Source organism: Sitophilus oryzae, unplaced genomic scaffold, assembly GCF_002938485.1.
Source record: "Sitophilus oryzae breed Bouriz unplaced genomic scaffold, Soryzae_2.0 scaffold_1111_pilon_pilon, whole genome shotgun sequence".
In the NCBI taxonomy this organism is placed as follows: Eukaryota; Metazoa; Arthropoda; class Insecta; order Coleoptera; family Curculionidae; genus Sitophilus; species Sitophilus oryzae.
Genome location: NW_022145740.1, coordinates 2,500,349 through 2,572,437, shown reverse-complemented (window position 1 = coordinate 2,572,437; position 72,089 = coordinate 2,500,349). Strand labels below are relative to the sequence as shown.

Sequence of the window (72,089 nt, the reverse complement as noted above, 5' to 3'; positions counted from 1 at the left end):
CGTTGGACGTTACCGTTACGGCATCCTCGAGTTTTAAATAAGTGCTAAATATATTAAATAGCGGCAACGCCGCGCAAACCATCACATTATTTGTTTTTTATCTCTCTTCTCTATCCCGATAACAGATAACAGCTGAACGGTCCCGTCCGCTAGACTAGAGAAAGCGATATACGACCTCGATTCTCAACTCAAACCAGTTATTTTTACTTAACTGTTCCAAACAGTTCCAAGTCCCTAACTGTTCCAAGTCCTAAACTGTTCCAAGTCACAAACCAAGCATAGTTCCAAGTCTCAAACTGTTCCAAGCCCCAAACTGTTCCAAGTCCCAAACTGTTTCACGTCTCAAACTGTTCCAAGTCCCAAACTATTCCACATGAATAAAACAGTTCCAGTTACACTCGTCTTTATATTTATTTTTCTATGCTAATTTTTGGCCGCTGTGTTTTGAAACAGCTGGAACAGTTGGAACTGGAACAGGTACAGGATAGCACATAAACCTGTTCCAAACCAGATCCAAAACAAACCTGTTTCGAAAATAACAGATCTTGTTTTAAAGCATCATGACTACTATTGTCAGAGACAAATGGGAAATACTCTGTCCCCCTTACAACAGGAAGATCCAATGTATGATGAGTTATAGACTGTATGATGAGCTATAACTCAAGAAAGGAAACTACAGTAAATCTTTAATCATCGCGGTGATTAACACCCCCCCCTCTTTTTTTTTGAGGGGGTGGTAAAAAAACCTTTTATAGGCGAGTTGTGCTCGTTCCCATCACCATCTCGAGAGAAACGATCATAGAGACGAACCCCAAACAGTGTGGGAGTCGAATTGTTACCCACTAAAAAAGTCCACCTCCGAGGAGTCAGCTCCTCCTCTCCCCCTTACCCGAAACCACCGCATGGCATTACTTCGGGTTCGTACGTGATCTTGGGGTTTATATCTTATCTATGTCATTTTTTATCTATATTCTATTCTATTTATTTTTAGGATTTCTTGCCTTTTCATCTTTTCCTTTCTCTATTATTATTTCTTTCATAAATGCCCCTACCTTTCCCCATATTTCGCTAGTTTTGGTCATTTTTATAATCAAGGTGTCCGAAGTTAACATTCCTACATCCGACAATAAGGCAGACCTTCCGTTTTCCCATCTCGGACAACAGAACAACGTGTGCTCGGCATCGTCGATTTTGTCGCAGTACATGCAGTTACCATTTGGTATTTTCTTTAATTCTACATGTACCTGAAGTATTGACATTTTCTCAGGAATCACCGTGTATTTACTTGCCTATTGGTAATAACACCAATTTATTATTTAGTAATAACATCAATTTTGTTTGCTTGGCAACAAAGCTTACTAATCAACAAATGAGAATCCTAGAGTTTTATGTTATGAAAAGATAAAGAATAAAGTATGTGATGAACAAGTGATATATCATGAACCCCATTGACATAGATTACATTCGAATTAAAGTACGGTCTACTCTCGGGTTGAATGGTAACGATCGATGCTTTTTGTAAGTATCGGCTTTCTAAATTCATTAATTGCTTAAGTTCTATAATATTAATTTTATATCTACTGTATGAAGATTTAGTGAAATAAATAAATGAAAACGATTCATATTCGAATGTACTTTTAGTATAAAGGCGGGTTCTCACTTGTCAGTTTCGTTGATTCAGTCCAACTGATTCAGTGATACTGAACAAATAATGAACGTCAGAACACATTTTGATGTTAAATGATCAGTACATTCGTACTTTCAGTTAAAGTGAAAACCAGTTCTACTTTTTTTTCATTTTTAACTGATCATTATCGAATAATGAATAGAAACTGAAGCGTGAGAACTAAATTTTCGTGATTTGTTCAGTTTACAAGTTTTGAGGTTAGATTAATAATTCGCGTTAACACATCGCACATTATCATAAGTTATTCAAAATGGTTTTCCGATGGCGTGATGAACACATGCATGCATTTTTGGACAATTATAGAAAATATGAGTGCCTTTGAAATATCACTAACGACTTATACAAAAATAGGGTAGAACGATAGAATGTCTATGTCCAACTTCGCAACGACATGCAAATACCAGAGTTAAAGGTCGCTGTTATTAAAAACAATATCAAAACGATAAGAACAAATTACTATTAATTAGTTAAAATGTTTGAACCAACTGAATACTGAATGTAGCAAAACATGAAACATGTGAATACAATCGTTGTTTTTAATTTTTAATTGATAATGAATCAGTCAGACTGCGTCAGCGAAACTGACAAGTGAGAACCCGCCTTAAGATGATGTTAGACATCATCAGTAGCGAAAAACTCAAACTTCTATTATTTTTTTTCTAAACGGTTTTAAAAGCACTAAAATTGCATATTACATTGATGAATATGAATATTACAATCGCACCAAATTGCCATTCCTGTGACCGTGTCTTGTTTTTCCTGCGAACCGTAATCTGTAAATATGAATAACAATATTTGCTTAAGTTAAGCTGTTTTCACAGTGCGATTCTTTTCACAGTTTACCTACCTATGATTTTTTTTTTATTTATTTCTAGGTATTTTTAAACTTTGGTTACGGTTTTGCGGATAATATTTTTAATCGCCCAATGTGTATTTTTTATATAAATCCAATATTTATATTTGAGATTGGGGCAATATACACATATACAGAGGGTCCGGCAATAGTGGGTCAAACAACTCTAGTTCAAAGAATAAAAAACTTAGGAATTTTGTTTAAGTGCAGGCCTAAAGTATGTGTTAGGATGTATTTCAGGAGAATATTTCAACTTCTACAGGGTGGCTCAAAAAAATGTGAGTGGATTGTGATGACTTTTTTAAATGGAACATTCTGTATATTATTGCATTTTTGGCTTCCTTTCAGATCACTTTACATAATCCTAAAATATGAGTAAATATATTTCGATAGTTTCAGAGATATTAATAAATAAATAAAAAATATATACATACGTATATATCTTCAGCCTTTTTTAAAAAAGATATTCTTGTTTTTATTCTTACTCTTTTTTTTTAATGGGACACCCTGTATATTACTTTTTTATTAGATGGAGAATTAAAAAAAAGATTTTTTTGTATATAGAGTACTTCAAAATTGTAAACAATTTCGCAAATTATCGCAGTTTTATATCTCATATGGCATTTTCCACAGTAAATGTTTACCAAAGCCACCCAATGACTTTTCTCCCGTATTTTACCGTTAAAAGCGCCATATGAAATAATACTGCATGTATCTACGAATCCATTAAAATTTTAAAAAAATTTTAAATACAAAAAAATTTCATTTTTTAACACGCCCTCTAATAAAAAAATAATATGCAGGGTGTTTCATTTAAAAAAAGAAAGAAAAATTATTTTATATTTTAGAAAGTTAGAATAAATAAAAATATTTTAGAAAGATATTCTGAACAATAGCCAAAAATGCAATAATATAAGAGTGTTCCATTTAAAAAAAATTATCCCAATCCACTCACTTTTTTTGAGCCAGCCTATAGAAGTTAAAATATTTTCCTGAAATACATCCTCGTGCATAATTTAAGTTTGCACTTAAACAAAATTCTCAAGTTTTTTATTCTGGCAGCTACAGATGCCAGACGCACTATTGCTAGACCCAGTATACTTTGTATATAGAATTAATATACTAAATCTATATTGGACCGTTAAAAAATAATCTGTCTGTGTTTCTGTGTTTTCAACATTTGACCATTAAGCAAATATTATATTTAAGCAATATAGCTGTGTTCCTGTATTCTGTATATGAGATATAGTTGTAAATACCATATTATGGTATTAACAAAGGTATTAACCAATTGATGTGTCTTACCCTTGCCTTACAAATCCTGATTTATGCTTCTGGCATGGATATTGCTACAAAAAAATCCTTCAATCGAAAAGAAATCCAATTTTGCTACAATTTTTTTATTATAATAGCATTTACCTAATTGTACAGAAAATTTTTAATAATTATGATAAAAATATTAAAAAACAGTACCAAAAACATATGTATGTAAAAATGTAAAAAAAGTCCATAATATATTTAAATCAATGGATACTGTATAGAGACTGAGATATATATTTTTAAAACAATTGACCAACATTTGTTTCAAGGCCTACGGAAACATTTTTTTTTAATTATTAAAGTTCATATATATTAATATTCTGGAAGCAAATGTGTAACATGTAAACCATTTTTCCTTGTAACCATTTTCACGATATCTACAAGAATACCTACAAAACAATTATAATTACATACTTACCTATATGCATACATAAACATTCTGATAACATATTCAAATACCTACCTCCATCTGAACCTACACCGTAATTAACTTAATATTTACTAAAATCACTTTGAAGTAATTAAAATATATAAACTTGCAATAATATCACGGCTAAATTATAATCAAAAATCGGCAAAGCATATTTGACCAATATTGGTCTGATGTCGCTATTCTAAAATTCTGGACCTGACGCCTAACCTACAAATACAGTATGATCGAAAAAAAACGGCGTCAGCGATGACTATGAAATGAAGATCGTTGCTATTTTATATGTAAATTTATATTGGAAATGTCTTCGATCGTCATATCCCAGCCCCCTTTTCGGTCATACGGTACTTTATAAATACTTATAAAATGACATTTATTTTGAAATAGAACCTATTTTATTTCTACAATGTCTCGTTTATACGACTGTATTCTCTTATTTTAGAATTATATTTTAAAATTTGTGGAAATTGTTTTATAATGTATTATGATTAGGCTAACGTTAATAGGCCAGTAAGCGAGGATAAAAATAGAGTTACCTCCGAATTCTGGACACCCGGACCGATTGACGATTGATGAATAGAAATATATGTAAGAAACAAAATTTACGAGAGTAGCGATGTGTTCTTTCAACCTGGGGTTAAGTGTAGTTCACCCTTCTCGGGGGTGAAAAATAAATCACCCATTTTAATTGCAAAAATCAATAAAGGGATGTATTCTAAGTAAAAAATGTTCTATAACATTTTTTCAGAAAATTAATATTTTCCGAATTATTTAGGATTGGAAATGTTGTTTTTTGTAATTACAGTAATAAATAATCAGGGTGTCATCCATAGCTTAAACAGCCATTATCGTCAACTTCTTCTTTCCCAATGATACATTATATTGATAGTGGGGGTGAAATTAACTTCTTGGATGGAATAAACTTCGTTCATATGGCATGGCAGAGAATATCAAAACAAACAATTTTTAATTGTTTTCAACACGGTGGTTTCCTAAGAATGGAAAATGATTTGGATTCAGACCATGACTTGACAGTAGCCGAATGGTTGAAAAAAATTGGACAAGAAGATGATAACAATATTCTAGACAATCTTCCTTGTTCTGAAAATAAGTTTAATGAATTTGTCCATAATGATAATAATCTTGTAAGTGTCGAATACTTGGATGATAATGCCATTGTCGCTTCTGTGTCTTCTTCAGTTTATATTGATGGCGATGAGGAGGCGGAAGATGAAGAACCTGTGAGTACAGAATTGAGACCAGTTCCGACCACATCAGAGGCACTTCAACATATTGATAACGTCATTTCCTTCAGTCACGAAATACTCCGCAAAGTGTTCTTAATCAATTAGCTGAAGAATAATTACATATTAATGATATTCTGTAGCGACCGCCATTTTTGGGCCCAAAGACTATAATATTCACTTACTTTATTTTCGCCCAATTCCCCCGCCCGGCGTCTACAAAAACACTCTTCTTCTTATCTTCCACCAGATGAGTCCCTTATTGGGTTCCTGCTCTTGTACTAATTTGGTTTGTTGAAAAGGGAGCTTATTTATCAGGTATTTTATAAATCTTTGTTTAACACAAAAAAACCCTGGAGTATGTTTATACAAAATATTTATTAACTAAACCACCAGTATTAAATGCCTTTTTTAAAAATGTTATAAGTAAATTAAAATCGATTATTACATAAGTTCTTGGATCATTCAGTTTATAGTTTCGTTTAAAAAAAATACAGTCACTTTTATAACACACTTGTATATCGTCTATCACTTACTTTTAAGTATCATCTCTGCTTTCGGGGTCAATACTCCAAAAGCACTTAAATACCGACCTAAAAGTCCCGACTAGAATATTTACTTATTAAATAAAAAAATATAAATTAAAAACAAATAAAAACCGGTAAACCGGTCAACATTTGAGCATTACGACGAGCTGCAACTGATATTTGCCCAAAGACTACTTTTATGAACTTCTGGACCCGTATTTATATGTAAAATTTTGCCACTTCTCCCGAAGAATCTATTGTCCCGCCGTTTTTTAGGACAGCTACGTGCATTCTAATTGGTGCATTTTTTCTAAGGAATTTTGTTTACTGATCTCGAAAATCAGGCCACCGACGGCGACGGGTCCTGGAATGTGTTCTTTCAGAGTATTGAAGAATTTTTACTTACTGGACTTTGTAGATTTTAAAGAAAACTTGACCTTGTATTTAAATAATTATTTTTAATTATTTATACCTATTTGCAAAAATATCGGTTCATTACAATTCATTTCACAAAAATAAAACAAACTAAAAATAAAAAATCACTTTTACAGAATGATAACTCGGCTATTCTTACACCTACGGTAATCAACAAAAAATTAATCGGTTATTCCAAAAGTTTCATTTCTGCTTTATATGAGTTTTGCGATAAAACGCAAGGTTTTTGAGTTATTTATAAAAATATCAGAAAAATATGCAGTTTTTAGGTGAAAAATCAACATTTTCAATCCTAAATAACTAGGAAAATATTAATTTTCTGAAAAAATGTTATAGAATATTTTTGCTTAGAATGCATCCCTTTATTGATTTTTGCATTTAAAAGGGGTGCCATTCATCCCCAGGGTGAAAACACTCATCGCTACACTAAAACACTCGTAACTTTTGTTTCTTACATATATCTCTATTTAACCACAACGTGGTATGCTGATAAACGACAACGTGGTATGCTGATGCTTCCAAAACCAAAGCAAGGACAGGGTCAGGAGTATTTGGGCCGAAACCTAAATTCCGAAGATATGGGCACCTACCCCAGCATCCTCCAGGCAGAAATCTATGCTATCGAAAGATACGTACAGTTTGTCTTAGATAGGAACTATCGAAAACAGAAAATAACCATCTTATCCGATAGTCAAGCTGCACTAAAAGCGATCCACTCAGTAACCATTATTTCGAAGTTGTTCAAAGAATGCCTAAAGTAGCTGAACGAATTATACAATGAAAATAAAGTCCTCCTACTCTCGGCAATGAAAAAGCAAACGATCTAGCTAGAAAAGAAGCGAACACTCCGCTAACAGGCCCAGAACCGTTCTGCTTTCCAGGTGGAAACAAACTTAAAGCGAAACTCAAGAACCTGGAAGAATCAATTCGTAACGTGGAATGGGAATCCTCCAACGGTTTAAGACCTCGAAGAAACTTTTCAGAACTTACGACGGAGAAAAATCGAAAATTTTCCTTGAGTTAAGTAAGAAAAATCAAATTGTCGCGGGTTTTTTAACAGAATACTGTCTCCTCATTAAACACCTTAGTAGACTGAAGCTAAGAAACAACGGCGAATGCAGATTATGTGGGGAAAATAGGGAAAACCAGAAAACCTCATCACTGGGGTGATCACGACTACGATTTTTGCTATAAACTTTGGTACGACTTTTATCAGAAATGAAGAACTAGCCCCTGTAAAGCCGTCTCAAATACTGGCTTTTGTCAAAGCCCTGAGATTGTATGACGAGTTTAAAAATATGCAAGATACCTGCCCTATAAAGTGTTCATTGTCATCGTATTCATTATTATTATAAAGTTATCATTAAATAATGTTTTATTATACAAAAATATCACTATGTCTCATAAAAATGTATCTGTTACGGTTAAGGTCCGATTCGGTTAATATCGACATTACCCGGTTAATCTCGAGAATAACACACAACAAAACAAACAAAAATAAAACCAAACCCAAACATTAACCTGGACATCGGACTTTAACCGTAACATATCCATATTATAGTTTCAGGTTTTCCATTCAAAAAGATATTTAGATTTTGTTTATCTTTTCAGTAGTAATAATGATACTAATTTGGATTTCAAAACTTAAGGGAATTAAAATTAAGGAAACAAAAACGCGCGCGCGATTGTTTGATACAGGGTGTTTCATAAAACATGTGCCATCCATCGTGGGGAGATTCATCACGTAAAAATTCACAGTCCTTTACAAAGATGCAACCGGGGGGCATTGAAAATGATGAATAAAAACGTAAAAATATGATTAGTGTTAATATGAGTGTATTACACACATATGTTTAAATATCGAACTTAACAAAAAACAACAGGTTTAAAGATTCACTGAAAAAGTAGTAATGTTAAAATTAAATAAAACATTATCAATAATAATTATGCGATCGCACCTATCCGTAAAACAAGCAAGCAAAAAAAAAGAATTCTTACGGAAAGTTACACTTTACGATATAATTTTTTAACTGTTAAAGGCAAATCCCATTTAAACACAAAACTTTTTAATACCTAATACTGTATCTAAAAGATTTTTTTTTAAATTACTAAATTCTTAGCCACGCTTCTGTTTTTCTTGGCTGTTGTGCGTCACGTCACAGATTAACAGGCCTACGTTTGCACCACAAGGCGATGCTGCAGACCACTAGGTAGACCGGTCGTAGAAATTTATGTTATACAACTTGTAGTCAATCTACACAAATATTATCAAAAACTTTTTTTCTTTTAAAATGTGTTCAGATTTTGTAAAAGTATAAGTCAAAATCGCAAAACTTAAATTTGATATGAGTTTCTTAGTTTTTAACTAATATAGTGACGAATTACAAAAATTCCTTTTCAATGAAAATTAATGAGTTAAATAAAATAATTTAATAAATGACTAGCTTTTTCTCGCGACTACGTTCGCGTTACACCTCGAATCGTTCATGCATTGATTTAAATAATTTTTTACTTCTTTATAGAGAGCTAGTGAGCATAGATGTTTTTTATTTTTCATCTTTTTTTTATTTATTAAAAGAGCACTAATACTCTATAGGTTATTTTTTATTCTTTGAAGGATAATTGAGGAAGATATATTTCGTTATGATGTCACTAAATAAACCCTTGTATAAAATTTTATACTGTCTGGTTTATAATGTTATAATATTGCATTTTCGTACAGCAAACTTTCATTCCCTATTCTACTCCCTAAGGGTATAAATTTCATAAATTCGCTTTACCTTTGTGCCCATTTTTATGTGTATAATCCAGAGGTCACCAAGTTTTATATAAATTTTTACTAACTTTACCCATTTGGTTGATGAATTTCAAAAATTTCTTCTAATTCTTTTTGTAGGATTTCATTCTTCTAGACCAAATAGTAAGGAATTTTCATACAACAAACTGTTCCGAGATAATTTTACTCTCTAAGAGGATGAATTTCCTAAAATCGCTTTGTGTAGCTAATTCACTAATGTCGTTTAAACGAACCTTTGTGCTAATATTTATGTATCTAAAGCTGGCGGCATGAACTCACTCTAAAATATCTAAAAACGTAATATATAATCTAACTGACACACCACTGACAATGACAAATAATTTATTTCTGGAGGTATTGTGTGTAGGTGTTTTTCAGGTATGTTTTAGTATTTAGTCGTTTTACACAAAGAAATAGCCATTAAGCACTATAAAAATACTTCATAACAAATCTACACATATATACCTTTCATTTAAAAAAAGAATCATCAAGATTGGTAAAGCGGTTTCGGCGGGATGGATGCAACAAAAAAACCCTTTGAGCTTTTATATATGTATGGATTAATTATTTTTCCAACATATTTTACTTTGCAAATTTTTATAAATATTCAGACTCGCCAATATCGTACTCCACCGTGTCCAGCCTGTTTAGCCAAACGTAGGCCGATTCCTCTTCGGCGGCGTCGTGACCCTGGCCGAAGGAAGAGTCTTGAAGACGCTCATCCGCGCATAGGAATAAGTTGACTGCGTAGCGTATTGCGTATTAATCGATTCTGAAACTTTCTATCTCGTGTATAACATGTTACGCAAGTTTATTATTTTAATCTCGATTTTAATAGATAAATGTGTGAAATGCCACCTGAATATCTTCCGCCATGACATGTTTTTACTTTTTTGTTATGGTAAAGTGATTTGTATAAACTTTATTCAATAACGTATATTTTCCTCCATTTGTGATTTTTTAATTTTAAGCGAAAATTAAGTATAACATTTTAGGAAAAAGAAACACTGTAATATTTAAAAGAATAAGAAGAAATTAGTCTTATTTTGAAAGGAAAATATAGAAAAAACTCTTTCTATAGAAAAAGTCTTTATACTAACCAGAATCCGGTGACATATACGCGGTCTCACCGGAAACATTACTTATTACTTCGCATAACTTGAAGAATATCTACTTTTAATAATGAACACTTCAGAAATACACCAGTAAAAACATTTATTATTTGAGATTAAAACTCGAATTAAATTATAAATATTAGTTACCTATGTTGTTATAGCTTTTATAGGCCTGTTTAACGACTTAATAAGTTACCTAGCGAAAAAATCTGTGCGCGTACCTACCACTATTGTTACAGGTTAATTCGTTAAAGAAATATGTTACACAAGTTAAAAACGCTAAAATTTTAATGGTATTACTTGTGCATTATTGGCCTTATAATGTAATTTGTTGGAATTATATCTTCTTTAAATATAATTAGACTTTTTAACGACTTTTAAGTTACCTAGGAAAAAATCTGTGCACGTACCTACCAGTATTGTTACAGGTTAATTCGTGAAACAAATGTGTTACATATTATTCGTGGTATTAGTGGTATTATATTGGAATCAGCTTGGCATTAGTGGGGCATTATATGAGAAATTTTGGTATTTAATTTGTATTTTTGGCATTACTTTGGCATTAGTATACAGACATTTGTCAGCGGTTTACTCCTTGTAGATAATCAAAAAGTTTTTTGATAAAATTTGCTTTTCATGTCAGATCATTTCTATGAAAAATTACATTAGATTTTTATTAAAGACGCTGGGTAATTAAAACATTGACTAATAAACCTTGTCCACTTTAAATACGGGGTCACGAAATATCCTCCTTGGAGTGTTTGGGTTAAGGGGTGTATAATAAATTAATCGTTGTTTTATAATAAAAACCATAAAACATTTATTTGTGAGTAAAATAATGCAATGGTTGGATATCTCTCCTTTATAATTCGGTGACTAAAAATACACTAAAATAATTAGAAAAAAAATCTTGTACTTATTTAGTAATTACGTCAATATTAATTAATTGACTTTCTAGTCTATTTTATTTTATGTACAAATATATTATTAAATTTTAAGCATTAAGTAATAAAACACTTTGTGCCCTCTTATATCGTAAAAGGTTACGAAATATACTCCTGGTTACACCCCTTACAGAAAACAGTGTAAGGGGTGTAAATAAATTGTATAATCACTGTTTTTTATAATAAAAACTATAAAATATTTCTTATTTGTGAGATTAAAAAAACAAAACAATGCATTGGTTAAAATAAGTACATTCAATACTGTTTTCAATTGTTAATTCAATAATGTGTTATAACATAATATAGCCATTACTATTATACTATTATTATTAAAATAATATGTGTGTAACATATTTCTTTAACGAATTAACCTGTAACAGACATTTATATGCCCAGTATATTTTTGTTTAACAAACCAATCAGGAAAAATCCAAAACCTACCGTTATAGGAGGTATAAGACGATTAAACTTATATAATGACAACTACTTATCGGATAACAAATTAATTACTACTGTCAGCTAGTTCAGCTACTGTCTAGGTAGAATTTACCTAGAGTACCTACACCTACCTATGATGATGTAGGTAGATTAAAGCTTATTTTGACGTTACCTCTCACTTCGGTGTCACAAGCTGAATTTTTCAGGGATGGAAGTACAGTACATCACAGTACATGATATGGGGACCCTTATTCCGAAAGTAGTACAAAATTAAACAGGGTAAAAAGGCACTATCATCAAAAATCGATATATTAATACCACCGTATAGAGAAAACAAATACTTATTTTTTGATCCAGTACAGAATAAAGTCTTCGTAGGGAGTAATTTTTTATAATTATTTACAAAAAAACATTTCCATTAGCGCTTATGACCAAAAAAAAACTTTAAACATGAATAATCATTTCAATCATGCGAAAATTTGGTTTAAAAATAGAGATTTTTTTTTAATATAACTTTCATTTAACGAAAAACGAAGGCCTAAATGAAAAAAAGAAACAATTTAAAAGTTTCGCTTATGTCTTGATAAGGTATCAAAGCAAACCCCATATTTTTTGCTTTTAAACTAATAAAGATATATCAATAAACAATTAGCGATGTAATGGTTTTTGCGCGCGCTGGCCGACTGCCGCCGCTGCGCCGAGATTTCCTATACCCTTGTATATATGACGTCATGGTGTGGCAAAGTGGCAAATGTAGCATTTTAATTCGATTTGGGCTCCCTTATATAGGATAACAGAAACATTTTGTTAACAATAATAATAATAACAGAAACGTTATGTTAAAATAAGATTTAATTTTTATATCAACATACATAGGTCCGATTGACTCTGACTTTGAGCAATGTCGTGTATGACATTTTGTGATTTTTGACTTTACAGTTTGCTGTAAGTCTTTGAGTTTGTTTGATTGTCATTTTGTCATTCGTTTTTTTATTTTGTCTCGATCTATGGCTATTATCTAGCCTATAGTCATGGTTTGTGACCATGTAGCTCGTGTATCCGCTCTACATGGTGGGCGAGTTGAGTGTGCTACTAGTGAGGTGCATGCTCAACAGGAAAGAATAGCCATGTACGGGTTCCTCGTGACGGTAAGAGTCCGTCAAATGCAAAGACATTATAAAGATAGACCGACCATCTCCTTCATAAATACTCGTTGGTAGTGTATCAAACATTCCAATGTGTAAAACAAGGACAGAAGAGACAGAGAAGTCTAAAATTTCCGACTCCGGCAACTAGGCGCATTTCGGATTGTTCTAATGGCCAGTGGCGTATCGTTTTTTGGAACGAATTTAATTAGTAAAGTAAAAGTAAAGTAATTAGTAAAATTTTTACTCCATATTAATATACTACATTAACACTTTTTCGTCAGATGAGTTTTGTTATAAGGTCTAATATAATAATACAATTAATATCCCACATATACTTATGTTGAAACGTTAGTAGTTTTCGAAAATCACTCCAACGTCGATTTTCAATTTAAACTTTCAGTTACTTCTATATAAACTTTCAGTTACTTTTGAATATTTACAGGGTGACTCAGGCTTCCGAAACAGTTCTATATTAGGTTTGTGGTTGGTGACTTTTCTTTCAATTTTTTTCAGAATATGGAGGCATTTAGGCACATTTTTGACATTTTTGTAAACATAGGTGGCCGGAACATATTTTCAAACCAAAGTTGTAGATTTGCCATTAAATTTCCATTCCAGAAATACCTAGGTTTGCCACTTGTCCTTTTTTGAAAAAGACAGTCCTTTTTTGGAATAACTTATCCTTTTGACTTTTTTTAACTTAAAAAGTCATTTTTATTTACGTATTTTCCCTGCGAAAATTACCTACAGCAAACAGAAATATTCTTTTCGCCCAAATTTAATTAGGAATGTTATAAAACTTAACTTATAAATAAATTTTTCTTGTTTCGAATAGGCAACATTATTTAGAACTTCCCGTTTAATGTCAAATGATAGTTTAGGTTTTAGTTTTACCTTTTTTTATCTTAAAAAGAACTTTTCAAAATTAGTACCTAATTAGTAACGATTTAGTTAGTTCGCAATCGATAGCTCCCTGTGAAGTTCTGTGTAATAGTTGTTTAATCTTGTATTATTAATAACTTCCTATACCTAAAATTAATATTTAATGAGAAAATTGTGTTTTTTTTGAAAATATAAGACAATATTTGACTTTCGGTCTTCTTCTTGTATTATGATGGCTCTGATACGAGGCAATTGCCTTTTAGTCTCGCAATAGAAAGCATTTATCATTAAAAGTATAAAATCTGTGTGCTACCAGTATGGGATTTCTGTCGCATAATAATAAATACCTATTACGTTTATTTACAAATCCATTACTTTTAAAGGTAGCTTCATCAGATAATCAAATTTTAGTTAAATGTCCTAATCTTCATGAACTGTATTAAGCATATGTATTGCGGTTTGAATCACCCTGTATGTTGACAAAAAAATTTTGAAAATGTGCGTTACAATGGCCCCCATCTTAAAAGATTGAAATAAAAATCACAAACCAAAAACGTAATAGGTAAAAAGCTTTTTTTTGATATAAGTATGTATAAAACTAGTAGCCTAAGAATTATTTACAGTTCGTCCCATTCTAAAAAAAGTTAAACACACCGTACAAATAACTCTAGGAAGATGTATTTGTACGGTGGTAAAAAATTGTCTAAACAAGGCCGAAGGGGCAAATATAATAAAGCTAATAAAATGTAAAAAAGGTCAGGTAAACACCTTTGTTTATTTATTAAGCAAAATTCCTTTAGAATATCGTATATAATGACCAAAATAAGACGCAATTTTGTCACTTTCTGGCTTATAATAAAGTTTCAAATGTAACGTTTATATTCAAATTTTTTATGATCTACAACAGTTAGGTAGTAATTGAGACGAATTATAATTCAATTACCGGCTACTACGTTCTTGTTTTAATAGATCAAAATTCAACAAATATAATTAGAAATTATTTTAATTGTGAAAGGCTCCCTTGTGGGACGCCTATGTACGATACGGCGCGGCGGAAACAATACCTACCTGTGAAAAGACAAATTCGGGTAATTTGAGCTTATTTGTCCACACATTTGGCACTGTCGTACCATATTGAAAATTCGCAGATTCAAAAGTACATTAAACAAAGACAAAAACTACTGAAAAACACTGAAAAGTTCACTTCGGACTTGATTCCGACTTCAAACACACCGTAAGCTAAACGTAGTACGCTATAACGGACCATAGGGCGTCGCGAGGGGTGGTGGGACGGACGGCTCATTTCATTCTGCAAGACTAGCAGCGACGTTGCCAGTAGTTCTAGACGTTTCAGCACATTAAACAGTAAACATGTCTTTTAATAGTAACGCATATATCCTCTGGTTAATAACATATTATTACGCATGCTTCTTTAAAAATAAACTATTAATTTAATTAAGAAATTGAGATTTATTGATATCCGGTGAAGGTTTTAAAGTCACCTTTTCTGCAAATCAAACTAAGTAGATAGGCGCAAATTTGATATGTGGCAATGTCGCCTTCTCTATCTCAGTTGATTTTTACAGTACGTAGTCAACCTCCGAATGTTTGATCGGGTTAAAATGCATAATGTGATATCTGTTCTTCCTAAATCTATGGTCAAATGCCACCGTAGTATGTGATAAGTCTCAGAACATCGAGAGTGTTGGAAATTCTTTCCGTACACCTTATTCACATATTACGTATATAGTATTACTTTTATATTAATATATATTTAGTAAGTTTTACTTTGATAGTAAAACTTATATTCATTGGTTTGATTTTGATTCAAGATACCTGGTTAGGGTTCCGTCGCCATTTGCTCGACAGGGCGTTGACCTTTCGTCGACTACCCTAGGCGATGAGTAGGTTTTGTTTTCTTCGCTTTCTGAGATAATGCTCAGACGGTTTTTAGTTGTGTATTTTTTTGTATTTAGAGTCATTTTGGGGTATCGTTATAGATATGCTCTATTTATCCCATTTTAGTTGATGTACACTACAGTGCATCCCCTCATGCTGACAGATGTAGGGCATGGTACAAAGAATACAAGGTATGATCGATAGCGGCTCCAATTTCGTTCAGTTCGCGCATACCACCTGTGACGTCACCAGGAAAATAATGAATAAATAAAAAATAAAGAAAGTTGACAGGAGATCTGCATTTTTTGGGGTTATGGTTTAGAATTGTTTATTTTTAAGACTTTTTAGTTCGTTTAATTTAATAATTACTAAAACCAGCAGTTCCAAAAATATATTTAAAAATAATAATTATCTATTAACATGGATTTGGACGATAGGTAAGAATACTGAATTTATTTCTATATTCGGTATAAAATTGTTTATTAGGTTTTTAGTTTGCGATGTTTATGGTAAATAATTTTCATTTTCATTGCCTCTGAATTCACATGAGGACAGAGTTGAGGATATCTATGGAAAAGTAACCACAAGAGGAATTGTTACATCATTTAAAAAATATTGGGAAGTTTATTGTTTCCCATCGAAAAGTAGAAAATGCCAATGCAGATGAACGTATTGTAATTGTGATAGAAGTAATTCTAAGGGTGAAGTTTATTATAATTAGTGGAAGTAATACCAAGGGTGAAGTTTATTATAATTAGTGACCTCTGCTTCTTTTTATATGTAGAAGTTTCTGGTTTTGAGAATAAATCGGTTGAACGACACCCAAAATTTAAAGGAAGTATTTGCATACCCAGAATATGCCCATCAAGGATTATATAGCTCAAATTTCCTTTAATGGTAGGCAATTATTCAATGCAAATTAACTTTTTAAGTGACTAAAATATTAAATAGTTTACAATATGGTATATCACTAAAAATATATTACTTTTAGGTACAATTAGGGCCCGATACATTTCAAAAAGTAGAATATTATTTTATATTAAATGAGGTATTGTACTAACAATCAATTTATTTAATAACGGAGATTAAAAATAACGGAATAAATAGTTCTTTCTTTTTATACTACAAAAATAAACTATAGAATACAACAGTATTTAAAAAATAAATAAAAGTTATGTCCCGGCCGAGATTCGAACTCGGGTCTCTCGCTTCCTAGCCCAACTCCTTACGCACTGCTCCACAGTAACTTGCTTAGCGATAATTCAATGACGGTATATAAACAAAAAAACAGGTTTATAACAATATCTTGACGATTTGAACTGGCGCGCGGAGCGTGCTGACCAATAGCGCCTGTTATCACCTGTGACGTAGCGACCAACCTGCGCAATATCATACCTTGTATTCTTTGTACCATGGATGTAGGGTATTTTTCCACATTCATTTCATTTTAATCATTCTTTACAGTTCTGTCTCTTGATGATGATCTCTGGTTTTTGTTGTTGTTGGTTCTAGTCACTGCGTTGGTTGAGCTAGTGCGAATTTTGTTGAGGTGTTTAGGCTCGGTTAACCTTCTTCAGCCTCTGTTGCTCTAGTCTGTAATTCCTTGTCTGACGTTGTTAGTGTGATACATTCCGTCTGAGAGAAGGTTTGGGCTGGAACAGTATATTTGTCTGGTTGTTTTGGTCTTGTAGTACCGACCGTCGTCAACCTTTAACTGCTCTAGTCCCATATAATTCCTTGTCTGGCGTTGTTAGTATTGTTCATTCCGTCTGAGAGAAGCTTTGTACTGGCACAGTAAATTTGTTTGGTTGTTTTGCTTTTAGGGTACCGGCCGTTGTAAACCTCTATCTGCTCTAGTAGTGTATTGTTCCTTCTCTGGCGTAGTTCATCTGACATGAACTAGAATGTTGATTTCAGAAACTATCACCAAGACGTATTGATACCATGAATGGATCGACGTTCTCTTTAATTATTTTTGAGTCGTGTTGTTTTAGAACATAGCATTATTAATTTTGAGTCTGCACTTACGTCTAGCCTGAGTTATCGATAATTTACACATATATCGTTATAAAACACCTAATTATAGCAGTATTTAATTATCTTGCGAACCATATAAGCTGATATACCTCTATATTATTTTATTTTAGCAGAACAATGGCTTGAGTATCTCTGTACTTTACGGCGTATCCAGTGACCAGCAACTTTAGTAATTTTATACCTTTAATTTTTCTTTATGATCTCCTGCATCATATATTCCTTACCGGTACTTTTCGTTTTTTTAGTTTGTTGCTTCCTTTTTGAGAACCTGATCAATTTTCAAATGGGTTTCGTCTATTCTGAAATTTACAAAGTAGTTTTCTTTTTTTGATTTTTTTTACTATCCCCAGATTTGTGAAAAAAAAGTGTACCTTACAGGTCCATTTCTTTTCTTTTCGGAGGAGGGCAGTGTAACGTTTTTAGTTCGTTACATGTATTTTTTTATATATGATTTATATGGTATCTGGCGTATCGTCATCGGATTCCGTATTGTTCAGGCCTGATAATTTATTTGGCACGCTTGGCGTAATTTTTACGTTCCCTAGTCGCCAACCCTGTTATCGTTTGACACAACCCTGTTATCGCTCTGTGGAGGCGCTGTCAACATCGCTTCTATCAACTCTCTGTGCTGTCGACTGACTTTTGCTTTTAGCGCTCTGTAGCCTAACCTAACCATCCCGGCTTTTAGAAATGGTGATTATTTAAATCTTGCTGTATAATTTGAATCAGCTGCTATTTCAAAGCAACAGGTAAAGATGAGATATTATCCTTTTAGATTCGATATTATTACTGCATATTTTTAGGGTAGAGTTTTGGATGTTCCAACTTAACTTGTATTTGTATTTTGCTGGCACGTTGGCGTCCCTTTTCTTTTGTCCTCCAGAATGTTACATGGAAGAAAGGACAGTTTCTTTGTTTATTATTGAGCCCTCGGAAGTAATTCGAGGTATGTTTATTTTGTTTATTAGACCTTGTTTGGTTTTAAACAAGAGTTTCATATTTTTAGGGTCCAAGGTACGGACTATATCCAAGGTCCTAGTAGTATCCAAGGTACGGGTAGTGTTCCCCTGTACCGTTATCTTATGGAAGGACTGTGTCCAAGGTATGGGCAGGTGTCCCATATCTATGTATTGATTCCAAGGTACGGACTATTTACAAGGTACGGGCATTATCCAAGGTCCTAGTAGTTCCAAGGTACGGGTAGTGTCCCCATATTGCCACAGTATGGATGTAGCGTAAGCTCCATGCTGCTTCGTTTCCATTCCTCAGTCTAATCAGTAGCTGCGGCTGTAGTGATTCATGGTGTCCTCATTCTGGCCCCTTTTGTTGTTTTGGCCAACAGGATCGCCGACAGACAGTACAGAGATGCAAGCCCACCTCACGCTGTTACTGTTTGAAGCAAAATTACGTAAAGAACAGCTAAGTGTAGATTTAAGTTATAGTTTTTCATTTAACATTTAAAACATTTTCAGTCTTAACTTAATAACGTACATTTTAAATAATATCGTACATACTATATTTAGTGGTTAGATTATTAAGAACATTTATGTTGATTTAGTAGTTACAATATGATTTAGATCTTAGGTTTCATTACATTACGCCTTGTAATAATATTTAACCACTATAATAATTATTAAAATTGTACAATGCTATTTACCATCAGAATTCATCATGAATAAATATAGTCATTAGTTTTAAGTAATATACAACTGTGTTTTCTTTCTCTGTACATGCCTGGCGCCCAATATCTATATTTTTTTGTTTATTGTTATTGATTAGTTTTCTCTCTAGTGAAATCCACGACTGCTCTCCGATGAAAAGCTGCCGTTCGCAGAGGTAGTTCTTTAAAAAAACGCTACACCCTAAAGGCCGTAAGGCAGAAACTGGTAGAGCAAGACGCTGTAAAGCACATTACCGCATGCACAAAGACAAGAGAGGGAAACGTCTTGCTGGAGGTCGGACCTGCGGAAGGAGCCTCTCTCCAGATTAAAAAAACAATAGAACAAATTGTAGCGCCTCACAGAGTAAGATCTACGACAGGAGATAAGGGCACCAAGGCGCTCCTGCATGGACTTGATACCCTTATCTCAGAAGAAGAAATCACGCATGCCCTGCGATCCCTAGGTATTAATGAGACAGCACTGAAATCTCCCAAGGATTAAGAGCGACCAAGACCGCAGTATTGATGGTTTCGCAAGAGGAAAAAATCATCCTAAAGAAAGCCGGAAAAATCCAAGTGGAACTAGCCAGAACCAGAGCAAAATTTCCGAGCAAAGAATCAAATAAATGTTTCAGATGCTGGGAGGCAGGACACGCTGCTAAGGACTGCAAGGGTCCAGATAGATCAAAATGTTGCAGAACTTGTGGCAATGAAGGGCATTTAGCCAAGACCTGCACCAATAAAAAATCAAATAATTTAGAAAAAGGGGAAGCTCAAGAAAGTAGTCCGACTCAGCCAGCCAAAAAGAGAAAAAGGCGAGGAAATGAAATAGAAGAAAAAGAACTGGTAGCTCTGGAGAATAACAAACCGGCTCTATCCAACGCTGCAGAGGGTAATGTAAATGTCTGTGATACTGTCTGTGATACTTCTCGTGATATAATCTGTGATAATGCCTATGATAGCGATTGCGCACCTCTACAATAATATTTATTAATGTGTAGTCCCCGTATAATATGTGTGGTTCTTTTTTTTGTACATATATTTGCAGAAATATACAACTTCTTTTTATTTACCTATTTAAAGGCTTTATACACCAGTATGTCTTCTATATGTGCTGTATTCTCTTTTTTAAGCATATATTAATCAACTACGTATGTCTTACAAGGTAACTTAAACAAAAGCAAAGCAGCTCATGACGCCTTATTTGTCCTGGCTAATAAATATGATGCCAACACTGCACTAGTGTCTGAACCGAACAAAGCTGTCCTTAACAAATACCCTGGATGGGTTTGTAGTGAAAACTTCAATGCAGCTATCTGGTTGAGAAACGGAGCCTGCGACGAACTTTGGAAGGGCAAGAGCTATGTAGCTGCCAAGCTTGGAAAAATTATTGCTTTATCTGTATATCGGCACCCCAACGCCACGATAGGAGAGGTCTCAAATGATCTTGATGAGATGTCTGAGCTAGTGCAATCGGCACCAAATGGAATAAGTCTCCTCGTGGGTGGCGATATGTTAGCTGGGGTTCAAGATGCAACAATACCAGAGGCACTATGATCGCTGAGTGGGCCGCACAAAATGGCCTAGAACTATTAAACCAGGGAAATACGCCCACTTTCAGCAAGGGTGGCAGATCAAGTATTGTCGATGTCACCTTCTGGAAAGCAGGGACAAACAATATTAATGCGGACTGGAAGCTACTTGACGAAGATTCCGCGAGCGACCACAGAACCATAATCTTTCATACTAGTCTAACCTTGAAAGAACATAGGCCGCCTCATAGACAAATTAGATGGAATAACCATGTCACCGCAAGATTCAGAGACAGGCTCGCTGAATCCATGTTTACTGTCAGGGAAAACACTATAGAGGCAATTGAAAAAGCACTAAGGAATGCGAGCGATAGTGTTAGGCCCAAAGGGCGACCACGGAAAGACACCGTGTATTGGTGGACACCTCAAGTCTCCGATGCTCTTAAAGTAAAAAATGCTGCACATCGCAGGCTTGCGAGGCTATACAAGAGAGGTGCACCAACGGAGGAAGAGACTGCCGCCAGGCAAGAACTCGTAATAGCCAGGAGAGCTGCCAAACGCGCAATTGAGGCTGCAAAAAAAGATTCGTTCAGAAATCTCATCAACGAGGTGGAGAACGACATTTGGGGCACGGCATATCGTCTTGTGACAAAAAGATTTGGCAAACAGGTGAGCCCGGTAGTGCCGGATAACATTACAAGAGTGCAGGTAGATAGAGTGTTTCCTGACACACCTATAATTAGATGGGAGCTAGATTCAACTGATGGAAATAGTATCCCCCTCATCGAACGAACGGAGATAAAAATTGCGGCAGCCACCCTGAAAATCCACAAGGCTCCAGGACTTGACAACATTCCTGCAGAGGCGGTAAAGATTTTGGCAGATGATTATCCCGAAGAGCTGGCAGAGGCCATGACAAAGTTACTGCGCGAGGGACGTTTTCCTGATCAGTGGAAAAGTTCACGAGTCGTTTTGATTGAAGCCGGGAAAAGACCCAGGAGAGCCTGGAGGCCTACGACCAATCTGTTTAATCAGCGCGATGGGCAAATTACTTGAGCGTATAATCCATACAAGATTGGAGGATAATATGACAGCCAATAATGAAGAACTGAACTCAGAACAGTACGGGTTTCGCAAGGGATGCTCCACGGTGGAGGCTGTTAAGAGAATTTTGCAGCTCGCTGAGAGCGCAAAAGCTGGTGGATACAGGCACAGGGAGACCTGCCTGATGGTAGCTTTGGACGTGAAAAATGCGTTTAACACGGCCAGGTGGGACATAATAAATTATAGAAGAGCTGGAGAGAAGGAGAATACAGAAATATTTACTCAACATCGTAAAGAGTTATTTCTCCAAACGGGTGGTTCTTACTGGGAGTGGTTACAGTAAGGTAGTCAGTATGGGAGTTCCACAGGGGTCAGTTTTAGGACCTTTTTTGTGGAACATCATGTATGATCCGGTTCTCGCCATCGATCAACCCAGTGGCGTCTACACGATAGCCTTTGCGGATGACTTAGGCGTTGTGTCTATAGGTAAAGATCTGGATGAAGCCAAGAGACTAGCAACGATAGCCGCTGAAAATATAAAACAGTGGATAGAAAGCAGAAGGCTAGAACTAGCTCCTGAAAAGACCTGTGTTTGCAGACTGACCGGCAGAGCAAAACTGGTAGGGGCTTTGGAGGTCAACATTCTGGGAGTAAGGACATTCTGCCAATTAAGGACGAGATTACTCTACCAAGAATACTTGGGCGCCTGGCTAGACAAAAATGGCACCTTTGTCTACCACACTCAGACAAAGGCAAAGAATGCAGCGGAGAGTGCAAGAGCTCTAACAAGACTCATGCCGCGCGATGGTGGCGCCGGCGATTGGGTACGCAGGATGCTGGCAACTGCACACGCGTCGGCTGTGCTGTATGCTGCACCCACATGGGCAGAAACCGCTCTAAAGCTGGCAAAGAATGTTGACGCTCTAAACCGGGCACAGAGGACGGTGCTCCTGTATGTAAGCAGGGCAAACAGGACAGTGTCCACAGAAGCACTACAAGTGCTCGCTGGGATAATGCTTCTAGACCTACAAGCTAGATATAGGAGCGAATCTTACAGGCTACAAAAAGGTGCCATCAAGGCAAAAAAAGAAAAATTCCTGGAGCTGTGGAATAGAAGATGACAAAGCAGCGATCGGGGCGGATGGACTCGGCGCTGGATATCAGACCTGAGACCATGGCTACGGAGAGACCATTGGAGACTGACCTACTGCTTGGTGCAGTTTCTGAGCGGACATGGTACGTTCGCTCAGACAAAAGCTGCCTCTCCTCACTGCGGAGCTTGTGGCGATGTAGAGGATGCCGGGCACGTACTATTGAAATGCGACCGACATGCGGCACTGAGAACTGAGACGGAAGCCATCACAGGACCTCTGACGGAGGGAAGCCTCATCACGGTTATGCTGCGTGATGAGCACTGCTGGAAGGCTGTTGACCAGTTGTGTCTCAACATTCTTATTGAAGTCGACGAGGTAGTGGCCGCAAGACGTAATAGAACTATGTAAATTATCCTGCATGGGCCCCTGTCAGTGATAATCGATTCTGTGATAATAAAGATTAAGTTTAGGCGAGTTACTAGAGCGATTCAACGTCGACGGAGTGACTAGTAAAGGTAGGAGTGGATGTATCCGTATGCCTCACGGCGATCGACATCCACACCTAGCATAGGAGAGGGGTTTAGTGGGTATTATGCGGCTAATATCGCATTGTCGCATCGAGCCCCACACTTCGGCGGTAAATCGCTTCCCCTCTTCTCTAACAAAAAAAAAGGGTGTTAAAGACTTAATAATCTTTCGATTTATTACAATTTTCTTCCAAGTACTTTTAGTGATTCGAATGAAATTTTAAGGGTAAAAGTTACTATAAGTGCTACATATTTTAATGCTAAAAAGTGTCGATAAATTCATCAGCGACATGCATATGGGTTATTACTGGAATATTTTTCAAAAAAAGCATCTGCATCACTGACTTTTTTCGTTTGATATCAAAATTCTGTCGATCGTTTAATGCCAATTAAAAGTTGTCTTTTGCTATTTTGTCGAATTCGGCCTACTTGATGAGATAAACACAATTTTATTAATCACGACAATTAATAAAATAAGAATAAAACTAATAAATTATATATTTTACCTAATTTATTATTAAATATTGTTATTGTATTAGTTATTATTACTATTAGTCCAATATACAGCAATTACAATAATAAAAAAATAATGGCATTGATATAATTACAAAAAACCTAATTTTAAAAAGTTTTAACATCCTGTAACTCTAAAACTATGCATTTTCCATACCCATGTTTATAGGAACTTTTTTCATATTTTTAGCCGACCATACCAATAGGTATGGTAGGCTATTCAGATCGGCAAAAAAAAGTGTTTTTAATTTTACTCAAAATGAGTTATTTGGCTCACAAATGACCTAAATACAAAATATTTTCATGGTGTCTGTCTGTCTGTCTGCCGTCTGTAACACGATTACTCAAAAACCGCTGAACCGATTTTAATCAAATTTGGCACAAAAATACTGTGGCACCCGAGAATCTCGCCATTAGATTTTGGTGGGGGTGGGGGGTTGGTAAGGGGGTATGGGAGGGGGTTAAAAATTTAAAAAAATCGTAACTCCAAAACTACAGTAGCTAGCGAAACGCGGTTTTCAAATTAAGATTAGGAATAATATTTGCAACAAAATTTGTAATAACATCAAAATCAGTCAAAGTCGCAGTTTTCGAGATATTAATATAGTTTTTTAACGAGGAATCAATGACTACTTATTTAAAACTTTCTCAAGTTAATGATATTAAAACTTTTTAAAGGCTGCTATTAGACTTTATTAATTTGCTAGATCAAAGCAAATTAATAAAATTCCGTTTATCTCATCAAACCTAACCAAACCGAAATAGACAAAATATTTTATAACCATGGCACAACAAAAAGTAAAAATATGCAACCAGACAAAGTATTTGCATCTCCTATATAGCACAGAAAGGTAGCCTGTATGTAATGTAACAAGTGAGATAGCAGCGGAAAAGAAGAGATTATTATATACCTAATAATAAATGGAGACCATAACATGCTTTCTAGTATATATTTTAAAATTATACAATTATTAAAATTTAAAAACAAATTTTAAATAAAAGATTATTAATTTTATTATCAGATATATATTTTTTAAGAATACTATCATATGTATTATTATTATTTCGCATTCAAAATAATGTGTATTGTTTCTAATAGAACAATAATTTTAAAATATTACTTTTTTAGGCAATCCGTTCTTTGCCCCTTCAGCCCCACCAAACTCAACCGATGAAACATCAAACGGCCTACCAGATGTTTTTTCATCTCAATCTACTTGGCCGCAACAAACTAATCAAGATATGTGGGGAACGTACTCTCCTACATCTCAACCTCCTCAAATAACACAACAAAACTTTAGTAATCTTATGAGACTTTTCGATGTAAATGGACCCTCTCTCGTATTTGATCCACCTGATTCAGCATGGTGCCCGCAACCGTCAAAATTACCGACTTGCTTTAGAAACCAGACTTATTTAAAAACCAATTTAAATTCTTTAGTAGAAAATCTAGCAATTGAGTCTGGAGGTGGTAAATGGAATTCACCCAAGAATCAATCAAGATCGATTGGCTGGCAGGCCCAACCTTTAACAACGACTACGGCAACATCATGTCGGCCAATGATCGAATTTACACAGATTATACCTTATTCAGCTACGGAACCTCCAGATCATCAAATGATAGATAGTCAAAAAATTGGATGGAAAATGGAGCTATTTCAGCCAACCAAGTTTGATCCATTTAGGCGTTGAAAACATATGTAAAATACACTACTCGAAACAATTATCGCATATTTGGATATGTAATTATTACATATTTCTAAATGAAACATGCATATTTCTGCCTTTCTCTTGTGAGTTTTTTAAGGATAATTAGGGTAAGCACTGACATGTTGTTTTTAGTCGGCCAATTATTTAGTTGCAAAATTGAAAGCAATACATTCTTATGAAGCCGATCGGCCCAATATTTGATTACATTAGCTATGCGCTGGCTGGCAATTTTTAATCGGCCGACTATTTAGTTGTATATTTCTAACCGATATATCCTTATGGAGCCGCGCTAACATGCAATCAAATAGTCGGCCGATCGACTTCACAAGTATGTAGGGGAGATCGGAGCAAGTTGGCGAAGTAAAATACAAAAGGCTCCAAAACACAAACTAACAGGTTTAAAAAAAAGATCCCATTTCATCTGTTTTTAAATTTTTCAAGTACATAATAAAACATAAAAAACAAAATAAAAGTGTACTCTTGAAAAAATATAAGCAAAAAAAAACAAAAAAGTGCATTTTCGTCAACTTGCCCCACTATCGGGGTAAGATGACGAGCCTATAGGGGCAAGATGACGATTATAGACAAATGTCGCAGGTATATGTGCCATCTTTTTTGTAGACTGTGCACGACTCGTGCCACCAACTCTCGCACGTGTTACATTCTGTAGGAGGCTCAATATAGAATTCCTGGCAGCCAGGACAAAAAATGTCATTAGTTTTCTTCTTCTTTCCTACCTGCTTTTCACGATTTTCTTGAAATACATTTCCTTTGTCTTTGACAGAATCAACCTTCCTTCTTATTTAATTTCTTTTAAGTTTTTTCATTGTTTTTCTTTTCCTGTTCTCCTTTGTTGGGTGTTGAGATGATGACAGAAGCCCTTTGTTTAATTCTTTTGGTAGTTTTTATGGGAAATGTATATTTGGAAAAGGGTTTCACTTCAAGTAGCGTTACTCGACTACCAACATTAAAGATTGTTTAACTGGAGCTGGATGAACTTATAGTACCAAGAGCTTGAGCTTCTTTGTTTTTTGCAGATTTTTTTTGCTGTAGGTCTGAAGGTCCAGAAAGGGACAAATTCATTGACCTTGCCGGCTGATTTTTTTTAGAAAGCAATGGGGGTTCAGCATCTGGTGTTTCATAGTTTTTATTCTTTGCAGAATCCATTTTATTCAATCCTGAGGGTCCTGCGAGAATTAAATTAACAAGCTTTTCTGCTTCTAATTGACAATGCTCTAATACTCAGGTCAGTGAGGTAAGTCACAAACTGAGCTTCTTGAGCATCAGAAAACGTTCTTCTGAATCTCCCACCACTAAGAGGAATTGGTTCGTTGTTATTTTGCTTTTTTATATAACGTCTTAATGTTGCTTCCGGGATTCCATGCTCAATACTGGCAGCTTTAACTGACTTATGGTCGTGCAAAATAGAGTGCAACGCGGCAATTAGCACGTCTTCTGATCAAGAGCGTCTATCTATACGGTGTTTATAAGTTCTCACTGGTTCTCACCATCTGAAAACATCCAAAAATGAATTTAACTAATGTTATACATAGTGGGGCAAGTTAACGAATTCGTCATCTTGCCACCGTCAACTTGCCCCAGGAAACATTTTTTAGGAAACAGCAAAAATTAAATTATTAATTAAGTGAAATTATATAGGTTGTATCTTACCTTCTAATATTTAAAATGTTCACAATAATCAAGATTAACTATGAAAGGGGATTCTATTTTTCTTTAAACCTGCGAAATTGCTTATTTTCTGGAGCTGGATGTTTACAACAGGTGTGAAAAGCGGTTATGATTTTTTAAACCCGATGCAAAAATGATAGCTCCATCTATGTGTAACCCGACGTATTATACACCTAAAGGAATTTATAGAAATATAAATGGGATTTTTAGGATGTACAGTTTTCTTTAAATCGGTATTTCGTCATCTTGCCCCGTTCGTCATCATGCCCCGACCTCTCTGTTGTTTTCACTTTTAAAACTAAATAGTCGGCCGACTAAAAATTCCAGATCAGCGCATAGGCTTATTGTATCGAATTTCTCTTCACAGTATCCATACTATTGAAAGTCGTAAGTCATGGAATTCAAAGTGTCTTATTTTTCAAATTACTTTTTTTTAGAAAATATGCGATAATTGCTTTGAGTAGTTTATATTCCTAAAATAATTTTAGCATTATATAGCATATCATCACTTTCCAATAAAGCTTTATTATTTTGGTATTTAGAAAATACGAAATTGGAATTTTATATTAAATTATTAAAAAAAATATTGTTAAATATTCGATGTATTCATTAGGAGATTATACTTCGCCGACTAATCACGCAATGTATTCACAATTCACAGCTCTTTCTCTTGAATATATTTCGGTAATTAATTTCCATATACAATTTAATTACATTTTAACATTACCAGTGTCATTTTATAGTAAATTTATAATAGATAGTTTTTAAAATGATAACTAAGCCAAATTTTTATGGATTTCGATACTCTGTTTTACCACCTTCTATCTAAGAAAATATATGTTATATTATGTTCTCTCATATTTAACATGTATAAAAATTATCTACTTCGTTGTTATTGAAACGCATTAATATATAAATTTTTATTGATATATTTTGATTTAAAATATATATAAAATATCTCTACATATATAGTACAGTTAAGTTTTACTTCCAAACTGAGATCTAAATATACCTAGATTATATTCGAAAAAGAAAGAAATAGTGAGGGAAATGTATAAAAAAGAAGAAAAAAGATTAAACGGCTCAGCCCTCAACAACTCGTAACCGTATACACCAGTGTACACCAGTGCAGACACGCACACTCACACAACCACACCTACACTAGTGCACACTGATGTAACTGCCTTCAGGCTTCATCAGTACGGTAAGGAATCAGAAAGCGAAGAAACCGATCCCAAAACACAAAAAAAACAGGAAGCAAACGATGCAACGAGGCAACGTATGCAACCCAGGAGATGGAAAAAAAATTGATGAAGAAACGAAAATAAAAAATGGAAAATAAAAAGAGCAAATGGGAGCCTAAAGCCTCAATTTGCAGCCATGAACCAGAGTCGCCCAGGATTGTGGGCTTCGTCCAGAACAGCCGCGGAGGTAGCCAACAGCAACCCGCCGCAATACCCTTAGCCGTGGTATCAATATGAAAAAGAAAGAAATAGTAATATCGCAACACTATTTCTTGCGATAGGTGTGGTTGTGTGAGTGTGCGTGTCTGCACTGGTGTACACTGGTGTATACGGTTACGAGTTGTTGAGGGCTGAGCCGTTTAATCTTTTTTCTTCTTTTTTATACATTTCCCTTACTATTTCTTTCTTTTTCATATTGATACCACGGCTAAGGGTATTGCGGCGGGTTGCTGTTGACTACCTCCGCGGCTGTTCTGGACGAAGCCCACAATCCTGGACGACTCTGGGTCATGGCTGCAAATTGAGGCTTTAGGCTCCCGTTTGCTCTTTTTATTTTCCATCTTTTATTTTCGTTTCTTCATCAATTTTTTTTCCATCTCCTGGGTTGCATACGTTGCCTCGTTGCATCGTTTGCTTCCTGGTTTCTTTGTGTTTGGGATCGGTTTCTTCGCTTCCTGATTCCTTACCGTACTGATGAAGCCTGAAGGCAGTTACATCAGTGTGCACTAGTGTAGGTGTGGTTGTGTGAGTGTGCGTGTCTGCACTGGTGTATACGGTTACGAGTTGTTGAGGGCTGAGCCGTTTAATCTTTTTTCTTCTTTTTTATACATTTCCCTCACTATTTCTTTCTTTTTCATATTGATGCCACGGCTAAGGGTATTGCGGCGGGTTGCTGTTGACTACCTCCGCGGCTGTTCTGGACGAAGCCCACAATCCTGGGCGACTCTGGTTCTTGGCTGCAAATTGGGGCTTTAGGCTCCCGTTTGCTCCTTTTATTTTCCATCTTTTATTTTCGTTTCTTCATAATTTTTTTTCCATCTCCTGGGTTGCACACGTTGCCTCGTTGCATCGTTTGCTTCCTGTTTTTTTTTGTGTTTTGGGATCGGTTTCTTCGCTTCCTGATTCCTTACCGTATTGATGAAGCCTGAAGGCGGTTACATCAGTGTGCACTAGTGTAGGTGTGGTTGTGTGAGTGTGCGTGTCTGAACTGGTGTACACTGGTATATACGGTGACGAGTTGTTGAGGGCTGAGCCATTTAATCTTTTTTCTTCTTTTTTATACATTTCCCTCACTATTTCTTTCTTTTTCATATTGATACCACGGCTAAGGGTATTGCGGCGGGTTGCTGTTGACTACCTCCGCGGCTGTTCTGGACGAAGCCCACAATCCTGGGCGACTCTGGTTCTTGGCTACAAATTGGGGCTTTAGGCTCCCGTTTGCTCTTTTTATTTTCCATCTTTTATTTTCGTTTCTTCATCAATTTTTTCCCCATCTCCTGGGTTGCACACGTTGCCTCGTTGCATCGTTTGCTTCCTGTTTTTTTTGTGTTTTGAGATCGGTTTCTTCGCTTCCTGATTCCTTACCGTACTGATGAAGCCTGAAGGCAGTTACATCAGTGTGCACTAGTGTAAGTGGTTGTGTGAGTGTGAGTGTGCGTGTCTGCACTGGTGTACACTGGTGTATACGGTTACGAGTCGTTGAGGGCTGAGCCGTTGAATCTTTTTTCTTCTAGATTATATTCTGTATAACTTTTAATTTTTCTTCTGTTTTGTAAATATGCCTAGATTATAATAGAATACACTATATTATATTCGTAAACCAGCAATGATAATAAAAGTAAAAATTCATCAAGAAATCGACAATAATTAGAAAATCCAGGACAATAAAATAAAATCTTAATTGGGTAATTTTCTCGGTAATCTTATATATTATATATAATACATGATTAGTTACAATTTGTAAACTAAATATTGTAATTATAGTTAATTACAATACTTAGTTGAAAACAACAGACATTGATGAATGGTAATTTTTTAGGTCTCGTATAGGCTATTTCAGTTAAATTTTAAAATTCCGATCTCAGCGCTAGATACGGTAGAAATTAGAAGTTTTCGATCTGTATTTCACACAGTTATGATGTTGATCGCACTGAAATAATATTAAAATCACAGCTTTGTCATAATATTTAAGAACTTTAGATTATAATAGTGCAGTTATTGAAACGACAAGAGACTCAGATACGAGGTTTGTGTGATGTAACGCTCTTTCGGGTAAAATCTAAGTGAAAAAACCGAAGTGGGCGTCGCTTTGTGTTCTGACTATTTGAAATGTTAATAAAATTGCCGAAAAAATATTAACATGTAAAGGAGGGCATAATTACGTGGCTGTTGGGGGCAATATCGATTAATAACTCAACCTTCCTGGATATTCAAGTCTCCCGAAACAACATTTTATACCTTCACAACTTCTGACACCGATTTGATCAAAAACAGAAGTACATTCTAGCAGCTCCACGAAACAAGTGAGTAAACAAAGTGCCCATTACATAATCTTATAATTTTCAATATTAATGAAATACTTGTTTTAATCAAATAGTGCTTAAATTTTTTGTGTATATCAAAAATTATAATTACGCACCTTTAAAAAAAATCGTTCTAACCGAAATAGCCCCAGTTATGTCTCCGCTAGCAAAATCGGAGCGTAAAACTATGCTAGCTACCGTAGTTGAACTCATCTAAAAAATTTCATTAGCTTGAATAAATAAATTATCCGCTATTAAATCCGTGTATTTCTATATGCCGGTTGTTTACGATAGTTTCCGATGGTGGCAGTACCGGTGGAGAACTCGTAAATAACGAACACATACAAATACACGGATTTAAATGGCGAGTAAACGAAAAAAATAGTATATAATTATTCTAAAAATGTTAGAAAGTGTAATTTGTGGAAATTCTAAAAAAAAAAATAAAAACGTAAATATTTTGGTATTTTCCGAATAGGCCAGTCGGCAAGTGCATCGATGGCGGGATCAAATCCGGACAAGCTGAAATAAGTTTTATTTTATTTAGTTTGGTGTCGAGAAGCACGTATTAAATTTGCACTCCCCGTAAAGCCCGGATTTGACCGCCATCTTGGAAAAATTGGCTAAAATTCGGTTTATTTTTCATCACTTGTCAATAACTCGATTTCTATCAACTTTAGTGCAAAATATGTATATGTCAAGTTTAACCGTCTTTTCTCTCAGGGAGCTGCCTTGAGGTAAAATACCCGGCACGTTTTTTTTTTGAGTGGTCTCCCCATTTCCAATAGGCCTAATCCACATGTTGTAAACTTAGGTTTCTTTAGAGGTGGAAGGTTCATCAGAGTTCCTTCGTTTTTTTTGATGTTACTGGCTGTTCAATATAACCTTCCTGAATGTCTTCCACATCTGTATCATATTCCGGATCTGGTTCATAAGGTGCCGAATAGTCTTTTCGTTGATTTTTATCAAGAGGAAATTTGCCTCGTACTCATCTTCGTCTAATTTTGCCACCACCAAACTATTCGAACATGATTTTCCCTGACAAAGTGCACACATTACCGAGCAACGCAAACCTGCTTTGCGGCAACTACAAGATGTATTACAACCTTTGGCACATTTACATGAAATCAGATTTAATAATTCCTTGAGAGCTGCATCTTGGGAAGCAGCAATGGGCATCAACCCATTCTTTGAATTTTTCCATCCCCAATCCAGAGTTGATTTTTCGTTCCCATACCATAGCTGTACCTTGTGAGACTCCCTCGTTTTTGAGAAAGCTCACGGACGCCGAGTTGCCTTGGTTCGGTTCCTCGGGCGCCATCCCCAACGTTTAAAGTGTTTGAGAGACCACTAGTGCCAATACGGGTAGCTTTTATACAGTGGAGATACCAGGGAGTGATGAGATCAAAAGAAAATAAAACACAATTAACTATAACGTAACACTAGGTTTTTATTTAACTAATTAATTATGTACAAAAGTAATCAAAGAAGGTTTACGTCCTCGAATTGTAACAATAGTGAAATACAATGTATATTTAGAGACCCGTAAAGTAAAATTTACAATAACAACCGTGTACCTCTAGAGTTTTGATCGATTATTTCCGATACGTAACTCTCTGACTGATTCTATCACGCGAATTCAAAACGCGTTCCCGAAGTCACATTCTATTAAACACGACGACGCGAGTTCCTGATCGGCGTCGGATTTAGCGGCGTCCTAATGAACACAGACACGTAGGTACCGGAGTAACACACTCTACCACGACGCGACTCTCTAAACGGCGGCGACATCGTTAAAGGCGTCCCGGTGGTCACAGCTAAATATTTATCGGAACGGCGTCCGTTTTGACAGCGAAACACGGACCTCGGATCGGCGTCGGAGTTAAAAGCGTCCCGTGACACTCTCACGCGAGTCCTGGATCGGTCGCGAAGTTAACGGCGTCCTGTGGGATATACAAACGCGAGCCCTGGATCGATCGCGAAGTTAACAGCGTCCCGTGGGATACACACACGCGAGCCCTGGATCGATCGTGAAGTTAACAGCGTCCCGTGGGATACACAAACGCGAGCCCTGCATCGATCGCGAAGATAACAGCGTCCCGTGGGATACACACACGCGAGTCCCGGAGTGACGTAGACGTTAGCGACGTCTCGGCGAGTTGTACGTCGTTCGGATAAACGCAGCCCGCACACACACCGCCCGGTCAGGACAACCTCGGGATTTCGGCGAGATCCCGTCCAGCGTCACTGATGCAGGATGCCGTCCGGACGACACACCTAGAGAAATACGGGAGCTACAAAACCAGCCTCGGGATATGGGCGAGATCTTGTTCTAGCTCCATGAATATTCGCGACCCGTGCGTTTACTGAACTACCTTAACCGTTAGCTGTCTCACTCTCTCCCTTTTAACAAAAGAAATCGTTCCTCGCGTCCACGTGATCCGATCAAATATCCCCCAGCCTCCGTAGAGGTGCATAGTTGAATCTACCTGATCGCATTTAAGTTTTGCTATGTCTTTGCGTTCGCGCGATTCGGTCAAATAGCCTCCAGCCTTCGTAGAGGTGCATAGTTGCGTCTATCTGAGCGAATATAAATATATCTGTCTCCCTTATCCCTGTAACGCGTTAAGACAGTAAAGTAAACGTCATTAACAATAAAAAGAATACGACCTACTCTCGATCACTTTGGCGGTGGGTGCTTACCTTGTACAGTGCGGCGACAATCGGCGGCTGGCAGCAGGCCACTCGGCAGGGCACTCCGGACTCGAACCTCACTGTTTCGCGTGCGACCACAAACTAACTACCTGCAGCTGCTGCAGCCAAGGTACTCGACTGACGCTCCCCTCCACTCGGCCTGCACTAGCAGAGTAGGGCGAGCGGCGCAAACGGTTCGGTTTTTCGCATTAAACTAAAGCGACGAAAACCGATCAAAACTCTCTTACAAAATGGCAATTAAATATTTAACTTATTTAATTCAACAATAGGAACACTAATAAAGTTCATTACAATAATGAGTTAACAATAAAATACATTGACTGTCATTATTAAAAGAGAATGAAGTCCCTATTATTCGAGTATAATTTTAACACAATATACAGGGTGTCCTAGAAATTTTATGAACTTCATTACAACCTGACTGTACGTACGGAAGGAGTGCAAGCGAGCTGCGTTTTTGGTCGGTGGTAAAGATGCTAGGTTTGGTAAGCTTTTGGTAATAGATTTTACGAAATACTGGTATCTGTACTTATCTAATGAGTCGCATTTTTTTGGATCCATATAGATGAAGAAGAAATCGTTCTCCAGCTTTTTCTATATCTTCTGAGGATGCGTTTGGGTCTTTGAAGTGCAGTTGTCTGTAATAATTCTTTTTCTTTCAGTAAAACTTTAACGAATTTCATTTTTACCAACGTGTAAACGTCTCTGAGTCGGCATTGTCTGTTAATACTCTCGTGGTTCTGCTATCTGTGTGCTATTCTGTGGTATGTAAAGAAATATTACAATAATTTTCAATGGCCTCCGAAACACTTTATAAAATGGGCATTGAGACAATCCATTTTGACAGCGTCGAGTCGCTGATACCTCGTCCATGAGTGAGTCCTCCACTGCTCTTCATAGATCGTACATGACCTTGAGTTAAAGATTCCGTTTAACAACAGGCGTAAGGTTCTCGGAAAGACAAAAACTGCCTAGAATAGAGGAAATATAAACTGCTTATAATATATTTAGCGTGTTTAAACCGAGATAACTTGCAAACGAGTCGTCGCACGGAAAAAGTACATAGAACGTTTTTTATAGAATTTTTCCTCTTCTTTGATTTTGGTCTCTACATATTTTGCACTAAAGTTGATAGAAATTGAGTTATTGACAAATAATGAAAAATAAACCGAATTTTAGCCACTCTTTCCAAGATGGCGGCCAAATCCGGGCTTTGAGGGTGGTGGAAATTTAACACGTGGTTCCTTACACTAAACTAAACAAAATAAAATTTATTCTAGTTTGTCCGGATTTGCTCCCGCCATAAGCTATTTTTTAATACTTGGCGACTGGCCTAGATGGTCTAATTTGCATTATAATTTATTATTCCAGTTAAAAAAAAATTAGATGAGTTCAATGTTCAACTACGGTAGCGAGCATAGTTTTATCACCGGTTTTGCTAGTGGGGCATAATTGGGGCTATTTCGGCTATAACGAAATTTTTTAAAGGTACATAATTATAATTTTAGAAGATGTTCATAAAACATTTAATCACTACTTGATTAAAAAAGTATACCATTAATATTGCACAAATTATATTTCATCCTCTCATAGTATATGTCTATTTAATTTTTTGATTATGTAACGAGCACTTTGTTTACTCACTTGTTTCGTCGAACTGCTTGAACCATAGACTTAGAATAAAATATAGACTGAGCATCTCATTCATAAATAGCTGGAAGATGCGGACAGACAACGTCTTGTTATTGTTGTGTTATTGTTTTTGGCTCTAACGAGTGCGACACGAGCGATAGATAGGCTGTCTCCGTCGTAACGGTCGTTTCCTGACGGCTCTGCCGCCCAACGCAACACTGTCTTTTGTTTCTTCAGTGCACCTGCACTCTCCGTATCATAGGCGGGTATTTTTTTTTATTTTAATGAAGCTATAATTCAATTAAAAATATATCGTATTTAAACTTTTTATATTATTAAGATTTAGGATAAAAAAAAATAGTTTAATATAAAGCAAAGTTTAGGACTTAGAAAAAAATACGTCTTAGAGTCTAAAAACGATAAAAATAATAAAGTACGTGTTATAGAAGAAATTTTAATAATCGAAATTATTTAATTTTTGAAATTGATGATAAATTATTAATTTAATAAAATATTAATTTTAGTCAAACATTTACAACTCTAATATTAATCAAAACAGGATCTATTCTATAGATATAATAGAACAGAAAGAGAAAAAACTTTATAATTGTTTAATTTTTTTTTCCGGTAAAAGTGATGTCTTATTATGTAAATTAGAAAAAACAGGAATCTGTTCCATTAAAGCAAGCTTTTAGGAAGTGAATAAAATGAAAACTACATTTATTTAACTCGTTACTGTCTTTATTATAGAGTAAGTATAATAATGGTAATGGTGACTATACTTTATTCAATGGAAATATGCACCAAATTCAAACAAATATAAAAGGCATGAGTATAAACAGTATTACTACAGTAATATTGAACATTGGTTCAAAAATATTACATTAATATAATACAATATTACTGTAGGTATTACTGTCAACGTGCAAGCTTGTTTGAAGCTTGATGTATTTGTATGCGCTTGGTACATCTTGGCGTTGGAAAATGTATAGAAAATTATTAAGAAAAACTAGTACGTAATGGGGGATATCTTGATATACAGAGTGGTCGGAATTGTATTCAGGAAACTTTGGCAGCATAATCTGCAAATAAAATCAGTAAAAAAAATAGTATAAATTTATGTCCTAAAATGCTTCGTTTCAGAGATACAGAGTGTAGAAATTTCATTTTTATTTCGCTTTTTTCCAAATAATTTATGAAGAATGTATTGATTAATTCGTTTCCAAATATCTTGAGAACTATACTTGTGGCGAGTGTCAACAAGAGACCTTATTAAGTAAAAAACGTTGGAAATGTAAATTTTTCTCAGTAGTTTTATATAGATACAGACAAAAAGTATTACTCTTCAAATAACTTAAAAAATATGTAGGTGGCGCCCCCTATTAGTAAAAGTCAAATTGACATCTAAATCTAATTTTTCATGTCAAAAAACTCCCAAACGCCAATTTTCGTCCAAATATTGACGTCACTTCAGAAATTATTTGGAAAAAAATCGAAATAAAAATGAAACTTCTACACCCTGTATCTCCGAAACGAAGCATTTTAAAAACTTACAAGTTCATTTTTTTAGAAAGCCAATGCAACATTTCTGAGTTTCAAATAAAGATAAAAAACAGTAAAACATATAATAATAATATGTAAATTATTTTCTTGGATACATACATATATGGCAAATAATAACAGATTGTTTTATTAAAGATTTACGTTTTGGTTAATTCTAAAACTATCTTCAGATTATATGTGATATTACTTAAGTGATATTACATTATAAAAGAAAAAATGAAAATTATACCTTATAATCGAAAAAAAACGGCGTCAGCGATGGCTATGAAATGAAGATCGCTGTCATTTTATATGTAAAATTATATGGAGTATGTATCGATGGTTTTTTCCAAGCCAACTGGACGCCGTTTTTTTCGATCATACGGTATTACAAATTAATAATAGATTAACAGTCGAGAAAAAAAAAGAAAAAACTCTAGGTAAGTACTGGATAAATTTTAAAATGGCATATTTATTTTATCTTTGTTTAATATAAAAAAAACGAAATATCTACCTGGTTTACATAACCCTGTATAATTTGTGAAATAATAATGGACAAAAATGCAAGCGGTAAGAAAAATATTTACAAAAAATATGTACTTGTTTACATTTCTGGACCATTGTTCGTCATTTTTGTTATCATAATGGTGACCCTATCATAAAAACGTAGTTATTTCTATACCTGATGTGAAACTATAGGGAAAAAGTAATGTTTGTAAAATATTTTAGTCTTGAAAAAAAATAAGGAATGTTTGGTATTTTAAAATGTTTGGTAGCTTGTAATTTTTTCGACTTTCTCGATTGTTTATAGTTTATAATAAGCCTTAAAAATTGTTGTTTCATAATGGAATATCATTCTGGAATTCCTGTATGTTATTTTAGATTCTAAGGATGGTTTTAGAATAAAAAGAAACACATTTTTCATAAAAAAAAGCATTAAATTAACCAATGCCCAAGAAAATAATGTGTCTACTTCTTATGTACTTAATAATGTATCTACTCGTTATATTAATAACGAGGTTAGTAAGAACCTTTACGTAAATGATAAATATAAAAAATACAGATTTTCCAGGGTTTATAATTTACTAAATTATTATCTAAATAAGCGCCTTTCTACAACGCCACTGACGCCAAAATAGTAAATTTGACTTACCTGTGGAATGTTGTTCCAGGACTTAAATAGTCCAATTTCTTACAAATTTGGCACTGACGAACCATGTTTTATAGTTTTTAAATAAAAAGTAATCAAAATAAACACTAAACCGACACTACACACTAAGAAAATCGAATCCAAAAAATACAAAATCAAAACATCCAATAAAAACAATAAAATAGCCATGGAGAAACTGTGACAACAAGGTTTTACGACACGTGCTTTACTCTACTATGGCTCTACTACGAGAGAATAAAGAATGAACAGGCGACCCGGCGATTGATGGGTGTTGCCAAATTGTAAAGAATTTGTCATTTTTAAATAGTCTCCGACTTATAATTTAGTAGTATAGGGACTACTTAATACATCTTTCTACTATTAAACACTACTTTATTAAAATACAGTTTTAATATCTCAATATATGTGTATAACAACAAAAAAAATATGAATAATATTTTAGACGTGACAACATAGGCTGGAGGCGAAAGACTCAGACGGCCGAGGTCAGCTGCACCCAGGAGTAAACATGTTTACAAAAATTAATATTGGACCGCGCTTAAATGTAAATAGTGTAGTCTATATTTTATTCTAAGTCTATGGCTTGAACCCATTTTTGCTATGGATCAAATCGGTGTAAGAAATTTTGAAGCTTTAAAGTGTTGTTTCGGGAGAGTTGAATATCCGGGAAAGTTGAGTTATTGAATGTTATTGCACCCAACAATAACGCCCTAATTACGCTCTCCTTTACGCGTTAACATTTTTTTAGGCAATTATGTTAACATTTGAAATTGTCACAACAGAACAAGAAGCCTAGTTCGAATTCTTTTTCACTTATTTTTTACTACCCGAAACAGCGTTACATCACACAAACCTCGTACCTAGTGTTTTATATTCTCAATAACTGCACTAGCAAAAAAATAAAATACTGAAGTATTATGACAAAACCCCGATTTCAATATTATTTTAATGCGATCGACTTGACGCATGACGGCGCGGCGGCATGAAATATATATTGTTATTTTCTGATTTCTGTCGTAGAATGCGCTGCGGTCGGAATTTGTTGAAATCAACTGAAATGCACCAAGCCTATAGGAAGATATGCATATTTGTTTAAGTACCTTAATTTTAGCTGTAGAAAATAAATATTAGAATTAAAGTAATATCAATGTTTTAGTCGTTTTATTACTAATTCAATTTTTTGCAAATATAGCCCAATCACTTAAGCTGAAAATTGACGAAACAATAAAAAAATAAACTTGGATGCCTGGAGTAACGTTTAATTGAAAAATTATACACAAACCATTTGAAAATTAAATATATGATGACCTGGATACTATAGTTGTACGATTACTATGTAGGTACATATTACAAAGTATTTTTCAATGCCCTGGATTCTTCACTAATCATTCCAGAAAGTTCTAAATACATTAAATTTAAAATCTTTATCATTTATTATTAAGTTTTAACGTCTTAAACGATTCAAGTTCCAAGGAATTAAAAAAATTCTTCTTCTCGTTATTATATCTAGCTTTAAGCAAGAAATTTTGCAGCGATTCATTGCTGCTAAAAGTATACTTCATTGCTCCAACTTGTCCTTTTTCTAATATTTCTAAGGCTACCAATAACCCTTCACTCGACCTGTCTTCGTAACAATCTAGTGGCTTGTAGTATTGAAATAATCCTTTAGGCCTGCTACGTTTGTTTTTCTTAGTGTGTTGAATTTGCTGTTTGGAATTCGTATTAAGTTTTAACATATCACCTCCAGTATTCTGCGTGTAATTTGGTTTTAGAAACATACTCATTATTCTTGAAAATATATTTTGATTTTGTCCCAATTTATTGGCCATGTTTAAGTTTAACAGTCTGTCGGTATATATCGATTTAGAAGTACCTAAATATAATACAATAAAATAAATTATTATTGTTTTATTTCTTTTTATTAACAGTCTTACATAGGCTCGTCTGTCTGGATAGTGATTTTTGGTACATTGAAATTTTATATTCCGGTATTTTATCTAACAGCTTACAGATGATATGTCCGACATAGGGTAAATAATGTGATCCTTGCGAAAGTATAAAGAAGGTCTTTTGGTACAATGGCATCCTGGGATCTCGGTAAAGACGGCAAAGATACTCGAAAGTCCTGAAATTATTTCGATATGAATAAAATAAATATAAGACTTTTGAACCGATTCTAATACTGGGATTTGATTTCACACACTGAAGTGTATATTAAACAATAACAAACTATAAATAATAACGACAGATATACAGATAACGAAAGCAGAAGTCTAGATTTGGTAACAGCATTATTTAACAAATTATATAGCTCAAGCAAAATACAGTCAGACTGGCTTAAATCAACATTCGTAACCCTGCCAAAGAAACCCAACGCCTCACAATGTGATGACTATCGGATGAGAAGTCTTATGTCCCATGTCCTCAAAACCTTTCTTAGAATCATCCACACACGAATCTACAAGAAGTGCGAAAATCAGATGGACAACACCCAGTTTAGCTTCAGAAACGGACTCGGAACGCGTGAAGCACTCTTCTCCCTAAATGTAATGACACAGAGGTGTAGAGACATGAATGTGAATGTATTCGCATGCTTCATAGACTATCGTAAGGCGTTCGACTGTGTTAATCATCAGAAGATGATCAAAATTCAAAGAACAACCAGAGTTGACGAACAAGACCTACATTTCATATCAGAACTTTATTGGCATCAAACGGCGGTTAGGTCTTGTCTCCGCTCCTGTTTAACCTGTGCTCATAGACTATATTTAGTGAAGCACTGGATCGAATCCAGGGCGGAATCAAGTTCAATGGAATCCCAATAAACAATATCAGATATGCCGATGAGACGGTTATAATAGCCAGCGATATACAAGAACTGCAAAGCATTATAGATTCCGTAGTCCACTATAGCGAGATGTTTGGACTGCATCTCAATGTCTCCAAGACCAAACTATTGGTCTTTTCTAAGACTCCAATAAATGCACACCTGCGTGTCAAGGGACAAAGAATCGAACAAGTGACCTCAATAAAGTATTTAGGAGCTAACATCAATAGTCAGTGCGACCCGAAAAGAGAAATATTTTCAAGAATTGAGCAAGCGAGAAAAATCTTTGTGAGAATGAAATCATTTTTTACAAGACGAGACCTCAATGCAGAACTCAGAACTCGAATGGCCAGATGCTACGTCTTCTCTGTGTTACTCTACGGATGTGAGAGCTGGACACTGGATTCACAGACCGAAAAGAGAATAGAAGCCTTCAAAATGTATGTGTACAGACGGATGCTGCGAATCTCATGGGTACAAAGGATCACCAACGATGAAGTATTCCAGCGCATGCAGAAACAAAAAGAGATATTGAACACCATCAAGGAAAGAAAAATGCAATACCTGAGGTGGATATATGAGGTGGTAGATACGAAATACTGCGCCTCATAATAGAGGGCAAAGTGCAAGGGAAAAGATCAGTAGGAAGACGCCAGAACTCATGGGGTCTCATTGCGTCTTCCGAGCTGCAGTTTCCAGGGCCACAATTAGTGATTCCCACGAGACCAACGAGACGAGACTTTCATAAAGTCTTGTCTCGTCTCGCCGATAATATAAGAAGTCTCGTATCAAGTCTCGTCTCGGAGCCTCCAGTGTCGTCTCGTCTCGCGTCTCGTACGAGAGTCTCGTGAAAGTATCGAAATTTCATCATGCATAATCCTTGTTCCAGTCCAGTACAGGATATGTATTTATAGTTTGTACAAAACAACCTTGGGATCACGTGACATTTGTAAAGAAACCGGAACATTTTTGTAATTTTTCTTGTTTATTTTTTATTAACTAATCGATATTTATTAGGCTACAACTAGCATTTAAACATTCAGGGTGTAAAAAAGATTGATCTCAAGTCACGTGTTCCCAAAGTTGTTTTGTTTGAGCTATAGTTGCTATAATATAAAAGTAGGATGAAAAAATTACAAATGTTGAAAAATAAATCATATATTTCATAGTAATACGTAAACACAAAACAAAAACCAAAATCATAACATTAATTTTGAAAAAAAATCATATATGTCATAGTAATACGTAAACACAAAAGAAAAGCCAAGAACTTAACATTAATTTTGAAAACAAGTAAAAACAATAATATAGGTACTAACAGCCTTCTCGGTCGCAAATGTTTTTGTTTTTCACCCAGTCATTTAGGCATAACAAACATCGTGCATATTCATTATTAAGGCGATTTCTGTGTATTCTAATGGTTAACGCAGCACAAGAGAATAACCTTTCCGCCGGGACTGAGGTAGCTGGTATACTCAAAAGATCTCGTGCCATCAAACTTAAAATGGGAAGTTCAGAACTATGAGTTCTCCACCATTGTAATATATCTGTGTCTTTATTACACCGGGAATTGAATAGTATTTTTGAAGCTCCTGCATCCATTCTCCTTCGGCAAGGGTAGGATTTACTGCGTACAAGACATCAAAATCAATTACAAACTCCGACTTTTCAGGTCCAGGATTTTCTCGTCCTTGTTCTCGTCCACCGCTGTTTCTGTCGAACGTAAATTGATCTAAACTGTCGAACGTAAATTGAACGTAAAAACTCTAATTGATGAAAACAGACTTGACAAATATCTTGAAATTTCTGAATCGAATTATCTTTTAATTCTTGGCCCCATTTTGTCATATCAAACGTTTCTAACTTATGACGTGGATCGAGAATTAAAACTGCAGCATAAATCCAGTTCGTTTTACGATAATGCTTTAGTATTTTGTCTCTCGCAGCCTGAAAACCAACAGTAAGCTGCTCTGCGACAGGGGTTCGTTTTGTTTTTCTGTCCCATTCAAATATTTTGCTCTCAAGATTATCTATTAGTATATATGTACCTATATTGATACATACAACCACCATAGGTAAGGTGACGTACTTCTCTCCTCCGAGTTTTTTTGAAAGTATTTGAAAGTTGATTAATAATTTATGCACTTCTTCTAGCAATATCCATTCTTCATCTCTAAGAGCATATGGTTTTAAATCAACAACATTTTGACATAATACACCGAATCCATGTCTGCCTTTAAGAGCTACTTGCAACATAGCATCACTGGAATTCCAGCGTGTAGGTACATCCAACACAGAACTTAAGTAAAAGTTGGTTTTTAAGTAAAGGTTTTTCAAGTGTTCACCTGCGAGACTCTCGTACGAGACACGAGAAGTCTCGCACGAGACGAGACCAATAAAAGTCTCGTCTCGTATTGTCCGAGTATCGTCTCGAGTCTCGTCTCTAAAACGAGACGAGACCATACGAGACTCTCGAAAACGAGACTCTCGTGGTAATCACTAGCCACAATTGCCATTTGGATCGCCAAGCTTTGGCAGGAGAGGGCGTGATAAGAAGAAGGAACTATAAATACCGAAATCGAAAATAAATGGGCGTTAAAGACGGCTGAGACTTCACTACTAAGCGGAATGACAGTCGATAATAATTTTGCAAGCCCCAGACGTCGTTACTGGCCCGTACTCTTCTTTATTTTTTAAGGGTGCTTACTGCCAGTTGGCATTAAAAAGGGTTGTGATTTATTAAGTAAAAATGACTTTTAAATGGTGTGGTTTGAAATTCGAGAAAAAAATAATTTTTTTTATAAATATATTTGTGTGTCCGGAAATGGGGGGGGGGCGTCTAGAGATGGACCTCGCCAAAATGTTTTCTTTGTCTTTGACATAGTTTTATTCGATCACGGTAGTATACAGGGTGAGTCTTAAATAAATGTAAATATTTTCCAGGCTGGTAGATCTCGATAAAACAGACATATTACTTTACTGTTTTTCAAATACTAAAGTCCAAAATAACCGAGATATTTTACTATGAAGATTTCTAAAAAATTATTTTTCGTTTACATTTTCAGAACCACAGGATCTTTTCTTGTTTTTCTTTCTTGGAAATTTAATCTACTACCTATGTTGCCGTATTATGAAGATATTATGATTTTTAACTAAAAATTTAAAAATATTATGATTTTTAACTAAAAATTTAAAAAATTTCCAAAAAAAAATTCAAAAAATTTAAAATTTTAAAATCTCTGATGTCGAAATAATATACTATCCCTAAAAATATTTAGACTTATTTAAAATTCACCCTGTATAAGAAACGATTCATTACAAAACATTTATTAAAATAGCTGAGGCTTTCTCAGTCACCCTGTACAGCTATTCAACTTACTGATATTTAGAAGCATGTTTTTTTCTAACATACGCCCATGTTTTTCGTAATCTAAAAATGGAAGGATTCTGCAAACCACACAGTACAGACCTGCAAGATTGAAAGTTGGACAAGCGATGGCATTTACTTGCAACGTTAATAAATCTGGACACGAGTCTTGCTCTAATCTGAAAATTATAGTTAAAATTATGGATTTTAATATTTTTCAATTATTGATTTAAAAGAAATGAGGAAGGAATAAAAAAAAAATTATACCGGCTGCGTCTCAAAAGCCCTCACTCTGGCCCTCACCCATATAACTTTTTTATTTTTTCAGATAAAACAAGGAGATTTGGTATTTTAGTATATGACATAAATTAGGATTGATTGACATATTCAATTGTTTTCGGCCACTTCCGGTTTCACCGGAAATGACTACAACTTTTGATTTTTAAATGGCACCTTCGGTATTTTTTTACTTTATTCGATAGACAATGACACTTTGAATAGAGTGACATATGTTATGTCAACTTTTGACCTTTCGCATATGGATTATTTGAAATGATAAAATGCTTTTCATAACGACAATTTGACTCGAAATACCAAGTGTGTAGTATCAAATTATTCGTAAAAAAATGCTTTTTCCAAATCTGCTAATGAGCCACCCTCGTTCCATTTGAAAAAATTGAGATATGATTAAAAATACGATTTTGGCATCTTTTAACTGACCAGGACAAGACATTAAGAACATTAGACGATCAAATCTATTTTTCCAAGGCTCCTTGATTAAAAATTAGTGTTTTAACATAGCCACACTCAATTTAACACACTCTAGATTGTAATTTAAAATACAATTTGTTTTTGAGCGAATATGTCAAAAGTTGACATATGATATGTCATTCGATTCAGAGTGTCATTTTCTATCGAATAAGGTAAAAACATACCGAGGGTGCCATTTAAAAATGAAAAGTTTAGTAGTTTCCGGTTAAACAGGAAGTGACCGAAAACAATTAAATACGTAATTCAATCCTAATTTATGTCATATATTAACATACCAAATCTCCTTTTTTTATCGGAAAAAATAAAAAAGTTATAGGGGTGAGTCACTTTTGAGACGCGCCCGGTATATTTATAGGTATATTAAAAACAAAGTCATCTATAGCTACCTACTTTATAAAATATTTTAGACACAGACAGTTCAGTTTGACATATTATTAGGTATGTTTGGCCTTTCCCCTCACAAATGATCGAAAAAAATGGCGTCCAGTTGGTATGGAAATGAACATCTATGACATTCCCCATATAATTTTACATATAAAATGACAGCGATCTTTTAATACCCATCGCTGTCGCCTTTTTTTCGGTCATACTGAATTAGCAATGACTAAAGAATAAAAGAACCAACAACATACAAGAATAAATTGTTACCATTTGTAATCTATTACTTACAGTTACGCTTATTAGACTCATTTAGTTATGAATAATCTTTATTTATTTACATTTTTGATAAATTTTTCGCCTACGTCTATGGTGGATGCAGCTTCTTTAACATAAAAACCGTATTGATATGTTCACAAAAAGTACAAAACTACTTAGTATGGGCTCTATGTTAGGACATATTCTAATATCAGAAAAATAATTATGAAATTCAATAAGAAAACGCTAAAAAGATTGAGTGGAGAAAATTAACTGTTTTAAACATATAATTCCTGGCTCTTACTTATTGTTGCGGATTTTACACTTGAAAGCTCAATAAATCACCATGGTAATAAAGTTTATACAAAGTTCTCTACACACAACAAACTATTAATAATTGCTAAAAAAGTCGCTGCTGACAAATCGGTTATCTCCAAAAATAGGGTCTAACATCACAAATTTTACTTCAACCCGTATATGCACATTACGCGTCCTTAGATTTTTTAGTCATTGAATATTACCGAGTTTTATGTTTCACTCTTTATTGTGTATTTTATAACTGGGTTAATGCTAAGTTAATTATAGTGAGATTTTTTGAAGTGAAACTTCTTTACGCGCGATGGGAGTGACACACCACGGCATTAATAAATAAATAAATCTTTATTGACTACGTATTTATACAATGTATAATTGTAGCAGGTCAGAGTAAATAACAAACAGATAAGAATTCATAAAAATAATAAAAGTTAGAAAAAAAAACAATAGACGGAGGCAAAGTGTGTTACATTAAATACATACAAGACAAACAATTTAAGAATTTTTTGTACAAATAAATCAAATTAAATCTAAGTTTCCATCTACCTGCTCTATAAACTTATCCACGCTATAAATTCCAGATTTCTCTAAAAATTTCTTAAGCTTATATTTAAATTTATTAAAACATAGAGTTTTTAATTCCATTGGAAGACGGTTGTATAAATCAATGCGTAGAGAGTTTCTAGCTGATTTATCCAGTCTATAGAAATTGGTTCGTATTAGATTGGCAGATCTTGTTCCATAATTATGACAGTCAGAGTTAACTGTCAGATGAAATTTAGTTTTATGAACTTCCAAAAGTTGATTTAATATATATAGAGCAGGCAGTGTAAGTATATTCAGTCTAATAAAGTGGGGCTTACATGTATCTCGATAGCCAAACACCACATAATATTCTAATTACACTTTTTTCCAACCGAAATATTTGAATAGAATTTGTCGAGTTCCCCCACAAAGCCACTCCATAGGACATATGGGAATGAAACAAGGCATAGTACGAATTCAACAAAGACTCCTGGCAGATTAACGCTTTAAGTTTACACATCAAGTATACCACCGACGAAAGTCTGCGTTTAAGATTTTCAATATGTGGTACCCAACTGATTGTACTATCCAGTGTAATACCCAATAGTTTAGCACTATTCATTTCTATATCCTTAGACCATCTGGAGGAAAAAAATATGTTTTGCGTTTTATCGCGATTCAGTTTCAGGCAATTATGCGTGAACCAAGTCTCCGGACGTTTCATCAACCTTTCGCTTTCAGTCACTAGCAGATCCATATTTTTATTTCTACAAGACATTGAACTGTCATCCGCAAACGCTCGACACTTATTTAGTAGAAGGTAATTAAAAAGGTCATTAATATAAATAATAAAGAGCAGTGGTCCCAGTACATATCCCTGTGGCACACCACTCTCCATCAAACCTACTTCAGAAACCGCATTGGCAAAGTCCACGCACTGTCTACGCCCGTCGAGATATGACTTAAGCAATTGCAGTCCAACACCTCTAACACCATATCTGTACAACTTGTCAATCAGGATCGCATGCGATACACAGTCGAACGCCTTAGTGAGATCGCATAGCATTAGATTTACCAGCTCTCCCTTTTCAAAGCCCTCGACTATGTCCGACACAACCCTACCAACAGCCTGAACCGCAGATCACCCCTCCCGGAAGCCGAACTGTGAAAAGTCGAGCAAATTGTTTCTCTCGAAAAAATCCATTAATCTAACTTTAATAATTTTTTCAAATATTTTGCCAAAAACGGTAACAATCGATATGGGGCGATAGTCCGACACTGAATCCTCGTCTCCTTTTTTAAAAACTGGAACCACTCTAGATAATTTAAAAGGATTGGGAAAATTGCCCTTTTCAACACAAATGTTAAAAAGATGAACCATAGGCTGGATAATTTCATTTGAAATGCTTTTCAAAATATTGCTACTTATATCATAAATATCATATGAAGCCGAATCTTTCAGCGCATTAACAGCCTTCCATATCTCTCGCCCGTCTATTGGCAAAAAACAAAAGTGCTGTTGTTCATTAATATATTTCCAATCAATTCATCCTGAATATTTTGATCAATGGACAACTCGCTTACAATTTTAGATGCTATTTCCAGAAAATCCTAGTTGAATTCCCCAGCTTTTATATCAGAGTTGTTTCTCGATCTTGCCTGATGATTTCTCTCGAGGTTGATAATTTTCCAGGCACTTTTTGCTTTCGATTTTGATGAATTTACATAATTACTGTAGGCATTCTTTTTTGCGATAATGATAGACTTTTTATAGTCTCCCCGCAGTAATCGGTAGTAGGCGCTATACTCTACACTATTTAATCCGTCAGCAATGCATTTTACAACTTGCATTTGCCTTCTTTTTTCTTTGAGCTCACTATTATACCAGCGAACAGGAGGATTATTATCCCTATTCCTAACCGTTTTCAAGTGTAAGTGTTTATTTATTAAAATTTGAACATTTATTACTAAAAATTTTGACAAAAACTCAATGTCATTCGAGTTAAAATAGTCTGCCCAGTCTAAATCTAACAATTCCCGCTTTATGCAACTCAAAGCCCTCGTTATACTTCTTACCTTAAAAATTTTAACACACACGACATGACCTTGACGCACGAGCTAAGACCAAAAACTTTTGATTTAACGCTAAGAAAAGCATTATAATAAACTTACTGTACCTGGGTACCAATATCCTCTGGGTGCGTGCTAGGAGTAAGTTTTCATGCGAATATTTTCATCGATAAGTTTGTAGCTTCTGAATAACGGTCTAGGTAAAGCATTTAGCTCATTTGCTAGTTCAGAAATAGAATTATTAGAGTTAAGCAACTCGCATTTTCATTTGGAGAACATCTTCATATTTATTTCAAACCAATAATCAACGAAATAATCAATATTCATATAATTTAACAAAATTACTGTAAACCATTGTAAATACGAATTGTTGGTTAGGTTCAAAAAATTTTCTCTTTTTAAATACATTTAAGCGCTAACATTATTATACATTTGCATAAAATTGTGTATTTTGGGTGGTATTCCACAAAATTTGCAGACTATTGATAAAACAGAAAATTATATGCAGCATTGTATGTCACTTTTTCAAACATGTGCTTTAAATGCTCCAATTTAATAGCTGTTAGTAAGAAGTTTCACTTCAAATATGCGAACATAGTGCACACACAATTTTTTTGATATAGTTTTTCTAGACTTTTTATTCGTTTGACAGCAATCAATATATGACATAATCAATATTATTCGCATATAAAGTTATCAATATAACATGTTCTGCAAATAAAAATAAGTAAAACAGTTCGTATGTCCTAAAATAGTTTCGGCACAAGTTTCGTTTAGACGAAATCAATTACATAGAATATCGATTTATAGGATGATTCATAACCAACATGAGATACAGGCCAGCGACATCGATTTGTGACGTCACCGCAATAGTCGGGCTTTTGTATTGTGCTTATGGTACTGCATATAGTTTTTGCATAAATAATAGTATTAATTGATAGTTTTGCCAGATATAAATATGAGAAATATTATACACAAAGGTATAAAAAAATACATTAACTTTTTATGGCGTTAAAGTAATTAAATAGCATTAAAATTTAGATCTAAAACACGAATATTAATATGAAATAAACAACAGCATAAGATGAACAGAATAAAATCCAGATAATAAAAAGCATGTCCTAAAATTGCGTTAGCGAGTATTTAGCAACTGGTAATAATATACCTTGTGATAAAGTTTCCAAATATTAAAAAAATTGAAAACTATACTTTATCAACAAGTTAAGAAAATGTATTGTATATGATAAGGGCAGAATACATTTTAAAGTTTAATTAAAAATAATTGTAAAAATTTGCCTAACATATTTAAAAAATGTGGATATCAGGTAGAATTAACTATTATCATTAAGTAATTTGTAGTTCGATGTTCATCAAGTAACTATCTCCATAAATCGTAAATAAAAAGATAAAGATATTATTTTTTTATATAAAATACTGAAATAAAGTATCTACAAATCATTTAATTTCTTTAAAATATATTGCCATTTCATAATAATATATATTTCATAATAATAATAATAATTTTCAATATTCATTTTATCCTGAATTTCCAAATCTTGTTTTATTTCATCGGAATGTTTGGGAACATGCACAGTCATATAAGAGGGTTGATTTGGAAAAATTGTAGGTACAGCATCTTCTGTAGGTTTTGGACGTGACCTAGTTACAGTTAATATTGTTGGGAAAGAGAATATAGACAGATCCTGAGTACTTATTATAATTGCTGCTCAAAGGCACAGGCACAGAACAATGTCGCGGCATTTTTTATTTCACAAAGAAAAAATAAAGAAACGAAAACTGTTTTACCTAAAAATACACTATACGATGTCAACTAATTTTTATTCGAGAATATATTTTTATCACAATCATTTTCATTGATTTTTCCGCGTTTAGAAGTGCCGAAATGTGATAGGAAGATAAAAACTACATATTTTTATTTGATTAATAATTTGCGATAACTTTTCTATATAACTTTTTCCGCGGAAATTTATCATAAGGGCGGTGTAATGGAAAACCTTCAATATTTCGAAGTTTTCCATAGTATTCTCAACTTTTTACATACTTTTGGTTTGCTTTGGTTATTTCTTTAGGGTTTGGTTTGGTTTAGTTGTCGTTTTTATGCTTTATTGACAATTTTTTTTTAGTTTTCGCATTCATTGACCATAGCGATATTAAGTTGATAAAAATAGATATTATTCATTGATCTGTGTCAAAGGTCGGGAAGAAGATCACTGCATAGTGGTGAAACAACGCATTTCCGCGGATTTTCATTTTTGTATCGGTGCCGGTGCTTAAAAATAAGTATACAATATAAAATAATATTAATTTTTTATATATCTCATTTCGTTACTTCTAAACCGTATTCAAAAAATGGCAACAACGCATTTCCGCAGAATTCATCTCGTATCAGTATCGTATCATTCTCGTATTAGTAGTTACAAAGACGTCTAAAATATGAAATAACATTAATTTTTCATGTATGTCATTTCGTTACTTTTAAACCGCATTCAAAAAATGGTGACGCATTTCCGCGGCAAAATTTTTTCAGTAAAATACTCCCTGAGGTACCTAGATGACAAAAAAATGTTTTTTTCTTTTTTAACAGATTTCGGCTAAATGAAACTTGACCCATAGTTTCCTTTGGCGGATACAGGGTGTATAATTTAGAACTTTCATTTTTATTTCTTTTCTAAATAATTTCTAAATTAACGTTGATGTTTGCATGAAAATTGGAATCTGTGTTTTCTGAGATGAGAAATTCGATTTTGATGTCAGTATGATTCCTATACTTGTATAAATCGAAGGCGTCAACTTCATATTTTCTAACTGTTTTAAAGAGAATACCTTTTTGTCTGCACTTGTATTACCACCCCTGACTCACCCCTATAACTTATTCATTTCTTCAGATAAAAAAACGAGATTTGGTATGTTAGTATATTATTGTTAGGACTGGTTGACGTATTCAGTTCTTTTTGACCAATTCCTGTTTCACCGGAAATGACTACACTTTTTGTTTTTTAAATAGCAACCTCGGTATTTTTTTTGCTTTATTCGATAGAAAATAACACTCTGAATAGAATGACATCTCATATGTCAAATTTTAACATTTTCGCTTAAAACATAATTGTATTTTATGGTTCCATCTAGAGTGCCATGGCTGTGTTCAAAACCATAATTTTTAATCAAGGAGCCTTAGAAAAATCGATTTGATTGTCTAAAGTCTTTCGCGTCTTGTCCTGGCTGGTTAAAAGGTGCCCAAACCCGAAATCGTATGTTTAATCATATCTCAGTTTGTTCAAATGGAACGAGGTTGGCTCATTAGCACATTTGGAAAAAACATTTTTTGACCAACAATTTGGTACTACACGCACTTGGTACTTCGAGTCAAATTGTCGTTATGAATAGCATGTTGCAATTTCAAATAAACCATATTCGAAAATGTCAAAAGTCGACATATGATATATCATTCTTTTCAAAGTGTCATTTTCTATCGAATACAGTAACAAAATACCGAGGGTGCCATTAAAAAATCAAAAGTTTTAGTCATTTCCTGTTAAACAGGAAGTGACCGAAAATAATATTGAATACGTCAATCAATACTAATTTATGTCATATAATAACATAGCAAATCTCGAATAAAAAAATAAAATAGTACGGATACAAATTTACTACTTTTCATAAAATATGAAACTTCTAAAATGAAACGTCTACTATATCTCCGAAACGAAGCATTTTAGGACATGAATTTATACCAAGTTTTTTAGTTATTTTTATGCAGAATGTTGTTGTCAAAGTTACTCTAAGATTACAATTCGAACCATCCTGTGTACTATGTGTATTTATGTGTAATATTAACCTTTTCAGTATCGTCCCTGAGAATCTCACTTGCTATAAGGCAACTGATCCTATGCGAAAAGGCTATTATCGCAGCTATATTGGGGGCATTTCTAGAACTTCCCTGCATAAAGAGCACGTACAGTTCCGATGATGGAATTTTCAAAAACAGATCTCTGTCGATTAATGTCAGTTGTTGGGCAATTGAAGTTGAATCGAAATCCCAGGATGACGATGCGATATCTATCTCTAGCAATTGCTTGATATGTTGCAATGAGAACTTGTTCGTAGTTCTAAAAGTATCTATTAAAAATATTGCATGGTATTATTTTAAACGCACATTTACTATAATGTTCCTACATAGATGGTACCCTATTTTACACTACCATTCTTCTCAGAAAAACTTAGAAAAATACGTGAATAGGAGCAAAAACAGACCAAAAATTACTTCATAAAAAATGAAGTTATTATTTTAGTTGTCCAGGGTAAGTCTTAAATTAGTGCAAATATTTTTAGGAGTAGTATATCTCGACCCCAGAAAAACACGATTATGAATTTTTTTTTCTCAAAAATTTTTTAAAATTTTTTGAAAAAAAAACAAACTAAAAAAAATTCTTTATCTAAAAACTAAAAAAAATTTCCAAATTTTTTTTTTAGTTTTTAGTTAAAAGAAACCTAATTTCTTGATTAAATTCACAATAAAGAAAATCCAGAACAGCTTCAGTGGTTCCCAAAATTTAAGTAAAATAGTATATTGTTTTATTAGGAGTAAAAACTGATACTTTACGCGGCGAAACTGTACGTTTAACTTATTACAGGCGAGTCACAAAAAGGTATTTTTACTCCGAATAGAACATGCTATTTTTTCCAAACGTCACAAATGATTTTCCGATTACAATTTCAAGCGTGGCAAATAATATAAAAAGATTGGTAAATATTATCACAGATTATACAGATTATAAACTTTGTTTTTTCTTTATTGTTTTTCGTGGTTCCAATTTTCAGAATCGGGTACTAGTTAGGTTACTAGTTTGCGCACATAGCACGCCCACTTATGACTTCTAAAATTGTGCACAGCGCCTCACCGGCACAGTTATTAGAGAGATATCGGAAAACCGAATAGCGTCATGCAGTATTTACGCGTACCTTATCATGGTTACGATATGCGCGAGTCAATTTTTAACGCAACACCCGCTAATAACGTTACCGCCTGACGTAATTTGCGGATCAATTCCACCAAGCGCTATTTCTAAATAACGTTTAAAAATTACTTAAATCGGCATGTGCGGGTATTTGACAACTGGAGCCGGCCGGCGAGATCTTTTATTTTATGTTATGTTTAAATTGTTTTGAATTATTACTTTAGTTTTATTAGGTAATTTGATATTTAAGTAGCTGAGATTAGTTTTAATTAAATAAGTATGGCCCAAAATATGGATTCCACCTCTTCCAATATGAACCTATAAAGAGGCTTAGGTTTACAGCAGATGACGACTTAGCCCTTCTAAGAGAATTTGTTGCTTGTTGCACTAAATCCACTGGTAGACGTTGAACAATAAAGCACTGGAAATAAGCACTTTGGCCGTTTAGTTTTAAAATACCTAGTAAACAAAACAATTTCAAAGTTTTAAATTCAAGTTAGGTTAAGTTTAAATAGCGGACGCGACGCGAACAGAATTCTTTCCAATCCAATATATATGAACCAAATGAAGAGAGTTAATACCACCTCACGCAAAGGAAATAACACCTGGCCTTATTAACGTCCATGCACGCTATTCGGTTTAGCGATATCTCTCTATTACGCTGTTTATTGTTATTTTACGCGATTTTATTTTTGCGCACAGGAAATTTTACTCGTTTGCACATTGTCATAAAAAACAATTTTCGTACCACGAATTAGGGATAAGATTTTTATCTGTATACATATAGTTTACCTAATCTGTGATATTATAATTGATAATAATATAAAAAGTGTGTGCTTTACTTTTATGCCTAGACCAACTAGGCGTTAAAATTACGTTTTTATATTGTCAATCACGTGGCAAAAATTAATACTTGTGTGTTGAAAAAAATATATATTTGTTTTGAAAATTTTCACGGTAATATAACTCGGTTATTTTCGACTTATTTGGAAAACGATAAAGAGAAAACATGTTTCTTTTATCGAGATCTACCATCCCTGAGAATATTTACTCTTATTTAAGACTCACCTTGTATAGGTTGGGAAATCCTGTACAAATTTTGAACTGTCCAAATATTGGCTCCCCTGTAGATTTTAGAGCAAAATATTATACAGGGTGGGCCGAATTCTATTAGGGAAACTTTAGCAGCATATTCTGCAGATAAAAATAAGCGAAAAAGTTTATTTAAATGTATGTCCTAAAATACTCCATTTTGGAGATACAGGGTGTTAAAGTTTCATTTTTATTTTGATTTTTCTAAATAATTTCTGAACTATCGCGCGTCGATATTTGGATGAAAATTGGTGTCTGGGAGTTTTCTGACATGAGAAATTTGATTTTGATGTTAATATGACTCCTACTTGTAGAGGGCGCCACCTACATATTTTTAACCGATTTGAAGAGTAATAACTTTTTGTCCATACCTGTATAAAACTAATGAGTAAAAAAATATACATTTCCGTCAATTTTTAAGTAAAAAATGTCTCTAGGTAACAATTGCTATGAATAATGGTTCCCGAAATATTTGAAATCAAAATTATAAATACTTGTCATTATTGACATAAATTAAACATGTAATATAATGTTATAATTAATAGGTATGACTGGAAATAATAAATTTGAAATGTTTTTGTGCCAAAATTTCAACGAAGAAAAATTTGTGATTAATTTAAAAAAATAAAAAGTTCCCAAGTTTCTCATGTCAAAAAACACCAACTTTCGTCCAAATATTGACGTTACTTCAAAAATTATTTGGAAAAAATCGAAATAAAAATGGAACTTCTACACCTTGTATCAACGAAACTAAGTATTTTAGGACATACATTTATACGATCTTTTTTATTTATTTTTATCTGCAGAATATGCTGCCGAAGTTTCCGGAATACAGTTTGCACCACCTTGTATACAAAATGTGTCAAATGTCAAATTAAAGAGTACATAGTGAGCATATAGTGAGTTTTACATAGTACATAGTACATTTTTAGATAGTACATAGAGCATCTCATCTCGCCGCGATGCTCACCACGATGCTCACCACGATGCTCGCTTGATGCTAGCAGTGAAGCTCGCCACGATGCTTACATTACTGCGCATTAATACCGCGTACTGACTCGCTATCTTTAAAACTGTTTGTGGCGGCATGCGATGGAAGCATAGCGGCGAACATCGAGGCTAGCATCGTGGCGAGATGAAATGCTCCACTATGTTTGCACCTTAAGATTGAATTTAACTGGGGTATTAAAAAGTTAACTAACTAGGGTATCTGGATGAAGTAAGAACTTAATATTTAGTGATTGAAATTAAAATTCCGTCATTATTAGTAGTGATGGGATAACTCGAGCGAAAATTGAAATAACCGACATCGCTCGATTATAAACGAGGGATGCAAGTGACGAGTTACGAGCGACGAACGCAAGCGATCCTAGAATGGAATAAATTGAAATCCGATTTTAATGTGACATACTCGATACAAATCCGAGCGAATTTTCTACATACTTACATCGTGGTTAGCAACTTTATACGACGTTATCCGTTGCGTTACAAAATGTTACAACCTGCATCAACAATACTTCAAAATAAACTAAATCAAGCGATTACTCGTTGCTCGTCTCTTGCTACTTGCCATTCATCACCGAAAGAATAATATGTGCTCTGCGCACGCAAGGGAGAGGCCCTCAGATGACTGGAAAAAAACTGTGTTTAAAATTGGTTTTAACCTCAAATCAATAATATTCTTATAGTGACCTACGAGCACCTATTTCCTAGGTGCGACACTGGTTGGTACATTAAAATATTCTAAAATTTTAAGTGGGATTAGCAAAATAATTTATCACTGCTGGATATTGGAATTGAATTTCGATCACTACATATTTAACATATTAAAGTTACTAAAATCGAGAAGCAGTCCAAGGCAGTGAGTAATGATACCAAAGTGAATATTATTATTGGCTTTGATAAAAATTCCCACACTTTTAGTCGACAAGTCTCATCGCCGTGATTTCAACTAAGGTAGTAATGCTGGCTTGACTACTAACCAAAAGGAAAACTTTCTTCGATCACTGATCCAAAAACTGTCGAAATAATGTTATATTTTCTTTTCTTTCGGTAAGAAAAAATAGTTTCCTCTTCATCAGTTTCCTTTTCCTTGTCATATTTTTTTAAAACTCTTCGATTACTGCATCGTTTTCCTAAACAAGACACTAAAAGAGTTTGATAACATTGAAAAGTATTTTAATCTGTTTCTCTCAGTCATATAATGCGCACTTCTACATTTTAGTTTAGTTTCTTGAGATCGTCTAATCTTTTTCCAGTGTTTTTGAAGCTCATTGTAGACGTTCTTGACAGAGATTGGTCTATACCAATAACCAGACGTCCAAAAAAGTATTACAGGTTTCTTACATGCAGTTCTAGAAAATAAGTTTGAATATTTAGTTAATAGAATATCTGAATATTTATTACAAATAATTGTTTCTATAACTTCTAAAATCTCCTAGGTCTGAACAGGACGTTGTTGAAAGAAGTGTTTGTTTGGATATTGATAAAGATATTTTCTGATCAGACGTATTGAGGCATACTTCAGATACCGCCCTCTTAATTTGAATGGAGAAGCGTTCGCCTTTTGAAATATTCCAAGGGCCCAATCCATACAAAAACATAGGTTCTGGGACAAAACCATACCTTCTGCGATGCCTCTTTCTGAAATTAGTTTAGTCCAATCTACCGTGATCATTGAAATGACCATCTATGATAATTTCTGGCGACCCTTATTAAAAACAAATACAAAAATAATTAAGACAAATGAATAAGGGCCGACCCGACAGAAATTATAACCGATTGCCATTTCAAAGATCACTGGCGTTATTTTTTTATATCGTATTTTATTAGTGCCAATAATATGACGTGTTAAATGAATCAAATATATAATTTTGCTTGTCGTCTGTAGAAGATAGAATCATATATTTTATTCTCGATCAGAATACAGGGTTGTTCACCACATACGACACGGGTATTGTAGCTAAACGATTAGATTTTTACAAATTGTAAGTTTTGGGTTCGTTGAAGGAGTATTAGAGCTACAATTTAAAAATATTTTTACAATACAGAGTGTCCCAAATAAATAAAAAATATGAAAGTTGTATTTTTTTAAATGGAACACCCTGTATATTATTACATTTTTAGTTCCTACGATTAAAATAAAGGTAAATTTCATTAAGGTTTATTACACTTAAACGTTACCTTTTTTGAAATATTTTCAATTTTGTAAAATTGCAGTAAAAATTTTAAGGCTTCATTTCACCGAGGGTATCAAAGTTTTTGATACTAAATATTTACTGAAATTTATTTATTGATCAGTTATTGTGTTGCAATAATAAAAATTATACTACCTTATACAGAGAGTCTAAAAATTTATTTTAAATAATTACTACCTTTAACCGGCAATAACTTGTTTAATTTAAATGGAACATCCTGTATATTTTATGAGAATCATATGCACAATTTAATTGTCTATGAAATTGTATTATGCCATTTTTTAACTATCTCTTAAAGTTTCCGGAGAAAATGCATTTTCTTGTAATTTAGAACTCATTTATCAATATACCCATGGAATACTGACATTTTAGATTATTTTTAAAGATGTACCAAATTTTTAAAGAGTACAAATACTAATATTGTCGATATAGTTCGTTAATTTCATTAAAAAATAAAAAAAACTGTCTAAATATTTGTTAAAGAGGATCAATTAATATGATTCGAGTATTCAAACTACGTTAATTGACTGTTTGCGTTGATTAATAATAATTGCCCCAAATACTAAAAAACTGAATTTTGTATGTGTATTAGACAGTGTGGTAAAAACTAACACCTTAAAAATGTCAAATATTTCATTTTTTGACAAAAATGCTTATTTATACAACAGAGACGTTCATTTTCATAACTTATTATGTTGATTTCTGATTCAAATCCACATATATTTAAAATAATTTATTAACGAACACAGATAAGTATGTAATTAATTAGTATTTGGGCGGAAATAATGGTGGTATATTTAATTAATGGTAAACTCTTTTATAAAGATTTAAATAGTTTTCTTTTTGCATACAAATGAGCTAGTATTAATAATAATAATAGATTAATATTATCGTTTTTAGCAAATCGATAATATTACTAGCCTGTACGTTTTTTACATTTGTTGCTTTAAAAACATTACAACATTATTCCATGGGTATATTGATAAATGAGTTCTAAATTACAAGAAAATGCATTTTCTACGAAAACTTGAAGGGATAGGTGATAAGTTGTATAATACAATTTGATAAACAATTAAATTGTGCATCTGATTCTTAGAAAATGTACAGGGCGTTCCATTTAAATTAAACAAGTTATAGCCTTTTAAAGCTAGAAATTATTTAAAATAAATTTTTAGACACTCTGTATGAGGTAGTATTATTTTTATTATTGCAACACAATAACTGATCAATAAATAAACTTCAGTAAATATTTAGTGTTAAAAACTCTTACACCCTTAGAGAAATGAAGCCTTAAAATTTTTACTGCAATTTCACAAAATTGAAAATATTTCAAAAACGGTAAGGTTTAAGTGTAATAAACCTTAATCAAATTTACCTTTATTTTAATCGTAGAAACTAAAAATGTAATAACATGCAGGGTGCTCCATTTTAAAAAATACAACTTTGATATTTTTTATTTATTTGGGACACTCTGTATCTTGAAAAAATATTTTTAAATTGTAGCTCTAATAATCCTTCAACGAACCCAAAACTTACAATTTGTAAAAATCTAATCGTTTAGCTACAATACTTCATGTCGTATGTGATGAACAACCCTGTATACACCTTTTAAATGTGTAGATATTTTATCCCCAGAGTAATTTTGTAACAATGCGCTCAGATACTTAGTTTAGATCTATTTTATAAAATAGTAAACTAAAAAGCAATTTGATGTTGCTGATGGTTTACACGTATATGTATATCAATCTGAATGAATACTATAGTCTGTGAAACGAATAACTTTGAATTTGACAGTTCCCGGGGGCATTTCTAGTGTTAATTTTATTAGGTTAGCAACTTGCGACCATGCTGACGCAATGCCATCTCTAATAAAACAGCCTCGGAGCAAGATTTATGACGTCACGCTAGTTAGATACTACGGATTAATAAATATGTATTAATTAATAAATATACCGTCCTGGTCATCCAATTACTGTGTATAGGATTTTAATGGATACGACAGAGAATAATAAAATTGACCGGTTGACAGAGAGAGAGAGACGGAAAATAAAAGGGGGGATACAGTGTTGCCGGTTCGTAAACGTGTAGGCAGGATTAAGAATGAGCATGGTGGGAGCACAAATCGACTCCGATGCCGATGACAATTCGAGACTGCTCTCAGTGTTGCTAGATAAACTTCCTCTAACAACCTCTGCATAACTAATAGCATATTGTCAAATAATATCATTAGTTTATATATATAAACTAATGATATTATATATATTATATTTATATATATATATATAAACTAATTATATATATTAAAATTACATATTTTAAAAAATAAACTACTCAAAACAATTATCACATATTTTCAAAAAAATATTAATTTCAAAAACAAGACATTTTGAATTCCCTGACTTACGATTTTAAATAGTACGGATACTGTGGAGGGAAATTCGATAAAACAAGCCTACGCGCAGACCTGTAATTTTTAGTCGGCCGACTATTTAGTTGCAAAGGTGAAAACAATACATACTTATGAACTCGATCGGCCGACTATTTGATTGCACGTGGGCGCGCCTCCATAAGAATATATTGGTTACAAATATGCAACTAAATAGTCGGTCGATTAAAATTGCCTGTCAGCGCATAGCCTAAGACTACGCAATGTAATCAAATATTGGGCCGATCGGCTCATAAGAATATATTGTTTTCACTTTTGCAACCAAGTCCAAAGTTGGCCGACTAAAAATTACATGTCAGTGCATACCCTAATTATCCTACAAAAAACTCACAAGGGAAAGGCAGAAAAAGGCATGCTTCAGTTAGAAATATGTAATAATTACTTTTATTCAAATATGCGATAATTGTTTTTAGTAGTGTATAATTATTAAAAGATATTTTCTGATGATACTATTAGAAATGCCAAGTTTGGGAACAAAATTAAATGCACACACTAAATTTTGTCTAAAAAATATGTTTTCTCAAAATTTACTTCTATGATTTAAATTTTAATTCTTACTAGATTTAGGGAAATTTCCTAGACCTGGCAACTATGACTAATACTTTGACCGTCTCCATGTTAAGAGATTCCTTACTTCTTTCCCACCACTTGATATGTCATAGCTGATTGGTCTCATCCCCACACAAAATTTGGAAGCCATTTGGAATTTCTGTCGCCACGTGTGACCTATCAAACTCATGAGTCATAGGTGTACTAATATTTTATTTCCATTTAGATTTAGTATTACAGCCAATTATAGTTTAAAAGTTTTACTTATGAATTCTGTAAAATTTAATTTACTAGAATTTTTATAAGAATCGTTTTATGATAGCTGACAAAGTTTAAGATGGAAACAGTTTAACAATTTATTTCTCACATATTCTATCTTTACTGTCAGCTGGCCGATTTTTTAAGTACGCAACGATTACAAATATTTACGCAACGTCTTCACCATGCGGTTCGTGGATGCGATTCGTTAGTTCGTCTCGAAATTCGTCTATTTTGTTCGGTATATTTCTTTTAATGGTTCGCCCAAAAATCGATATTCTGTCAAATCGCCGCACAACCCATCGCACGGACGCGTTTGCGCAACAAATCGGCCTATCGACGAACCGTGTCAGTGCATGGTAAGTATTTGTCTTTATTATAATGCTGTCTAGCTTACTGTAACACTTAAATAAAAACTATACATTTGTATATTTATGGTTGTTGTGCTACCTTTTGAGGGATGTGCAATAAATGAATTATTCATAATAATATTGAATTTTTGCAGGGTGGTGTAACTAGTGTTACAACGGTTGTGAGTATGGTATTACATTATCATAATGTTATAGTATGAAATATACCTACTACCTGCTTTGTTTAATATTGGTACAGAAAACATATCAGTATAAAGTTTTACTTATCTTTAGCCTTTTTAATGCTGTTTGTAATCCTCTATGTCTATAATAATGGACAACGAGTAATTAGTAATTCTGAATATATCTATAAAAACTTTTAGTTTTAAGTACGCCTATGACTGAAATGCAGCGCCCACCTTCTCCTTCTAGTCAGCGGCCATAATGTCAGGTCCATCAGAGTCAAGGATGAGTAGAGATAAATAAATTTAAATTTATTAATTTTAGGGCCTGCTCTATTCTAACATGTAAGAAATATTTATTGATGGATAAGTACGGCATAGATGTAATAAAAAGCCGTTTTGTATGAATACCGAAATGGTATTTGAAGAACATATTATAATCAAATTATCAATAAATTGAATTGAATTGACAATAAATTTATGTGCCTGTGTTTTATAAGCCGTCTGCAGAAAATTGACAAAAGTAATAAAAAGATGACTCATGGCAATGTTTATCCCAAATTATAAATCGATAAGAGTTCTCATTAATAATAGTAATGTGGATATATTTTCCAGAACTTACTTTAACTTTATTTAAAAATTACTTTTTTAATTTTGTACTAGTTTATAGCACTTAACAATATAATCAATCATTTGTCCGTTATCAATGTATCATATACACCTCTATAATTATTTAATACATAATCTTATACTGATTACAATGGTCGACATGTCAACAAAAGAATTTGCGCTATTTACTACGTTATGTAATTAACTGATTATCTGCCATATTAGGTAACTGCGGATGTACGTCACTAACGTAATAAAGAAGCAAAAAATAACCAATAAATAAACTAACCAAAAGGTTAGTTTATATTTAATAATACGTGGCTTTGGGTGCCAGTTGTCATGTATATTACTTTATAAGTAATATACATGACAGTATATGAAGAGTACAGTCAACATGTTCAGTACAATACGATATACTGAGAGAGAAAAGACTATATAATACGAGAGAAGAATGCGAAGTTTATTACCTATTAAGTCGGATCGGTCGACAATAAAATTTGCGCTATTTACTACATTATGTAACTAATTGATTACCTGTCTTATTAAGTAACTGCGGATGTACGTGATTAAGTAATAGCATGTTTTACGGTTAGTTTATTTAATTATACGTACACACGGCGTTGGGTGCCGATTTACTGTCCTCCATTTGCGAATTTCAAGTTCCAGAGCTTTACGCTCTGGGCTATTTGAGAATGGTTCTGAAAGGAGCTGTGCGCGATAGCCTCGTGCCTCCATATGGCGCGGAACAGTTCTGGGCCCGACTTCTGTAACTTAGAAAACGATAAGCGCTTTTAGACGCTCAGCGTATATGACGTTAATTTTCGCTGAGCGCGCACTTAACTACCGATTTGGGTATTCTCATCTGACGCGCTTGGCGTCTTTACTGATTGCGCTAAGCGCTTTGAAAACGGTTGCCTTAAAGGACCGTTTTGCTTGTCGAACTGTCAGTGAAAATCGAAAAAATTGTGATTTTGTGCGTTAAAGAGCATCTTTAATGAAAACTACTACGTTTTCTATAAATTCCTTAATAAGTAATTGATAATTTACGACTTGGCAGCTATAAATATTGTTCCAAATATCGAAAATGCCGAGAAGCGTTTTCAACACTTCCCTCGTATAATAAGAGTAATGACATATCCATAGAAAAATAGGTTGACATATCTCAACAATAGGTTATGAAATTCACGTAACATTGACATTTTTCATTGTTTTATTCACATTTGACTCTTAGCTACCTGCGAAATTGCGATGGTGTCAATATGTGCTTAACGTGTATCCAGAAAACGATTCGCACGGCAACGAGAATACCAAAATCGACTGCTTGGCGTTTCACTAATCGCATACTTTCGCTCACCGCTTTGAAAGCGTAACGTTTTTATGTCAAAGTTACAGAATTCGGGCCCTGAACTTTATGACTCAATTGGATGGAGTGAGATTATCGCGTTCTTGAACAGTTCAGAGCTGCACAACTGCCTGAATGGAGGACAGTAATTGTCGTGTGTACGAAGAGTACAGTCAATGTGTTCCGTGCAATGTGATATAAGAGAGAAGAGTAAGAATTTTCCCAAGCACATGAAGTAAAACGTCGCATTTAGTGGATATAATAAACTTTGGATTTTTTTCTCTCCGATTTACAACATCGCCATAGCGATTCAATTCTACACATGTAGGTAAATGCCGAGGGGTAAGCCGCTGACAAATTTCTGTACACTAATACCACGTATAATGGAAAAAATGCCAACTAATACCACGATTAATACTACTAATACCAAGTAATGTCAAAATCTTGTACACCAAAATACACCAGCGGTTTACCCCTCCCTGCGTAAATGCTGACCCAAGACCAGTGCCGCTTTATCCATTAGGCAAGATAGGCAGCTGCCTAGGGGGCGGGCTGAATAACAAAATTTACTTGAATTTTATTAGTTGAAGGGAGCGGCAAAATAAATGGTGCCTAGAGTACCAAATCACCTTAACGCGGCCCTGGAGCCTTTCTCTTGTCGATCCGATATAAATCTATTATCTTAGCCTTAAATAAATTAGAATAAAATAAACTATGTTAAAAACTTTTATTTATACTACTGAAATGAAGATAATATATCTAAGCTAAATGTAATCTATTACAGTTGTAGCAAAATGAGTAACTAATTGTCGAAAATCCAGATCCAACCCTGATACAACATTTTTTTGAAACGTCTACTTTGCGGTTTGAAATTTTGATGCAAAATCCGGCAATACCGCTCAGAAGAAATGTACCCACCCAACTTTCTTCTCTTTTTAATACATTTGATTTGCCATTAAGCTGTCTACATCACTGTCTTACACGTTAAAATCCAACCCGCAGAGTTGACCTGTCCCGATCGGTATGATACTGTAACGCAGGGGTGGGCAAATACTTTAAAGCGCGGGCCAAAATGAAATTTTCAAAATGTCCCCCGGGCTGAAAGACTATACCGCATATGCTTTGCACAAGCGGATGTTTTGGATGGAGTTTTTTCCCTGCCAATTTTTTTTTGACAAAAACACTAAGTATCATTTCAATTTGAATAAAATATGTCACGTAATTTTTAAAGAAATATTTTTATAAATAAATGGCTATTAGATAAACCAGTCAATGAAACATTTTACTTTGTTACTTATTTATGTCTTAACGATACAAATTATTTTATATTGACACATAGTTATTACAATTTAACATTTATATTGCATTTCGTAAATATAATAGTAAATAGAATTCAAAAAGAAAAGAAAACATCAAACGTTAAAATAAATATTTAAAGTTAATGCGAAACGTGAATCTCGAATGTTCATCTGACATTATTTCTTCAAAATTGGGTTCCAAATCACTTGTAGCAATCCTTAATACCGAGTGTAGATTTTCGTCAGTAATTTGTGATCGATATTTATTTTTCGTGGAAACCATTAAAGAAAAAGTTCTTTCACAAATATATGACGAACCAAATAAAACAAGGTATTTTTGAACATAGTTCAAAAAATGTTTGAAATGTTCGTTATTCAAAGCGCCATAAAAAGCACTCAATTCGTTTGAGTGAAAATTTTCTTTTAGTAAATTATTTGATTGTAAGTCAATTAGTTCTAGTTGAATTTCAACAGGAGCCTCTTGCACATCGAAATTGAAAGGTTGGCTAATTAATGATAAAGGTTTTTCAATAGCTTTGAAATCTCGAAATCTTCTTTGGAATTCAGAATGCAGGTCTTGTGTTATTGCACTATATTTAAAAAAATCTGTATTTTTCAATGATTCTCGCCGTGCTTGCAATGAGGGGAAATGATTTAATAATTTATTATTAAAGTTTTCAGTAAATAAATTGAGTTTTGTCATAAATGCTTTGACGTTTGAGTGCATATTGAAAGCGAATTGGTTTTTCCCTTGTAGATTTATATTTAGTTCATTCAAATATTTTACGATATCTACTGAAAATGAGAAATCGTTTAGCCAAGCTCTATTTTGCAATTCAGGAAAATCATGTAGTTTTTCTTTTATCGACAAGAAGGATACTATTTCATCAAGCAAATATTGAAATCTGTCCAAAACTTTACCAATGCTAAGCCATCTCACTTCAGTGTAATAAGGAATTTCGTAGAAGTCACTTTCAATTTCTTTCAAAAATCAACAAACTGTCGATGGTTTACGGCACGTCCTCGGATAAAATTCACAACTTTGGTCACAACAGTAACGACGTGATTCAATTTTAAAACTTTTCTGCATAGCACTTCTTGATGAATAATGCAGTGCAAAAATAATATATCGTGTTCTGGTTGTAACTCTTTTACTTTGTCGCGAATTCGTTTAAGTAAGCCTACATTTTTCCCTGTTAAACTAGGACAACCATCCGTAGTGACGCTTACTATTTTATTCCAAGTTAAACTTACTTTAACTAAACACCCTTCAACAGCGAGAAAGAAGTCTTCACCAGTAGTTGTATCTTTCATTGGATGCACACTAAGAAGATCCTCGCTAATTTCACAGTTCTTGTTAATGCCGCGAATAAATATTAATAATTGACTTGTATCAGTAATATCGCAGGACTCATCTAAAGCCAGAGAACAATAGGTAAAATCAGCCATTTTTGTTCTTAGCTGGTCAAGTAAGTTTCCTGAAATATTTTCAATCCGTCGTACTATTGTTCTTCTTGAAAGGCTTACATTTTCAAAAATATGTTTCTTTTCAGGACAACATATCTCCGACACTTGTACCATGCATTGTTTAACAAATTCTGCCTCAGAAAACGGCTTACAGAACTTAGCAATTTTGTGTGCGACAACATAACTTGCTTTTGTGGTAGATTTCTCTATATTACTTTGTTTGGTAAAAATATTTTGTTGCTTATTCAAGTTTTTTGCTAAGTTTTCTGCTACAGTTTGAAGTTCTTTTAAAGAATGTGATGCATATTTTGGATGTTTTGTTGTAAAGTGCCTGTTTAAATTGTATTCTTTTTAAAACAGCAATTGTTTCCCTGACAAACTAAACAAATTGCTTTCTTTATTTATGTTTGTAAAAAGATATTTTACCATCCAAGCTTCATTGAAGTTCTGCATTCCAAATCAACTTTTCTTTTTTTAGATTGACTCATTTTACAAAGGTCTACAAACCTATAATTTAATTAATACAATAAAATAAAACCAGTGTTTTAAAATTTTACTTACAAAAAGTCCACTTTTTCAATTTTATATTTGCAAACTAATATTAGACTCGAACAAAAAAGAGTATGCGATCAGTACTAAATCAAAATTAACAATACGCGTGGTGCGACCTGTCGTCCCTCGAAAAGTGAGAGGAGTGCTGAATACCTTTCGTTGCAAATGCAAAGGTCCGATAAAATCTCTCTCGTCTCAAGATTCCTTAAATTTTGGTGTTTGCGGGGAGTGACTGAGTGAGCCGCAAGGAAAAGGAAATCGGCGTTTGCTGGTTGGTCAAAATTCGTCCGGATGAGGCGATATCGGTTTTAGCTGAATAGACCCGAATTGAACCGATGTATTACAACAGGTCTAGTAATGAGAACATTGGGAACTATCGATATCGAAAAATTTTTCCATTCTAAAATTACCAAGCGGTTAGTTTTCTTATTTTTTTCCGATAATTTAAAGAAATTAATTTATTACCTATATAAATAATGTACTACTGTCAAATACTATTGTAAAATAATTTGGATTAACTATCTAATCAAATATTTCGATAGTTTTTATTTGAACGTAGATCTTAGTTCCCATTATTAGACAGGTTGAGAGGACTGAATTTCTAGGTTAGGTTCGTTTTAATTTTGTTTCCGTTCGATATCATCGATCTCGTTTTTAAAATTTTGAGTGAAAATCGGGTGGAAATTGAAAAATATGATGTGAGTTGGTATTTTAAAAAGGTGCTTATTTTAATTATGGGTGATGGCCTAGGTAATTCATGTAAATTTGTAAATATTATTATTATTTTATGTTTCATATTAACAAGAATATTTTTTAAATACAAATTACTTTGCATGTACATCGGTATGTGTATTTTATATTTTCGCCTCACCTATGACAGCACCCCAGATCCGCCACTGATATGCCGTCCACACATGCATTTCGAACCTAGCGCGATCTCCTTTGTGTTCAACGAAAAAACCGCCTTGAGAGCTATCGTCGTGAGCGACCCACTTGAGAATCACACGAGGATTGTTTCAAGATCGCGACATCGTCCACACTAGTGTAGTTAACCGACCGCCCATTTTATTAAGCCTATTATATATACAGTACGCACACTAATAATGCTGATGTCAACAAAATCTCATAAAAGAGTTTAAAAAAATTTGCGTGCGGAATTTTTCAACGGGCCGGATAGAATTAGCAAAAGGGCCGGATCCGGCCCGCGGGCCGGCTTTTGCCCACCCCTGCTGTAACGGTACTGTGTATGTTACTGTAAATGGGGGGGGGGTGGTCCGAAATGCGTCAAAAAACCTAGGATAAGCGCGCTAAACCTAGGATTTACCAAAAGCATTAACTAATTAGGTTAGCCTGGTTATTTGGAGGGTGTTAATGCATTGGTTAGCCTGGTTATTTGGAGGGTCTTAATGAATTGGTTAGGTGGTTATTTGGTGGGGTTGGTTGGTTTTTACTACTACTTGCTTTTGGTAAATCCTAGGTTTTACCGCATTTCGGACATTTGCAGTAACATAAATATTTAGTATATTTTATATGTAATTTTTCGGATTATATTCGACTATTTTTTTCATATGACACAACACTGATGAAGGCTATAATGTTAGCCGAAACCAAATGTAAAAAAATGAAAACTTAATCAGCGTTTTTCCCGAACCTAAATCTCAAGAAAATCAAAAATTTTAGAATAATTTTACATATAAAATGACAGCGATCTTTATTTTATAGCCATCGCTGACGCCTTTTTTTCTATGATATTGTATTATTTGCAGATATAATTTTTCGAACATTAATACTTGCAAAATATGCATATAAATTTTGTGAATGTAAATAATAATACATCACTATTAGTAGATATTGAATGTTTTTTGTTAAATTGGATCGATTTTCAAACCCCCAAATTTAAAATATATTTTACATTTTACCCATTATTTTATGTACCTATTCATTATTTGTATATTGTAAAACATTTGCTGCATTTGTATGGTTCATAGTTTATTTGCCAAAGTATTTATTACTATGAATAGGTATAAATGGGTAAATTAAAATAACTTTGATTGCACATCATAATACGACCACCAACAAACTCCATAAGACGACGCATGGTGTCATTGATGACGTGCAACGAAAGTTCTTATAATTTCCCTGTATATTATGTATATTTCATGTAAACTATATCGTTTTTAAAATACAAACCAAAAATACGAGGAATAATTATGTTTCCCATGTATTCTACAACATATTTATTAATCCGTAGTATCTAACTAGCGTGACGTCATAATTCTCGCTCCGAGGCTGTTCTATTAGAAACGGCATTGGTCTGATATTTAGAAATGCCAAAAGCTGATGACATTTTACTTTTGTCAATTATGTCATTTCGTGTTGATTTTTGCAAGAAGAGGAAGAACTGTCACTTGTTTTATTATTTTCCTTTTCTATTTCACGAAAGTAAAAAGAGTTACCTATTTGATTCGTTCAGGCACTCAATTTAAAGAATAGCAGTAACTTTTTTGATAGAGGGATTTTATATTTGCCAAGTTGGTAAAAATAACGGTCAAAATTCAAAGTTAATCATTTTATAGACTATACTTACTTATATCCATTGAGTTCTTTACTAAATGAGTAATATTCCCAAATCAAAACAGATGTTTCAGCAAGATCATCGTAATTTATGGACTTAGGATCCATACTAGTAACTACCGTTGAACTAGAACTGTAATGTGTAGGACTAACATATTTATCTAAAGTAAGATAAAGGCTTGTTCCACAACCTTCAAATACACCAGATCCAAACCTATTTACTTGAACATTATCGCCATAAGCAAGGTGTTTCTCTTCTACTAACGGTATATTTTCAACTGGTTTATACCTAAATTTGTTTGTAATATATTTCCATTATCTTTTTCAGTAGACCACACTTACCTAGGAGATTCTTTGGATTTTGTAAGTTTAAAAGATATTTTTGTGATAGGTTTATAATCCAAAGAAGACTCTTTTCTATCTTCACCTAAGTATAAATTCTTATCGGTCCATAGCCTTGTTGAGATCTACTATATTAAAATAAATACGAAATCTTTTCAGACTAGGAAGTGTAAAAATAATTTATAGATAAAATTAGTACCTGAGAGTTCTGCAAAAGAACTTCATTTAGATGATTTGTACTTATACCTGGATTCGGTCCAAACTTGTACCACAATTGTTTTGCACCATTAAAAATTACAACTTTTTTATCCACCAAATACAAGCTGCTTCGTGTAGTCGAAGTGGCAACTGATGTTTCAGAGCGAGATGAGTCCGACACACCAGGACAAAAAAATTTTACTTTTTCACACCACAAGTTCCAAAACATCTATGAATATATAGATTATTATTGAACAGATCGAAATAATATTATCTACGCAATTTTATTATACGCGTAAAATAGATTTGGTCAATATTTTAATTATGTAAATTATATTCAAACTATTTTAAGAAAACCGGAGCTTAATTTTTTACTGTAATAACATTTCTAAAATTTACTTACGCTACGTCGCTCAAAGCCCCCCAATTCAAAATATAGTACTCGATTGTTACAAAATCTGGCCTTTAATGCTTGCCTTTTCTTTCTTCTATATACACTTAAATTCACGCACTCGACTGGGTAAATAGCTATCAATTCAAACGTTTCGATTTCAGGATCTATACAAGAACTGCATGCAAAATTACCATTCGATACAGGAGGTAGAACGTCGGTGGCTAGAATTAATTTGGATGGAGTTAAACCTGGAATTAAATCTAATTTTATATGGGAAATAAATGACACAATATTGACAAGGAAGACACTTATAAATTTGACACGCGTCTATCGAAGGAATAACGCCATAGTAAATTTAAATATAGAGAGTTTAAATACAACAAGAACAGTTACCTAAATGAACTTGCCGCATTCCAGTACCTTCTTTGGTTGTCTGTGCGAATGGGCTTTCAATGAGCACCATATCGTCGAAATCACAATATTCAGATAAGAGTAATTTTTGCACTCTGTTGATTGACATCCTAATTCTTTAATGTGAGCGGTAAAATGATTTACATTATGATAAATTATTACAAATTATGAATTATTATTTTCCTACTTTGGAATATATGAATAAAACTTGACAAAAACATGGAAATGACAGATCGATCGTTTGTCACGTTTAATTTTAACTGTAGAGGGTTTGAAATAACGTCGATACACCATTTCCATACAATCAGACATTTAGAGATCCTCGACATGTCCTCGACGAAAAGAACGTGTGGACAGGTGTCCATCTGAAAACTCAGTACTCCTTCACGCAGTTATTGAAGTGGGATTAAGGTAGGTTTATATTGGGTTTATATACGGTTTCTGACAGGGGCGGTTTATGAACAAAATTCTTTCGCAGTCAGTTTACTGACTGAAATATTGGTTATAGAAAAGAATAAGCAAAATCAAAAGTAATCGAGCCTAAATATTATTATTGTTACATGCTTAATATATACAATTAAGATTGTCGGCGTTTTAGGTTTAGGAGTGATGAAAACTCTTAACCGAACTTCGGAAAATTCTATTATGCCGAGATTCGTCCGGACAACTTGCGATGCCTAGTTGCGATGTATCTGTACAGGGTGGCTCGAATTCGACGCTCATTATTGAGATTTCGGAAACCGTAAGAGATACAGGATCGGTTAAATGGAGGAAAAGTTGCGCAATTTGATGCTCAATAAAATGCCGTATTGCATTTTTATTTTTTATTTTTTTTGCATAAAATATTCTGGTGATGGAATTTTCTGTACGAAACGTCGGCAAATATCAAAGTGACTATATATAGTGTTTTAAGAGTGATAAAAGGATTTAATTAAATTGAAAAGAAAAGTGGGGTATGTTAGGTTAAAATTATCCCAAAATATTTCACAT

At 33.9% G+C, this 72,089-nt stretch overlaps 1 protein-coding gene and 1 long non-coding RNA gene across 5 annotated transcripts; both read right to left on the bottom strand.

Annotated features, from left to right (window-relative positions):
- Positions 1–36,361: 36,361 nt before the first annotated feature.
- On the bottom strand, positions 36,362–38,931 carry LOC115882092. The gene is made up of 2 exons (XR_004050146.1): positions 38,334–38,931; positions 36,362–36,720 (listed from the first exon to the last, which is right to left on the bottom strand). It is a non-coding gene; the product is annotated as an uncharacterized LOC115882092 (long non-coding RNA).
- Positions 38,932–39,589: 658 nt separating this feature from the next.
- LOC115882075 lies at positions 39,590–71,337 on the bottom strand. Of its 4 annotated transcripts, XM_030899940.1 has the most exons (13): positions 71,082–71,337; positions 70,880–70,936; positions 70,698–70,822; positions 70,296–70,523; positions 70,097–70,221; positions 69,768–70,043; positions 57,337–57,573; positions 57,142–57,284; positions 56,913–57,077; positions 52,719–52,999; positions 44,558–44,724; positions 40,286–40,476; positions 39,590–40,224 (listed from the first exon to the last, which is right to left on the bottom strand). In XM_030899940.1, the coding sequence occupies exons 1-13, from the start codon at positions 71,206–71,208 to the stop codon at positions 39,779–39,781; spliced, it is 2,568 nt and encodes an 855-aa protein (XP_030755800.1). In that variant the 5' UTR covers positions 71,209–71,337; the 3' UTR covers positions 39,590–39,778. The 4 variants fall into 4 exon arrangements, with proteins under 4 accessions (XP_030755800.1, XP_030755773.1, XP_030755784.1 ...); XM_030899913.1 differs by having other exon boundaries at positions 70,698–70,936; XM_030899924.1 differs by having other exon boundaries at positions 57,148–57,284; positions 70,698–70,936.
- Between the last annotated feature and the right edge of the window lie 752 nt (positions 71,338–72,089).

Coding starts and splice junctions, on each gene's coding strand:
- LOC115882075 (XM_030899913.1), bottom strand. CDS start 71,208: ATGTCAATCAACAGAGTGCAAAAATTACTCTTATCTGAATATTGTGAT. Junction 57,078..57,141: donor AACTAAACTAAAATGTAGAA/GTGCGCATTATA, acceptor AAACTCTTTTAG/TGTCTTGTTTAGGAAAACGA. Junction 44,725..52,718: donor TCAGGGACGATACTGAAAAG/GTTAATATTACA, acceptor TATAATTTTCAG/ATTAGAGCAAGACTCGTGTC.